Raw genomic sequence first — 58,985 nt, 5'->3', positions numbered from 1 at the left:
TAGAAGTTGTTGGTGGGGCCATCATGGCAATGGGCAAGCTGAGTCCCTACGAGCCTGGAGTGTGGCAGGAAGTGACAGCCTTGGCTCTGGCTGAGAAGAATTGCTCCCAGGGTTAGACCAGAAGGATTAGAATGTGCTGTGGCCTCTCCCTAGAGATGTAGAGGCTGGAGAGTGTCCTTGAATGGCTGGTGTTGTTCCTGGGATTTGGCTTCCTCCATGTTCAGCCTGGGCCTGGGATCCAGAGTGCTGGGCTAAGAGTACACCAGGGACAGGCTCACAGTGGTGGGCTCAGTGGTCTCTTCGGAACCCATCACCTCCTTGACCACCATGCTTCCTTCGACCATCCCTTGGCTTTCTCCCCACGTCTCGCTTCCTCTGCAATTCTACCTGCCCCAAATGCTGCTGTTCCTCAGGCTTCTGACGTCAGAGCCTTCTTTTGCTTGCTTTACAAAGTTTCCCTGGGAAATTTAATCAACACCTTCAGCCTTAACCCTTCCATAAACAGCAACTGGATATGGATAGAAGGGGAGAAATTATTATGGTGTAAACCTCATTGCAGCACTGGGGGATGGAAGCAAAAGTCTGAGGTTGATTCAACTTGGGGCCTCTGTACCCAACTTGGGGATGTTCTATTAGGGATTCAAGTGACATTCTGTAGTGCGTGAAATCATTTCAATGTCCAATTTTGGGTTGCTATTATATAGAAATGTATTGATCTCGTATCCTGTAACCATCCTAAAATCTTATTAGTTCTAGTAACTTTTTTTAGATTCCATAGGGTTTTCTATGTAAACAATAATGTTCGTGACTCAACAGTCTTACTTCTTCGTTCCCAACCTGGATGTCTCTAATTTCCTTCTCTTGCCTTATTGCACTGAGAATAATCTCCAGTAAAATGTTGAAGAGAATTGAGAGTGGACATCCTTGCTTTGCTCCTGAGCTTAGGGGGAAAGCATTCAGTATTTCACCATGAAGTACAATGTTATAATTTTTCTCATAGATGCCCTTTATCAGGTTGGGGAAGTTCCCTTCTATTCCTAGTTTACTTAATTTTTAAATAGGAAGGGATGTTGGATTTTATCTGATGCTTTTTCTGAATTTATTGAGATTATCATATGGTTTTTCTTTTATATTCTGTTAATATATTATGTAAGTTATATATAGATATATTATGTTAACATATGTTACATATTATTCTGTTAATAATTCTTTTATAATTTGTTTATGGTGAAATAAATAGATTAAAAAATTTATTTATTTATTTATTTATTTATGGCTGTGTTGGGTCTTCATTGCCGCATGTGGGCTTTCTCTAGTTGCGGTGAGTGGGGGCTACTCTTCGTTGTGGTGCGTGGGCTTCTCATTGCAGTGGCTTCTCTTGTTGCGGAGCACAGGCTCTAGGCGTGCGGGCTTCAGTAGTTGTGGCACGTGGGCTCAGTAGTTGTGGCGCATGGGCTGAGTTGCTCCGCGGCATGTGGGGTCTTCCCGGACCAGGGCTCAAATCCATGTCCCCTGCATTGGCAGGCGGATTCTTAACCACTGTGCCACCAGGGAAGCCCTAAATTGATTTTTTTAGATGTTAACTCAATCTTGCATTCCTGGGACAAATCTCATTTGATCATGATGTATTATCTTTTTATACATCGTTGAATTTGATTTGCTAGCTTTCAAAAAGGATTTTCACATACATGTTCACGAGGTATATTGGTGTGTAATTTTCTTTTCTTATTATGTCTTTGTTAGGTTTTGATACGCTGGCCTCATAGAATGAGTTGAGAAGTATCCCCTCTTCAATTTTCTGAAACAGATTGTGTAAAATTGATATTATTTCTTCTTATTTTTGGTAGAAATCACAAATGAAGCTTGTGGACCTGGGCTTGGAGTTTCCTTGTGTGAAGATTTTTAATTACAAATTCAACTTTCAAAAATAGATACAGGGCTATTTAGCCTATCTATTTCTTCTTTTTTATTGTGGTAAAATATACATAGCATAAATTGCCCTTTTAAAACTATTTTTAAGTTTACAGTTCAGTGGCATTAAGTACATTCACATTGTTATGCAACCAACACTATCCATCCCCAGAATATCTATTCTTCTTGAGTCAGCTTTTGGAGTTTGTAATGTTTTTTTAAAGGAATTTATCCATTTCACCTAAGTTGTCAAATTTATTGGCACAATTTGTTCCTAATATTCCCTTGTTATCTTTTTCATATCTAAAGAATCTGTAGTGATGTCACCTCTTTCATCCCTCATGCTAGTAATTTTTGTCTTTCTTTTTTTCTTGTTCATTTTGTCTGGAGATTTATCAATTTTGTTGGTCTTCTTTTTTTTTTTTTTTTTTTGTGGTATGCGGGCCTCTCACTGTTGTGGCCTCTCCCGTTGCGGAGCACAGGCTCCGGATGTGCAGGCTCAGCGGCCATGGCTCACGGGCCCAGCCGCTCCGCGGCATGTGGGATCTTCCTGGACTGGGGCACGAACCCGTGTCCCCTGCATCGGCAGGCAGACTCTCAACCACTGAGCCACCAGGGAAGCCCTGTTGGTCTTCTTGAACCAGCCAGAGATATGTCGGATCCCTGTCTGGTCACCCTAAAGTGACATCTGCCAGGCAATAGGCTCCTGAAGTCATAGGTTCCCAATCAGCTGTTTATGATCTCACTATTACACATGAACAACCACGCATCACCAGGCATTTGAGAAAACTGCTAACACAGGAGTGACAGACCAAGAGAAAAAAGCACTCCAGAGTACGAGAGGTAATTTGAGAAACTGAAGGAAACTGAAAAATTCTGATCATCTTCAGAGATTCAGAAATGAAGATATTCAACAATATATATTGCATCCAGAAAACAAGAACAGGATACTATTTAAAAAGAATTAAGAAAAGAAAGAGCTTTTTGGCAAATAGAATTGGAAAATAAAATACAGAGAATATTCCTAGAAAGTAGAACCAAAATATCAAGACAATGTGAGAAAAAAGGATCAAAAGGAAATCTGGGGCTTCCCTGGTGGCGCAATGGTTAGGAATCTCCCTCAAATGCAGGGGACACGGGCTTGAGCCCTGGTCTGGGAAGATCCCACATGCTGCAGAGCAACTAAGCCCGTGTGCCACAACTACTGAGCCTGCGCTCTAGAGCCTGCGAGCCACAACTACTGAAGCCCACGCACCTAGAGCCTGTGCTTCACCACAAGAGAAGCCACTGCAATGAGAAGCCCGCACACCACAATGAAGAGCAGCCCCCCACTCATCGCACCTAGGAAAGCCCACGTGCAGCAATGAAGACCCAATGCAGCCAAAAATAAATAAATAAAATAAAGTTAAAAGGAAATCTAATTCTGGGTTATAGAAAGGGGACTCAGAAAGAATGGAGAACATGGAGAAGAAAAGAGAAATCAATATTTCCCTGAGCTGAAGGATGTCATTGGCTTAAAAGTGTTTACTGAATGCCCAGCACTACAGATGTGAAAAGATCTTTGTTGTAAAAGTTCATTGCACCAAGAACAAAGGATTCCTAAATGTTTCTAAGTGGAAAAACAAGTCACCTACAAGGGGAGGAGAATCATACTGGCAGCAGAGTTAGCAACAAAGCTTGTCTTTAAAATTTCTGAGGAAAATGGTTTTTAACCTAGAATTCTATATCCAGCCCAACTATCAATTCAGTCATGGAAAACTCAGAAAATTTACCTCCTCTTTTTTTTTTGGGGGGGGGGGAAGTTATTTGAGGATGTGCTAAAGCAAAATAAAGGTGTAAAACAACAGAGTCAGGAATGAAATAGTGTGTCCACCCCCAGAAAGAAGCTAAGTCCCAGATGTTAACTGTATAGAGGCCTACAACCAGTACACATTTGTGCAGGAGAATAGAGGATCCTGGGCAGTAGGTCTCTGAAATAAAGAAGACCTGACAAGGTAGTTGGCTAGATGTAGAGGTTGAAGAAAACAAAGACTATAATAAAAGCAAAGAGTACAAGGAAAAGGCCACTAAAAACTCCAGGAAAAACAAAAAGCTGTATGAGAAAGAAAAGGTAGTTGTGGTAACTTTTCTGGCCCTGCAGTGAACAGTTGTTATGTAGTCACAATAAGGTAAATCCTGTTTATTAACTTTCAACTTTTAGAATCAATATATAAACAAAATTTGGAAAACATAATTATGGTTATGGGACAATATGAATGTTACCAACCTTGATATTAAAAAAAACCAGAAATACAGGTTAGAGGCTTTGGGAGGTGTAAGGCAGGGAGGAAAGCTGAAGGGAAAGGTAGGGTCACTACAAACTTCATCTTACTATGTGTGGTGTCAAAAGATATTCTCTAAAGTTGATGAAAAAAATAAAGATATAAGTATATTAAATTTACAAAAGTTATCAGCATATCTAAAAACAATTGAAGTTGGGAGGATGGGGGAGGGTGGCGCCATTAGAGCAAGAAAGTGGTAATGTCTAGAGCTGATAAACCAAGAAAAAGCCTGTGAGCTTGTAGAGAGATAAGAAGGTAACTAGGCAGAAAAACTGTTCACGTGAAACAAGAGTGGTTGCTCTGAGGATTGAGGCTGGGGGTGTGTGGTATAGGGGATTCTTGTTTCTCATCACTGAATAAGCTCTTCAGTACTATTTAACCACATGCATATATTTCTATGATAAAGTTAAAAGAAAATGTTGAGCCCCAGGTACTGGCCAGGCACTGTGCTATGGGCGGAGGAGATAGTGATGAACATACACAGTCCCTGCCCCCTTGGAGCTTTCAAGCCTGTGGCTGTGACTGCAGGAGACCCTCCAATCTCTATTTCTTACTCTCACTTCTCCTGAGTTCTAGACTCAAACTGCAATCACTGATTACACATTTCTCCTTCAGGGGCCCTCAACTTCACCTTGTCCAAAACACTACGGATTCCTTGTCAAAGCCTGGAATTCCCCTGTTTCCTATTGTGACGTTGCTCAGGATTCGCCTCTTCCTGAAGACCTTCCAGATTCTACCTCGAGGTGCTGAGCTAGGGACTCCTCGTCCAGTTGCCCCCACCCCACCCCACCCCTGCAGACTTCTATCTAAGCACACAGCTTCTTTCTGACCCTCAGTTAGAGGTGAGTCGGGTGCGTGGGTTTCTCACTTTGAATCTCTGATCCTCTACACAGAGAGTCAGATATAACGTGGATGCTTAGCAAAGGTCTGTGCAAAAATATGGTTTCCTTATCCCTCTCACCCTGCCAAACCCTGCGGTGTATCCCCCATTTCTGACCTCAACTTCACACCCTGGTGTCCAGACTCTAGCCTGGCCAACACGGTTCTGCATGTCTGACCTGTCTTCCTTTCCAATCTCTCATCTCTCGATAACCTCTGCCTGATTCATCCTTCATCCTATCACCCCAATTAGAGACCTGGGTCATTTGTGACCCTCTCACTTCCCCAGCTTCTGGCCTTCCCACCACCGCTGTTGCTGACCTTCTCTTCTGACACCAAAGTCAACACAAACCCAGGACTCACTACCCCTCAAAACTCAGCTCTGAGTGCTTTGCACACATTCGATCCTCAGAGCCACTCTATGCACAGGTGGCCGCGACTCTCCTCTTACAGATGAGGAAGCTTGCACAAGTCACACAGCTCTTAAGAGCAGTACCATGACCTGAACACAAGTCGGACTGGCTCCAAACCCTGTGGTGCTAACCATTGTGCTGTTTGAAATTTCTTTAGGCCTCTAGATGGACCACTGAACCATGTGCCCCACCCCCATCCCCACTGGGCATCTCAATGACTGCAGAGTGAGCCTGCTGCACCACCCCTGCCTCTGCTCACGTCTAGACTCTAGGGTGGCCTCAAAGATCCTGCATGGTCTGACCTCTGCCTTCTTTTTTCATCTCCTGGCATCCAGTTCCTTGCCTTGCCCCAAGCCCAAGACACCCTGGAGCATGGCAGGGTCTTTTGTGCCCCAGTGCCTTTGCACATTCTATTTCTGATACTCAGAAAGTCTCTCTCCTGACAAAATCCTGCTCATGCCTGACAGCCCAAATCTCCATTGTCGTCGTCTCAGTGATAATCCTAGCTATCCAACCTACCTTTTAATTTTTAGTTAACTCATCAGACTCAGGGCCTAGCACAATGCTAAGCCCTTACAAATAATAAATGCTAGCGAGGGTGTGGAGAAAAAGAAACTGTCCTATACTGTTGGTGGGAATGTTCTCACTATGGAGAACAGTATGGAGGTCCCTTAAAAAACTAAAAATAGAGTTACCATATGATCCTGCAATCCCACTCCTGGGCATATATCTGGAGAAAACTCTAATTCAAAAAGATACATGCACCTCAATGTTCATTGCAGCACTATTTACAGTAGCCAACGCATGGAAGCAACCTAAATATCCATGGACAGATGAATGGATAAAGAAGATGTGGTATATATATATATATATATATATATATATATATATATATATATACATATACACACACAATGGAATATTACTCAGCCATTAAAAATGCTGAAATAATGCCACTTGCGCAACATGGATGGACCTAGAGATTATCATACTAAGTGAAATAAGAGAGACAAAGAAAGACAAATATCATATGATATTGCTTATATGTAGAATCTAAAAAAAAAAGATACAAACAAACTTATTTACAAACTAGAAAGAGACTCACAGGCACGGAAAACAAACTTATGGTTACCAAAGAGAAAGCGGGGGCGGGGGGTAGGGATAACATATACACACTACTATATATTAAAATAGATAACCAACAAGGACTCACTGTATAGCACAGGGAAGTATACTCAACATTTTGTAATAGCCTATAAGGGAAAAGGACCTGAAAAAAAAATATATAACAATTACTGTGCTGTACACCTGAAACTAATATGACATTGTAAATCAACTATACAATTAAAAACTAAAATAGGACTTCCCTGGTGGTGCAGTGGTTAAGAATCTGCCTGCCAGTGCAGGGGACACGGGTTTGAGCCCTGGTCTGGGAAGATCCCACATGCCGCGGAGCAACTGAGACCGTGAGCCATAACTACTGAGCTCGCGTGCCACAACTACTGAAGCCCACGCATCTAGAGCCCGTGCTCCACAACAAAGAGAAGCCACCGCAATGAGAAGCCCGCGCGCCCCAACGAAGAGTAGCTCCTGCTCGCTGAAAGCCCGCGCACAGCAATGAAGATCCAACGTAGCCATAAATAAATAAATAAATTTATAAGTAGATTTATAAATAAATTTATAAAATAAAATACTGTTCTCTGCTGAGATTAAAAAAAGAAAGAAAAAAGAAAAAAAGAGTAAGTCCTGAAGGGGTTGCAGTAAATGTTGCAGGAGTGATTTAAGTTGTTTGCATCAATTTGTTTGCCTTAGGCATTTGGGACCGGGGGTGGGGTGGGGTGGGGGGGGTGGGGGGGGGAAGCTGCTCTCTGGTAGTTGGTTCTTGGCACATTTTGAAGGCTGGCCTATGTCCTCCTGGGAGAGAAGGTCTTGAGAAGAAATCTTCCATTTCGGGGGAGGGGGGGATCTGAGCCCCCATTATTAGAAACCTGGGAGATCCAGGGCCCTGAGGGGCAAACATCTTTGCTTGTTGGTACGGAGAAGAGTGCAAAGCACAACGGATGCGCTCAGTAAACATCTGTTGAAGCAGATTGCTTTTCCTTGCACAAGCTCCAAGCATCAACCAGGAACAACTTGATTTGATTTGGGGGTGGTTCTCGGCAGTTTGGGATAATTCATGTGTCGTTTCTGGGCACAGGGCCACTGCTCTTTCTGGGTACCCTGAAGCCCTCCAAGAACCCGCCGGGTCTGCAGCCTCCACCCCTCGGTGTGCACGTGTATACACACACGCTTGTGCACCGCGCAGGGCCAACGCTGGGTGGGTGTGGTGGTCAGGGTAGCACCGCCCCTCATCCTCGCTGGGATCGTGAGGGTTTTGGCTGGGGTCGACCTTCCTTTCAGGCGCCAGGCAGGGGCCCCGGCCAATCCCCGCCCCCGGCGCCCCGCCCCTCACTTTAACTTTTCCCGCCCGGCCCCGCCCCGGCCGTCACTCCGCCCCCGGCCCCGCCTCGCCGCGCGCCCGCCCGCTCCCACCTGTCACCCCCATGCTGACCGAGGCTCTGTCTGAGAGGCGGGGAGCGGGCTGGTGGCTGCTAACGCCTCCGCCTCCAGTGCGCTCCTTGGTGGCGGGCTGTGGAGGGCGGTGGAGATGCCGGGGGCGCCGGCGTCTGTGATGTCGCCGCCTCTGTGACATCCCTGCCGCGACCGCTGCGGGCAGGGAACAGCGCTCACGATCCCGGCGAGTGGGTGAGCTTGGCGGTTGGGGGGCATCTTCCGGAGTGGGCTGCCCCACCTCGCCCCGCAGCCAGCCGGATGCCCCTCTCCTGGAGACATGGGGCGGCCCTGCTCTCTGCAGCAGGCCCAGATTGGTGGAGGGCGGCGACCTGTAAGCCTGGGGCCTGCTAGGCTGAACTTTGCACCTGCCCTGGGCACACTGGCACAAGGCCGCTGCCCCTTCTGTGCGCCCAGGACCCTCCAAGAACCTGCTGAACCTGCCACCTTTACCCCAAGTTGTGCACGTGTGTCCAGTGCACACACACAGGGACACAGCTTTGGGGTGCAGAGCCAGATTAGATAAGGCACCCTGTGCGCTGGTGGCATCCATCCTCAGACAGGTCCTCTCCCATCACCAGGGAACCGACTTTGGGAAAGTCATCTCTGATCACCTGCAGACACTTGGGTGGCTGGAAGGGCTGGGAGTGCAGGCTCACTCCCAGTTCAGTTCCCAGGAAGCCAGGCCTCAGGGACAGAGGAGTGGCGGGGGGCGGGGGGATGTCTTTGTTCTGGGCATGTGGTCTGCCCCCACCTAACCCTGCTGGGTCAGTGCCCAGGCTCGACACCCTCCTCCTCCTCCCCTCAGCCTGGCAGTGTTCTGCCAGGGACTTCCCTGCTGTCACCGGGTGGGGCATCTTGCCTAACTGGTCTGAATGGATAGCTCAGAGGCGGAACTGGAAGCACCAACCGGGAGGAGTGGTGGGAAAAGCAGCCCCATTCAAGGGCTGAGAACAGTCCTTGCCTACGGGGCAAGACTGGACAAGGTCCCAGCAAGAAGGCGCAAGGAGGCTGCTGTCAGGATGTGAGGTTCAGCACACAGACAGGCGCGAGTGGAGACAACCGTGGCCCAAACACACTTATTACCTCAAACTTTATTGCCCACGAGGAGTTCTCTACCGTCTCAACTCTGCAGGACCAAGGCTGCAGTTCTTCATGCATGGGGGGGCCGGGGGTCTCTCCCTGGGGAGCAGCATGGCTCAATGTGGAGAGCTGGGCAGAGGCCACCTTGGCAAAACGTGGGGATGAGCTTCTCCCCAGATGGAACCTCAGGGGACATCCCCTCACCCCACAACAATTCACAGTTGATTAATGCTACATGAGTGCTGATCAGCTCCCCCGGAAAGAAGAGGCTGGGTTGGGGTGATGGTAGGGGGTGCTCACCTTAAAGAAACCTGAAGGAGGTTTGAGGGGTCACATGCATGGAGAAGGGTCAAGAGCTGAGTCCCTTCACCCCATCTCCTGGCCTGCTTGTGCTCATGCAGAACCGCTGGCCTGCCCTCCTGGAGGGCAGCCATGAAAGTGCTTGAGGTCATCAGAGTGCAAAGTGCAGCTGGCAGTGCCCCCAAGACCAGGGGCAGCAGGACCAGTGAGTGTCTCGGGAAGCTCACGTGAGGCTGTTGAGAGCCGTGGCCTGGGTAACAGTAGCACCTGCATCTGCCGCCTTCTCTCGAGTCTATCGTGCTCTGTCCTCAGACGGTTCCCGTCAGGTAGGTCTCATGTCGCCCTTCGCTACTACAGATGAGGGAGCTGAGTGCCAGCTGCGCAGGGGCGGTGCTGGGCCTGCGGTTGGGGCTCGGGGCCTGCTGCTCCGGGGAAGACTCGTGGCCAGCAGCGAAGGGGCATGTGCTTAGGGACTGAGAACCACGTCACTCGAACGCCTTCTCTGGTCCTTGCTGAAGCTGAGCTCAGCTCAGGGCCTGGGTTGCGGCTCCCTGAGAAGTGTGGTGTTTTCTCCCAGGGAGACCCCCAGTGTCAGGCATTCCTCCCTCCCTGACCTGGTCTGAAAAACACCTAGAGATAGAAGGGGGCCTGATGGCCAGGCAAGGCCGGCCAAGGGCGTCAGAGGGCCCCCTCCATTAACCCAAGGGTAGGCACACCTGCTGCCCCAGTCCTGTACTGGGCCTGGGGGTAGGTCATTAGATGCTCATACCTGCCTGGAACCCGAGGGAGGGGCTCACCCACCTCTCTGGGACCTGGGCCGGAAGCCACTCTCCCCTGACTGCCAGCAAGTGGTCACTGATCCTAATGGGTCAGGCCAGCTTGTCAGGACCAAGGCAGAGAAGACCCTCTTTGTTCCCCATGGGAAGAGGCCTCCTGTCTTCCTCCTCCTCCTCCTCATGTGGGCTCAGGAAGGACACAGGTGGGAGATCCTGGGAGGTGTTCTGCTAGCCCCACCTCACTGCTGCCAGCCCCTGGTCCCACCGCTGAGCCACAAGCTGGCAGGCCCCTGGGAGCAGGCAGGCTGAGCCTGTGTCTCGGGGGCAGCGCTGAGCACCGAGAAGGAAGGTCACTTCTGGCCAAGTGGAGCCAGTGGTGGAAGGCTGGTTAGGGCCTGTTCTCCAGCTGGCCATGCTTGACCCTCCAGCTCCAGGCGAAGCTGCCGTCAGGGGCCAGGGTGCACTGCAGGTCGATGCCCGAGTCCGGCACCTCCATGTCGTAGCGCACGGGCTGCCCGTCCTTGGTCACCAAGCTGAAGGCTGAGGCTGGGATCTGCGGGCAGAGCAAACGAATGGGTCTGAGAGTGGCAAGGGGCACCGAAGGTTCCTAGAAGTGCGGTGCTGACGGCCTCCTGCCGTGCTGGCAGACACCTCCCTCCAGCCGAGTAGGCAGCCCTGAGGTATCAGCTGCCTTTCCTTCTGGAACACTTGCAGAACCTCTCCTGGCCCAAGTGTGGATCCTGAGGACCCTTCAATCACCACGGCCAGTCTTGCCCTGGGACCCCAGGAGACATCTGGGGCCAGCTATTTCCTCTGGTGCCATTTCTACTTATTCAAAAGCCTCCTTCCTGGAGGACTGGGCTAGGTGCACTGGGTTCTGGGGCTCTGCCCCTAAGCGTGTACCTGCCCCCTTACCTGGCTGCTGATGCCGGTTGCGATGTCTCCCACCTTGACCCGGTGGAATTCCCGGATGTGCAGGTGTTCGCCATTGAGAGACTGTATTTGGACTTTCACACCTAGAAGGCAGGTAAGGTGACCATCAGGGGAGTGGCTGCTAGCTCCCTAAGGCGCCCTGTGTAGGGGGAAGCAGGGTGGCTGTGGGGAAGCTGCAGAGATGACATGGAGGATGGAGTGGCTGCAATGTTATACCCCTGCTAGCTCTTACTGGCCATTTCCTGTCAACACCAGGAATTTGGCCTGCACAGTGCAAATATCTAGGGTTGGCTCCTGTGGGGAAGTAGTATTTCAACTTACAAAGCAGAAAGGAACTGGAAACAAAGATTCTTAGATTGTGGGCAAATTAGATTTTAAGTCCCTGAGGTGGAGCGGCCTGTGGCCAGGCATGGGGGCTTGATGCCATGAGTCTCACTGTCCCCAGGGAACCGTAAGCTGATGAAACCCTCATTCTATCAAAATCACAACATGACCTCTGCAACCATGCTTGAAAACAGAGTTCTACATATGTTGTCCTTCTCATCTTCTGACTTCAAATGTCAGAGGAGGATCTCAGCAAACCTACTACTGAGTTTTTTTTTTTTTAATATTTATTTATTTTTGGCTGCGTTGGGTCTTTGTAGCTGTGCACGGGCTTTCTCTAGTTGCGGAGAGCAGCGGCTACTCTTCGTTGCAGTGCGCAGGCTTCTCATTGCGGTGGCTTCTCTTGCTGCGGAGCACGGGCTCTTGGTGCATGGGCTTCAGTAGTTGTGGCTCATGGGCTCTAGAGCTCAGACTCAGTAGTTGTGGCGCACGGGCTTTGTTGCTCTGTGGCATGTGGGATCTTCCCGGACCAGGGCTCAAACCCGTGTCCCCTGCACTGGCAGGCGGATTCTTAACCACTGTACCACGAGGGAAGCCCCTATTGCTGACCTCTTGATTAAAACGCTCATGGGGTCCCATTCTTCCTTTTCCCTTTAGAAGACATTAATCGTTCAGCTTTGGGACTCCAGGCCAGGAAAGACTGCTCTCTGCCCCAAGCTAGAGGCCTTCTGGGACTCTATCAACTGCTCACAAGGGGCAATGGTCCTTGACTGCCCCATGAGGAAAGGCTCTGGGTGATCAGAGCCTTTACTCTAAACCAACTTAATGGCCAGGTACCTCAGATTCTGGGTGCCAGGTGCCTTCCTCTCCCTTCCCCACTGTGCCCCACTCTCAGACTCCCCAGTCCCAGGCGGATCAGGGGACTGTACCGTTGAAATAGCTCGGCGTGTCGGTGGGCCGCCCCCGGGCCAGCACCATGTTCCAGCTGGAGCTGCGGGCCTCCGCCTGGCTGCCCCACGAGTGCACGCCGGAACTCAGGGTGTCCCGCGAGCTCTGAGAGGCCTTGGACGGGTTCTGAAACAGAAGTGGGCACAGACTCAGGCCCCCGGGCTCAGGGAACCATCTCTGGCCTTGGTCTGATTTGGTGAGGAAGTGCCCATGTCCTAGGCTGGAGCGTGGCTCTCCTGAGCATTGGGGCTCAGCACAGGGCTGAGCTCCTGAGGGGCCCTTGGGCTGGAGGAGGGTGAACAGTAATTCTATGGGCACCAAAGCCAAGCCTTTCCCCTCACTATCCTAGTAGCCAAACCAGTCCCTAATTCCCGGGTGTGTTGGAGATGGACCGTCTCATTCTGAGAAACCAGGACCCCTGCCCCAGTGAGGACCCCTCCCAGAAGGAACGGGCACCCGTCACCTGCCCTTTACCCACTACTTGCACATGGCCCCTTCACTGGCCGGACACAGAGCCACCTGCCCTGTGCCCCGGCTCCTGGCCCACGGCCGACTCACCTTCTCACTGTCATCTGACAGGGAGAGGCTGTCGACGCTGAGGCATGACAGGATTTGCTCCTGTTCCTCCAAAGAAAACGGCTGCGACAGGCTGTTCAGAAATAATTCTGCAGAGAAAGGCAGAAGACCTTGTGAAAGACTGGGAGGGTCCGGCTGTGCCGTCGGCGTTCTTCTGCACAGATTGCTGACCCTGGGGAAGAGGACGAAGCCCAGGCCTTGGTGCAGGGCCCAGGCCAGTGCTCAGGGACCTGGATGCCGTGGCTGCCCGTACCTATTTCCAGCTGTTGCAGCTCTTGCTCGGGGAAGGTTGCCTTCCGCTCTGGTGAGCTGGAGTTCTTGGCTGGGGCCGGATCCAGGGAGGACAGAGCCAGTGGTTCCCACGTCCTGGACTCTTCTTTGCCCCAGTGCAGGCTGGGAGACTTTTTCTGCTCTGGGGGCTCTGGGGGTGGAGGAGGCTGGAGCTTAGGGGCCCCGCCTGCTGCATCCTCAGCTGGCTGGGGCCCCGGGTCCCCTGGTGAGAGCTCCCCTGGCGACAGCTCCACTGGCGGGGCACGTAGGGTCTGGTGAGGGTGCCCTTGGCTTGACGGTGGGTGGGCTTGGAGTGGCGGCGGATGTCTTGGTTCTTTGTACTCTCCCCTCCAAGGGCTCCTCAGACCTCCCACTACAAAACAGAAAGCACACGTGGTGAGGTGGAAATGGGCCAGGCCAGGTGGCCTTTCCTGAGCAGAAGAGGGCCAGAAGCGGGCAGTGAGAGTGGCTTTTGCCCGGCCAGGACATGACTTCGGAGGGCAGTGTGTGGTCTCCAGAGGAGGCCTCTTCCGTAAGATGGCCCTGATGATGGGACTACGACAGTATTTCTTTTATTCCATTTTCCTCCTAGGTAACAACTGCAAATTTAAAAATTACAGAATTGGCTCCAGAGAAGGACTTTGTTAATATTAATAGTAAAGAGAAGATTTAAAAATAGCTCTGGGGTAATGCCAACTCACAGTTCCCAGGCGAATGGGCCTCGCTGACCCTCCGTCTCTCTTACCCCTCCCTTCCCGATAGTGCTTCCTGAAGACACCATTCCTCTGGAGTGGAAGGCAATTCAGCCCTGGGGCCATTACAACTACCATCTAGGTTTGGCGTCAGGGGGCTCTGCAAGGTCTCTCTTCTGTTTTAAATATTCCCTTTTGTTCCCATAACCACTGTCTCTCCCTTGCCACCCCCTACCCCGCCCCCGGCTGATGTTCTCTTATGTTCAACATGTCATTTTCGGTTTGATCGAATTCTTGCAAAGCATGTGTTATTTTTATTTATCAATTTTTTTTAATACATTTATTTTATTTTTGGCTGCATTGGGTCTTTGTTGCTGCGCGTGGGCCTTTTCTCTAGTTGTGGCGAGCGGGGGCTACGCTCCGTTGTGGTGTGCGGGCTTCTCATTGCTGTGGCTTCTCTTGTTGCGGAGCACGGGCTCTAGGCGTGTGGGCTTCAGTAGGTGTGGCACGCGGGCTCAGCCGTTGTGGCTCGCAGGCTCTAGAGCGCAGGCTCAGTAGTTGTGGCACGCGGGCTCTAGAGTGCGGGCTCAGTAGTTGTGGCGCACGGGCTTAGATGCTCCGCGGCATGTGGGATCTTCCCGGACCAGGGCTCAAACCCACGTCCCCCGCATTGGCAGGCGGATTCTTAACCACTGCGCCACCAGGGAAGCCCTATTTATCAATTTTTAATTTCCAGAAAAGGCACTGTGTTCTAGGCCTTGCTCTGTTGGTCCTCTTTGCAGCCAGCACTGCGGCTTGAAGATCCAGCCAGGTTGCCCCGTGAGCAGAGTTGCTTTAATTGCTGTGAGCGCTGCGTGGAGCATCCTCCACCCCCCACCCCCACCTTTGGCCTCTCCAAGCTCCCAGGGAGGGACACCCGACTCCCCTCCCACAAACGACACTGCAGCGTGCATCCGCAGGCGTGTCCCCTTATGGATCTGGGCAGAGTTTCTTTGGCGGTGCGCCCTGGAGTGGGGTGCTGGGTCCCGGGTCTGCAGACGTCTGCCGGAGTGCTGCCAGGTGCTCTCCAGCAGAGCGCAAAGGCCACTGTCCCTCATCCCCACCAACACTTGGCGTGACACCAACTTCCTGATTTTCCCCACACAAATGGCTAGAAAGTGATACCTGGCTTTATTTCACATTCTCTGATACTGAGTTCAAGCCTCCCTTTATACGTTGTAACCCCTTGCCCCATCTCTGAGCACAGCCTCTGCATCAAGACACAGTACTAAGCACAGTACAAGGCACAGTACTAAGCACTTCGACTCACGTGACCTCAGTCTCCCAAACAAGCCTGAGGTTGGTGTCAGGCCCATGCTCTAGACGGGGGAACCAAGGCTCTGAGAGGCTGAGTACCTTGCTCTTGGCCACTACACGACCCCGCCGCCTCTCTCGCCCCCTGCAGCCAGCATGGGGCTCTTACCATGCTGCAGCGCCAGGCTGACCTTCCCCCCCAGCTCTGCGGCAGACGCTCGGTGGACAGGCTCTTTCCTGAGCCCTTCCTGGATGGCCTGGGCTGTGAGGGGGGCACAGGAGGGCGGGATCTCCCTCACAGGCGGAGGCTCGCTGGCAATCTGGGGGTCAAAAGGCAACATATGAGGCCCGCCTCCCCGTCACTTCCTGGCCCCCGGCTTTCTGTTCTTGCTCCTCCCCACTCTCCCCTGCCCTGCTGTGCTGGGGTCGGTCACAAGGACCAGAGTGGCCTGGTCTAGAGTGAGGGCTGGGACTGTTCCAAGAAAAGGTAGGACAGCACAGAGCCGGGGGGTGAGGCACCCATGACCCCCAGGCCCAGCCTGTCAGGAGGCAGGCAGAGGTGGCCCGGGGTGTGGACGCAAGAGAGCCCTGAACCATGGACCCAAGAAGACCCCTCACCTAGGATCTGCCCTTGGACCCTCAGATTCCAGTAGCCAAGTATTTTAGTCAGGATCCCACACTTATGATGAGGCCTCTGCTTGCTCCCATCTGCCACTGAAGAGCGGCCCAAACGGGAGGCCACATCAAGCCTGCAGCCCGGGCCCCGCGGCCCTGCTGGCGGCCCCAGGCGCTGTCACGGACCTTGAGGCACAGCGGCCCTCGGAAGTACTGGGTCCAAGGGTGGCAGCCATTGAGCATGTGCAGCATCATGCAGCAGCTGCTCCAGACGTCCACCTTGGCGTCACAGGGCTTGCCCATCACCACCTCTGGCGCCATGTGGGTCTCTGTCCCGGGGATGTAGTCCCCTGAGAAGGTGAGGAGAGACAGAAGAGGCAACTGTGAACTCTGACGGGCAGAAGCCTCGGCAATGACCACCCGAGTCAATTCCTGAAACACCCTGACTGTCTCAGAGTACTTTAAACAGAGATAGAGCCTCCAGATCAAACTTGCTGGGGCTGGGCCAAGTCGGGGATTGTGCTGGGGACTAGGACAAAGAATATATCATCCAAAACACGGGCTCTGCCCGTGGACCAAACCCTTAAAGTGCTTTCCCAAAAGCGGGGAGGGGCCTAGACACTGGAAATTCGGTTGTAGGAGACTGATTAGTGGTATGATGTTCCTAAAATGTAGGTTAAAAAAAAAACAAAAAGGAAAAAGAAAACTTATATGCATAAAAGACTAGAAAGATTGATGTCAGATGTGAACAGTATTTTTTTCCAGCGGTTTGTAGTTTTGCTTAGCTTGACTTTCTGCAAAAGATATTAGAAAAGATATTTTTGTAATAAGAAGAAAACACTAGAGTTATTTCAAAGTGGAGGGCAGGTGTCCATGTGCAATTTACATCTTCAGAATTACCAACAGTCCTTTAACAACAAAGAATCACTTCTAAAAGACTGTTTTTCCTTTGGTCAAAATGAAATAATTTTATGCTAATGCTATAAATAAAAAAGCAGGGCACAAAATCGTGTTATAATGGCCTTAACTATGTACGGAAAAAAAAAAAGACCTGGAGGGAATTATCTAAAATATTCATGATTATCTCTCTGGGCAAGAGGAATGGTGAGAATTCTTTTTTCCTCCCCTTCCATACCACTTAACACTGTAGTCACCAAATATTTTACAGTGGGTATGGATTATTTTGATAACCAGAAGAATGTAAGTTAAAAACAGGGATTTCTTCAGCTACTGAGCCCCAGCCCCTTGGTCAGCCTTCCCATTTTGCTTTCAGAAACTGTGCTCTCAGAGACACAGGAGGGCTGAGGTCGCAGGCTGGGAGCACAGCTCCCCAGGAAAGGCTGGACGAGAGGGGTGGAGCTCTGGGGGCTCTGAGGTAGGAGACCTGGGGACCTCGGGCGAGGCACCCAGCCTTTCTGTTCCCCTCCCTGTATAACAGGAACAGCAGAAACACGCACCTGATGTGCATCATTGCATTTAAGCCTAACAACAAAAGCCTCATAACCTAGGGCTGCTGTGGGGCTGAAGCATCCTGGTGGACCTAAAGTGCTCACATCTCTGATTGCCATTAAGGAAGTACAGAAGGCACATGGCTAATGCGTAGTAAAGGCTACTGGCTATTATCATTGTGGGGAGCGGTGGCGGGGAGGGGCGTACCTGTGAGCAAAGACTTCCCCAGGCCATCGGGTTGAAGGCACACAGCATGGCCAAAGTCGCAGAGGGCTGCGTGGCTCCCATCGCTGGACAGGAGCACATTGTCGGCTGCCAGGCCACCCCCGGGAAGAAGAGGAACAGGTGAGTCACCAAGGGCCCCAGCCCAATCTGCGCCTCCGGCGAGGCGACTTTCTGGCTGACCCTGCATGGCACCTCCTGCTTCTGATTAGTTTCATTAGTCATGGAGGGAGGGAGGAGGGAATCAGTTCAGCCTGGAGGCAGGCAGCAGGCAGGATCTCTGAGGGTGAGGGGACAGTGCCACTCAGCTCTGCTGTCCCCACCCTCCCCCAGTGGTCACCAGTGCGGTAGGAGCTTGATCTGCTGTTCTCTGTGGGCATCGCCCACTGGAAACTACAGTGCCAGGCTGAGGGCTGGGAGAACACACTTCCCCTTCCTACTGGAGCAGGCCCAGAAGACCTGGGAGGAAACCAGGCAGGGTGGGGTGAGGAAGGAGCCCCACGGGGACCAGGGCCACAGGCGCCCTGAGCCTTACCTTTCACATCTCCGTGTAGAATCCTTCGGGTATGGAGGTATTCCAGCCCTTCCAGAGCCTGGCCCAGGTAATACAGGGCCCGGTCCTCCGGCAGGCAGCCCCTCTGCTTTATGAGCTGGCCCAGCGAGCCACCTAGGAGACCAATGGCTAGTCTTTACATGGAGCTTTTCCAGGCCTGCAAGCCAGCCAAGGGCAAGGGCCTCCGAAGGGCAGGTGGTAGAAAGCAGGCCTTTCTTGCTCATGTCACAGGGTCAAGAGAGTAAAAACGGATTGACTGGGCTTCCCTGGTGGCGCAGTGGTTGGGAGTCCGCCTGCCGATGCAGGGGACGCGGGTTCGTGCCCCGGTCCGGGAGGATCCCACGTGCCGCGGAGCGGCTGGGCCCATGAGCCATGGCCGCTAAGCCTGCGCATCCGGAGCCTGTGCTCCGCAGCGGGAGAGGCCACGACAGTGAGAGGCTCACGTACCGCAAAAAAACAAAACAAAAAACCGGACTGACTGGGGACGAGGGTCAACCTGGGCAAGACTCGGGGAAACCCTTGGCTCTGAATGTGGAGGGAGAAGGAGCGGCGGCTGGCTCCTTACCTTCTAGAAGCTCCATGAAGATGTTGACCCAAGGACCTTCCTTCACAGCTCCATACAAAGGGACGATTCTGGGTGAGGTCAATCCCGCACATGCCATCAACTCCTCAGCCCGAAACACTTCAACTCGCACCTGGAAGGGCCCAGAGGTGGGTGTGAATCAGGGTGACGGACCAGGGCTGTTTCCCTGGCATCCTGTCAGGACCCTTGAAGCTCCCTGCACAGAGGCCGCTGATGTTCCCGGTGATGATTCTGAGGCCAGGCAGGGGCCCTAGTGGGCCTACTGGACCCTTAGAGACTAAACTGTGCCCCCTGGGGGTCGGAGTCAACGCCTAGCACTTGATTAAAGTTCTTCAGTGCTGATGCCTATGGAAATATAGTCACAAAAACTACAATCCTTATCCAGGCCCCTGGCATGCTGCCCACCCTCAGAGATCTGCCAAACACAGAACTTTCTTTTCCCCAGCCCAAATGTCTGGACATTTTCTAGGTCATGGGACATTTTCTGTATCAACATCCACTTCTACTCCTAAGATGCTGGGCTTCTGTAGCCAGAGTTGATGCGGCCAAGATTCTGCCTCTGTCAGTGCCCCTGGACCCTCAGCATCCTTCTCAGCACTTATTATTTGCTCATAATTATTTGCCTTTTCCCCTGAGGGCTAAAATGTCCATGTGGATGGGGTAGTGCTTGTTTACTCTGTTTGCAGCTGTTTCCCCAGAATCTGGGCATAGGAGAGGATTCTCCTGTGGGGAGGGGTTTGGCCAAGGCCCCTCTTACAGGGGCCTGGCAGGCCAGGGACCACCCACTCCTTTCTGCAGGGACCAGCATGACATGGAGGGAAGAAATAGGCCTTGGATACAAACATCCTGGGCTGAGACCCTGGCCCGGCCATTTCCAGAGGTAGATCACTTCCCCCAAGCTATGTGCCTCCACATGTGAACGGTGGGGACAGTGGCATCTGCTCCAGGGTCGAGTGGGGGTCTGGAGGGGTGATAACCAGCACCAGGCCTGGCAACTAGTGGGTGCTCAGGAAATGCCAGTTCCCCGCCTCCTCCCTCCAGCTCAAATAAGAGCAGCTTACTAAATGCTTACACTTGCTAACACAGACTTGTCCTTTCCGGCTGCAGCTGGTTCTCATGTCAGCCCTGAGAAGCGCCACCAGGGGGCACGAGTGGTAACAAAACCAGCCTGGAAGCCGTCAGTCAGGGCCTCTGGCAGTTTTCTTCCGAGACCTGCGGACTTGTGCAGCTTTTGGACTTTAGCCTATCAGTGGAAAATGTCCCTCTTCCGGTTACTTGCAGAATATCTGGTTTGGTTAATCAACTCACATGAACTTTGACTCCCTGTCAGTGTTTCCAGCTCTGAACCTGAGTTGGAACTAATTCACCAACCGGACTGGTATTAGCAAACGTCTTTAACCCTACTGTTCCCGAACTGTGGGGTGAAGCGCCCTGGGGCACCGCAGAGAACTTGGAAGGGGGCTACAGGGTATTCTGCATTTGAGGGAAACAGCAACGATTGACATCTGGGGACACCACACAAACTACTAGCGTGAGACAGTTCAGTTTCAACGATCGAACTGCATTCTTTTGATGATATATCTTTATGAAGCTAGGTTTTTGGAGGCTGTTGTGACAGAAAGGTACTTCAGGGGGATAATGTGGAGCAGGAGATGAAAGTGACAGTGTCCAGTGATTTCTGAGTTGGAGAAGCTGTGCCTGCCCAACAAGGCATGCATCCCGTTAGTAAATAACGCTTGTTTAAGAGCAAAATTTATCTCTCAGTTTATGTGTGTTGTTATTCAAATGGCTACTAGGTTATTAGGATAAAGACTTATTATTTGACCCAATTATTTAATAAATGGAACTGGTCAGTACTTGTTTTGGCCTGGAGCACCTTGAAAAAATGACTGAGACATTAAGGGTTGTGAACCAAGGAAGTCTGGGAGCCTCGGCTTTAACTGTGAAGAAATCCGTAAGTCCTCTGGAGTGTCCCAGGAATATTAAAACCCTTCCCAACCACCCAGATCAGAGGGGGTTGGAAGGGACACTTCAAAACACAAGGCGCGTTAGAAGTCTGGGCCAGCCCCAGGGAGAGCAGGCTGAAAGGGCGGTCCCAAGGGAGAAATGACGGCCTCCTGGTCCAGGCCAGCTGCCCGTCCGGCCACCTCTCCTCCCTGGACTTCAGTGTCTGTGTCTGTCAAGTGAAGGCTGGACTCTGATGAGGATGTTAATTAATGAGGACTAATATTTAATGCCCACTTAACACGTGCCAGGTACTGTGCTCAGCACTTCATAAGCATTAGTCGTTTACATCTTACGATAGCTTAGGAGGTGATATCATCTCATTTTACAGACAAGGAAGCTGAAGACTGGACCAGTAATCTGCTCAAGGTCACTGGATATAAAGTAGCAAAGCTGGGATTTTGGTGGGGGAAGCCTGACTCCAGAGCTCCCAGCTACCCCACCTCGCTGAAGGCCCTTCCAGGTATATTAGCTTTTACATCTGGGACGTTTTTACCTACGTTCAGGCACGCGCCTACCCAGGTGGAAACATGGTCAGCAATCACCTAACTGCCAAATCCACAAGCCCCTTCCCTCTGCTTAACTGCCTGCACGCTTTACACTGCGGATCGCTTTTTCCTTCTTGAAACTTTCCCTCTTGTTTTCTTTAGTATTCGTATCCATTTTATTTCATCGGTAAAAAAGGGAGTAACAGCAACTCTAATAAGTTCTTTTAAAGATCCCAGGAACATAAATATGTGAAGGTGACTCACACAGTATTTGGCACCTAGCTTTCCGCCTTATTTCGCCATCACCATCGAGATATTCTCCCCTCGGTCCTTGTTCTGATTTCCTTCTCAACACTTGTCCCGGCTGACTTTACCATGTCCCCGGCTGATGGCTGCTTCTACCACCGTTACACCATGTAAGTGTCCACCCCCCATTACAATCTGAGCTCCTTCAGGTCAGGCGTGTGGATTCCACACCTCTGTCTCCCTGGCACAGCGTCTGGCACAGAACAGGTGCTTGGTAACAACAGCTGGCTGGACTTGGCCAAGGCCACACTACCCCAGATCAGGGCAGAGGCAAAAGGAGGCTCCCAGAACTCCATGCTCGAGCCAGATGTTCTCAAACGCACAGTTCTTAACCCTCTTTGAGCCACAGACCCCTTTGAAAATCTAATAAATAAAAAATGTGTGTGTGTCCACACTTGCCACACACATACACACTTTAGAATAAAGTTCCAGGAATTCATGGATCTTATGACTTCATAAGTCTTAAGACTTCACTGACTAGGTTAAGAACTTACACACTGGCTGTTAAAAAGCACTGGACAGGGCTTCCCTGGTGGCGCAGTGGTTGAGAGTCCGCCTGCCGATGCAGGGGACGCGGGTTCATGCCCCGGTCCCGGAGGATCCCACATGCTGCGAAGCGGCTGGGCCCGTGAGCCATGGCCGCTGAGCCTGCGCGTCCGGAGCCTGTGCTCCGCAACGGGAGAGGCCACAACGGTGAGAGGCCCGCGTACCGCAAAAAAAAAAAAAAAAAAAAAAACAACAAAGCACTGGACAGATGTATATGTACCGATAAGGAAATCTATCCATGATACACTATTACATGAAAAAACATGGTACAGAACAACAAATGAGTGCAATCTCATTTCAATAAAAGAAACAACTACATGTTTATATATGCATAACAAGTCTAAAAAAGATTTATGTCAAAGGCTGGTTACCTCAGAAGGGGACTGGGCAACAGAGGGACTTCTGCTTTTTGGGTATCATTCTTTTACAATGAGCCTCAATTAATTTGAAATTAAAAGTAAGCTCAAACAAAACCCTAACCCCACCCCCACCCCCAAACCCTACATTAAGCCCTGGACTTGTGACCAATCAACATCTGACCTGGGGCCATGAATGTTCTAGAAGGAGGGCCAATGGGGTGCTGATGTCACCACAGGATACTCCACATCCTGGATCCTCCCTAGGGAGCGTCAGAGGGTGTGCAGACTTGCTCTGACCCCCTGTGCGGCTTGACCTCTGATCCTTGGTCCCCACCCTCCACCCCTACCCGCTAGCAGGGAACTGTTTCTGAGATCTTCCAGCTGAAATCGCTAAAGGACACTACTGCCTCCCCTACCCCGCTGCCCTGGAGAGAAAGGAGGGGTGGTCTGCCCGACCAAAGGCAGCTGTGTGAGCTGCCAAAAGCCAGCCCCGCTAAGATCCTGGATGGGGGAGGCGGAGCTCTGAGAAGGGCTGGCTCTGGGGGGCTGGGGCAGCAGCTCTGGGGCTGGCAAGTCCGTGCCTTGTGCCTGGAGCTTGTCCGACTGCCTTGGGGAGGTGAGAAATGGAGTCTCTGTCCTCTTCTACTATATTAGGGTTGTTTACCTTGTTGCCTGGGACTCTGAGAACCTCAGCAGGGGAACAGCTGAGGAGCCTGGTGACTAAGCTCCCCAGCATGGGCGCTCATCTCCAGGACACTTCACACTCTCTTGCCCTCCTCCCACCCGCCTCTCAGGAGGAACAGCTGAGCCTTCTCCGGTGGCCTGGGGAGGGGACTGCAGCTGAGGAGGTCAGGCACGTGGCCTTGGCATCCCAGCGAAAGATGATGACCCGTGCTGGCAAGAACTAAGCACGTGTTTTGGCTGGTGGGGGTGGGCAGGGGTGGAGCTGGCTTATTTGACACAGTAGGTCTGAAGCTTGGGGTAATACCTACGGATAGTCCCCTCTCTCATCCCATCACCCCGAGGCCCAAACTTTAGAACTCTAACACCTGGTCACACACAAGCCAGGGAAGCCAGGTTTACTCACAACACAATCTGTACCATCGCCCCTTAAAGTCACAGGCACCCAAGACAGTGGCGGCAGCAGTGCCTACTCTGCGTGGGGCCTGAGTGGGATGCACCTGCCTGGGCTGGCTGTTTGGTCCCTTTCCTTTTGGGGATCAGAGTGTCCTTGACAAAAGCCATTTGAAAGCAAGGTCCATCTTTGAATTAGCTTATTTCACGCTGCCCAAGGGCCAAGGAAATGGCCCACGGAAATGTTTCTGATTTCCACCTTAGGAAGTCCTTGGTGCTAGCCCTCAGGCTGAGTTGGGGTCAAGGACAAGGTGGCTTCTAGTCAAGGTGAAAGGAGAGGAGAGGAGGAGAAATGGTATCTGAAGGAGAGCACGACTGACACCCTCAAGGACTGCTAGGCCTGGGCAGTGTGATCTGACAGAAGGAGGCCTCAGTTCCAGGCCCAGCTGTGCAGCTGTGGGCAAGGTGCAGACCCTCTCTGGTCTCCAGTTCTAACATCAGTGAGACGAGGGAGTGGGAGAGGTGACTCAGGCCTCTGCCTCTAATCAAAATCCTAGAAGCATGAGTCTTCCTCCCCTGTCCCTTCCCGAAGAGAGGTTCAAAGCCAAACTCTACAGTCGGACAAGCCTGGGGCTTCTTGCTAAGTCTCGTTTCCTCATGTCCATCTCGCAGGACCTAGTACCTCCGGCCGACAGGAGGCAGAGCCCAAACTCAAGTCAGATCTGACTCCCAAGGTGCACGGCCTCCGTCGGGAAGCACCTGTTAGGTGGAGGCTATGCTCTTGCTATTACCTTCTGGTCCACTATGTAGTTGAGAGGTTTCAGCTCAACATGAATTTCATGACAATCCAACCATCTTCCAGGTTTTGATGTGCTCTAGGGGCCTGGCATCAGGAGTGGCCCAGGCTGTGCGCACACTCTCATGCTCCCTCACATACACGCACACCAAGTGTGGCACCCAGGCGGGGGCACATGACCTGGACTGTCCCCTTCCAGCTCCAGCTGACCCAGGGCAGCCAGGATAGCCAGACGCCGTTAAAGAGTCAGACCCACGGCCTCCCTGTGCTAACCCTGAAAGGAAGCAGAGGGAACGCCACAGGCCTCCTGTCCGCCTTCCCTCCTCAGCCCCGGAGCCCGGCATACCTTTTTGACGGCACACTGGAAGCCGGTTTGCTTGTCCTCCATCCTGTGGACCTCTCCGAAGGAGCCTCTGCCCAGGCAGGGCTGGCGCGTGGCCCAGTGGATGTCCTCTCGGTACTCATAATCCACCGGCTTGAGTTTCTGGGGTTGGCGGGAGACAGAGGCCGGTTTCAGTGGCCAGGGCAGTGGAGGGACGAAGGGTTACAGTGAGGAAGGCTCTCCAACTGGTGGCCCTTGCCAGGTTGCTGGGCTGAGCCCTCGCATCCAAGAACACCAGCAGGTCTGAGGCAGGGCTCGGGGTCGGGGTGTGGGGACGGACCCAGAGAGGGGGTTGCAGGAGTCAGGCGAAGGCAAGGGGGAGCTTCACGGGCGGAGGCAAGCCGACCCTTGCGATGAGGAAACCTCCTCCCCAGACTTGTGATTGTGGGACAGGAACGGAATTGTCAACCGCCTTGACCATGAGAAAAAGTGCCTCAGGAGCTAAGTGGTAGAGGAAAGGGAAGGAAGTGAAGAGGGGCGGGGGACAAGGGACAGTGTGTCAGAGATGGACGGGATAACACCCAGAAATCTAAGTTTGGGAAAATCACATAACATTACACAGTGACCCAGGAAGAGAACTAGAGGAAAAGGGGAAGGGAAGGGGGGTAGTGAAGGTGGACGGCCCTGGAGGTGGAGGCGGTGGTAGGTGTACGTGTGTTTGGGGACTACTCGCCTCAATAAGCAGGACCCCCTCACTGTCCTCGGTTTCAGGGCTGGGCTCCCGAGGCTTGGAGCCCCCCACCAACCAGGTCTTGGCCAGGCTGGCCAGGCTGCGGGCCTGGCCGGAGCTCACGCTGCCTTGCAGAGCGTGCACGAGGTACTCCTCCATGGACAGCTTGTCACTCGAGCCATGCGACGGGCAGCTGGGCTTCACATGTGGGCCAGGCAGGGGCTTCTGGCCGTCTACACAGGCCAGTCTGCCCAGGGGAGGGCCGGGCAGGGGCTGCTGCCTGTCTACACAGTTTGCCAGTTTGCCTAGGAAGAAGGACTCTAAGGGGTGAGGTTTCCAGGGCTGGAGAGGGTGGAACGGGAAGGGGTGGGGCCGTCTGCTGTAGGGGAAGGGGTGCGCGGGCTGGGGCAGGGGGCCTACGTCCTGGGGGTGGTGGAGTTTCCACACGTGGTTTAGGCACTGCAGGGGGCTGATCAGTTTGTGGAGTTCCGGTCGAGGCAGCGCTGGCCGCAGGCCCTCCCCGAGTTTCTTAAACCAGAGATGGCCAAGGCCTGGCTCCTTCAGAGGCTTCGAGAACTGGGGGGTGTTTCTAACATACGGGGTGCCTAGCGGAGACTCATCCTCCTGCGGGGGAAACACAGCTGTTAGGACATGGGGCTGGGGCCAAGGCACAGGTGCTGTTCCGAAGGCCCATGAGCCCAGGGGGCGCCCGGCACAGGGGTCTGGGCTTAGGGGCGGGTCTCACCTGAACCGGGACCGTGCAGCTCTCCTGCTCAGGGGTTCTAGGGAGGGGTCTGGCCAAGGCCACTCCTGCCTGAGCCAGGGACTTGGAGCTCTTCTTCTTGCGTTTCCTCCGGGCTTTGCTGCGACGCTTCCCCTTCCAACACACGCGGGCCATTTTGCCCTCGGTCGAGTGGGCCACATTGTTGGGGATTTGATCAAGACTCTCGGACTGGCTGTCAGCAAGGGGACACAGACACGCATTCTGAGTGTGAGGGGGCAGGGAGATAGAACGGCTCAGGTAGCTGCGGCTGGAGTCATACAGACCCGAGGTCAAATCCCAGCTTGGTCAGGACTTGTGTGAACGTGGGAAAGTTCCTAAGCCCCAAAGACCTTTAGGCTCCTCACTGATAAAATGGAGGTGGCATTTCCTGCCGGGCAGGGCGAAGATGGGGTTTAAATGAAATAGCTCATTTAAAAAGCCTGCCTCGGTGTCGGGCCCCACAGCAAGCTTCCGATCAACAGTGGTTGTTACTAAAGTGAGAGTGCACACCGCTCTTCTGGGTGGAGGGGGAGACATGGTTCTCTCCCTGCTCTCCAAGGGGGGCTTGCCCTTGAGAGGTCCTGGCAGCGGGGCATGTGGCTCAGAGGGCCACAGCCCATGGCAGGCATTCTCGGCTCTGAGTTGGCTTCTGTTGCCTCCAAAGCAGGGGCAGCTGAGGTTGGTCACTTTCCTGCTAGCAGTTCCCAAATTCCAACGATAAAGAAGTCCACCTGGTGGTAGGGGAGGAACTGTTTCCAGGTTCAACCTCCAGCTGCCAAAAACCTTCTTTGGGGCTGGGGAGGCTGGGAACCTCACTTGGCCTCCTTTCTACAGGGCCACTGAGCTGCAAGTCTGTCCCTGCCTGTTTCCAAGCCCTCATCCCTCCTTGGGTGTGTCTCACAGAAGGAAAGACACAGCAGGTTTCTCCCCGAGTTAGAGTGGCTTCTCTGGGCCTGCACTCGTGGTCACGCACCAGCGGCAAAGTGCCTCCTGTTCCCAGCATCCTCCCTACTGATGGGAACCGAAGGGGAGCAGCAAGGACTCCGAGGAGGAGAATAAAAATAAAACGTCAAGCTGATGTGACCCTGATGTGACCCAGAGGCAGTCACCCACATGCTGGGAAAAGCTTTTGAAAAGCTTATTTGGCTGCGAGAGCAGCTCAGCGAGGAAGCCTGGGTGGGTTCCAGGAGCCAAACCACAGGTGCTGAAGGAAGGAGCCAGGGGTCACTTGCGAGAGGCCTGGGCAAGCAGCTGGGGTGGGGACGCCCCCGCGGCAGCTCCCTGCCACCCCACTCAAGCTGACCTTACCTGTACTGTTTCGAGCCAGCGATGAAGATCCGTTCTGAGAAGGTGGGGCTGAACTCTTGGCTATTCTCACCTTTTAAGTAAAGGCAAAGGGGTTGGATGAGCAGAAAGGAGAGAGAAAGAACAGGGGAGAGGCACTTAGAGGAGAGGCACTTTGCAGATACCCTCCCGGCCACTCCTCCTTCCCAGACCCCTTCTGCCTGGCGGCTCACCTCCTCTCACTGGCAGCCTCACCCCTCCCTCCCAGCCTGAGGGTCAAGGCACAGGGCGTGCCTACAATATGGGATCACAGGGTGCCCACCTCACTTCACGTACTGTGAGGTGTGAGATGATCTATATAAAACACTCAACTCAGTGCCTGGCACACGGTAACAGCTCAACAAATATACACTATTACAAATAACGCGTGTGTGCGCGCACGCGTGTGCAGTACTACCATTACCATGTCACTCACTCCACTTTAATTTTTATTCTCTCATCTCTCGTCAAAGGCCAGCCAGAAGGAAGCGGAAGATGAGGGGAAGGATGTGTGTATGTAAGAAAATACCATTATGAGCTGTAGGTCTCGCCAGGCTCCACCCAAGGAAACCTCCTGGGGTGGAGGGTAGGTGTCGGGTAGAGAGGGGATTCCTGGCCCTCCCCACGCCCCTGGGAGTTTCTCAGGCTCCGGTGGCAGCCACTGCTCCAAGCCATCTTGAGGTATTGTGAGTGGAAGCAGAAAGGATCAGCCCGGGAAGCCCCGCAGACCCTGCATCGGCCTTGCAGGCCCGAGGGCAGGCGTTCATTCTTTGCGGGGGTTGGGGGGCGGCAAGCACCGGCGTGGAAGGAGGTGAAGGGCCCAGGGCCCAGGGCCCAGAGAGGCTTTCCGGGACACCTGGCCTTTCCTGCCTGGGCCTCTCCAGAGATGCTCAGGCTGCCCAAGGTCCCAGCAGAAGGCCTGCCTGATGGCCCTGCAGAGAGGGCCCAGGACCTTGGAGCCCAAGCATTCCTGTCTCCCAGCTCCCTTCCCCTGCTCTGGTCATGAGCAAGGCCTCTGTCTGCCACTTCTCCCTTCTTGGGCTTCACTCCCCTGCACTGTTTGAGCTCCCACTTCACACTGATCCTTGGCTTAATTCCCAGGTGTGTCTTGCAAGTCTTCTATGGTGGTCACCTTGACTTCCCTCTTCCACAGGGGGACCCCGAGTCCAGCCCCATCGGTGCCCAACCACCCTTGCACAAGCGCTGCACCCACTGCAGGCTCCCCACCTGCCCTCTCTGCCAACACTCCCAGCCCAGGGCCCCTTACATTCGGCCTGGGCGATGATGGAGATGGCAGCCGGCCCGCCCTCGGAGCCTTCCTTGGCTGTGCCTTTGGTGATCACGTCGTTCAGGATCTCCCACTTCCCGCAGAACATGGGGCTCTTCTCCACGGCCTCGAGCTTGTGGACGGAGCTCTGCTTCGTCTCCGTTGCCTGTGTCTTCTCCTTGGCTTTGGCGAACTCCTTCTGCTGTCCGACCGCGGAGCCGGGGGCGCCTGGGCAGGCCATTTCCATCACTGCCATCTCCCAGGCTCACGCTCACCCTGTGAGAGACCACACACAGAGCAGGTCACCCCCGAACCCCGAGGCGCCCAGGTGTCAGGCTTGGGTGGGAGGAGAAAAGCAGGGGGCAAAGGGTCTCTACTTCCTCATGCCACACATAGCTATCCCTCCAAATGTTCCAAATGGCAACCTCACCATTGTTCCACGTGGGGTGAGCCCCCCAGTCCTACTGGCCCCTCCACAGTAAATGGTCCCTCTCTCCACCCCACAAGGGGAACTCCAGCCCGCCTCCTCCAGGAGAGATGTGGACCAACATCTGGGTTGGTTCTTTCTTGCCTTTATGAATAATGGCTGAATCTTTTTCTGTTGTTTGTTTTGTGGTGAACTTTGCTTCCCCAGAACAGGGTGGTGGATCCTATACTCCAAAACCATCAGTCACATCACTGATTCCGCAGAAGCCTTGCTTCGTAGAGGACATGCCTGCACCATCCATGATGGCTCTTCTCCAAGTGGAGAGAACCAAGGTTTTGTTTTGTTCCCTAGCTAGAGGTAGATACATGTATGTATACGTGTGTGTGCACACGTGTGTGTACATAGGCATCCAGATGTGTGTGTTTGTATATATATAGAGAGATTTGTGTGTATATTTATATAAACATTACATGCATACACGTAAATGAAATCTTGTAAATTGAAAAACCAGCATGCAAATGGCAATACCAGCACTTGGCTCCTTTCACGAGATGCATCTGTTTGCGGCTCTCCAGAAGGAACTGACATGCTTCCTTCTGTAATGTCCAAACTCATTTGCTGAAAACCTCTCCTAAGTATCAGTTTTCTTTCAGGCAACATTAGTAGTGGAATTTATATTAGAGCCCTGGACACCAACCGACACCTCTAGAAATATGAGGACAAAGCGCAAGATGTCACCTCTCTCTGGGCTCCATCTCTACCAGCTCTGCGTTCCCGTAGAGCCAGAGGGGAGAGAGAGCCCACTGTTGTGACAATCTGTGCAAGCAGCACGTGGGCTACGGTTGTCACGGAAGAGAATGGCACCACCCTGAGGTTGTTACCATTTGGGAGCCTTTTTAAAGACTGGGGCGTGGACTCCCAAGGGCAGGGCCCTTCTGGGTCGTGACTTGCTTGAGACAAAGCCTGAGAAGGCATCAGCTGCAGACAGGTCTTTAATAAGTGCTCTCTGATGGCAGCCTGGTCCTAAGGCTGTTACTAACAGATGCGGTCTTCCCTGCGGTAGCCATTCATCCCGGATCACTCCTCCATCTGCTCTTGCGCGAGAAAGGCAGACCGTGGGAAGCCGACCCTCCAACACCTCTGACCTTCTGCCGGATCAGGCTGGAAGCTTACAAGAGACAGTGGGATGCTGGGAAACACTAGGCTGAAACCTCCTTTCTACTGCGTCTGCCTCACCACAGTGGCTACGAAAGGCTGAGTCAGCTTGACTGGGGTGTGGGTGTGGCGGGTGTCTTCAAGGGCCTTCTAGCTTTGAACTCAGCAGCTCCAGCTTTCAGCCTGGATGCCTGGGTGTGGTCCTGCAGGCCCGATGCTCAGGAGGCTGAATGCGTGGCCTCATTGTTTCTTGATGACCTTAAGAAGTCTAAGGGGTGTTCTGACTTCAATTAGGTGAAAGCCCTGCAAGGCAGGCTGTATCACTTGTAACCATACTGTCATCCCAGCCCATACCTCCACAGCCCCTTCCATCTCCAAAAAGGACTTGATCCAGGGCCTAGAGTAGGGCCCACCTCTCTCAGCCTCTTTATAAGGGAAATGAGATCTTAAAAACAGACCCCAAGGCCTTCAAACCTAATAGTATTAGAAGCGTGCCTATAGGGACATTGCTTTAATCTCCTCATTAAAAAATTTTTTTTTGTTTATTTGGCTGCACTGGGTCTTAGTTGCAGCATGCGGGCTCCTTTAGTTGTGGCATGCATGTGGGATCTAGTTCCCTGACCCTGCATTGAGAGCATGGAGACTTAACCACTGGACCACCAGGGAAGTCCCTCTTCTCACTTTTATTTGAAGAATTGCAGGCTTAATTAGGCAGAGACTTGCCCCAGATCACCCAGCCTGTGTGGGGCAGTGCGGGGCCAGACCTAGTGGGCTGTGCTGCCCACTCCCCAGTCCCCTGGGCTGCAGGCAAACACAAGGAGGAAAGTCGTGGTCCTCCCCAGGCAGAAGGCTTCTGAGGGTGAGAGGTGGTGTTGCCGGTGTAGAGCAGAGTGGGGCATAGACGAAACAGCCGGTGCCAGCTGCATGGCGGAATCAAAGGGTGATGCTGAGCACCGGGGAGGAAGAGAGAGTTTCATCTGACGGTGAGAGAAATGAGGCCAGCAGTCAATCTTGCTCCGAGGGCAAGATCTTAAACCCAGATGTTTAGAGGTCTACAGAGCTGCACTCAGGCTCAAGTGGCCTGTCCTGCCTGACACGGCTCATCCTGAGCTGGAGCTCCTCCAGACAGGCTGTGGGGCACCCCCTCCCCCAGAAGCTGCCCTTTCACCTTGGTGGCTAGGTAGGCTCCTGATCCTCCTTCCAGGAGCACTCCAGGCTCCCTTGTCCCAGAGAAGCCGAGGCTGAGGCAGCTGAGCTTGGGGCCTCCTCCTCTGTAGTTCCCTGATGACTCATCCGGCAGCCTATCAGGCAGAGAGAGGAACAAGGCGGCCTGAGAAGCTAACCCAGCAGCTGGCAGCTGAATCTGTGAAGGGCACGGGGAAAACAGGGCTGACCCTCACCTCCCAGGGGCACGAAATCTCGGCCCGGGAGCTGTACAGCTTCTCCTGTGTCTGGCTTTCCTGTGCCACATGACCATGACTCAGACCCTCACCGACAGTCTCCAAGTTCAAGAGGCTATTTTCAGGACACTTTGGCCTGACAGCAGCTCTCCGACACATACACACGCTTGCTTCCTCACTCTTCCCCACTTCTACATGGGTTCTGATCTACAAAAAATGGGGTTCTGCACTAAGCCTGGGGCTGCTGATTGGGTGGCCTGCCCAGCTCTGGGCTTCGGTCCCTGGCTCGTTGCCCCAGCCCAGAGCCCCGCAGCTTTGCCCCTTCTCTCTCACTCCTGCAGCTTGTGGGAAGTGAGGACTAAGTGGGAGCCCGTTGTGTCTCTGCCTCTGAAGGCAAGTCAAAATCCTGATCCATTACTCAGCTGGACTCTCTCCACAGCTCCACTCGGGCCCCAGATACATTCTTCCCTCTGCTCTCTGTATCGGAGCCGAGGACATGAGCAGTGACAATAGCCACACCCTCTCAGCTCACCCACAAGGCTATGAAAACACAAGGGGAAAGGAAAGGGGCAGAACTCATTCAGTATTCTTTCAGGGCCTGATCCACATACACTGCCTATTCTCTCTTCTGTGGTGCCTCTATGACCCCCTGGAGGGATCCGGGGGTAGGAATGAGCGGGATGGTACCAGATTAACCCTGGGCTCAAGCTCAACTCCCTCACCAGCTAGTAAAGATATTCTGTCCAAGTTGAGGTGTTCTTAATGTGGGTTCAAGGAGGTCTGGGAGCCCTAGACACTATTTTTGTTTTTTTCCAGGGAAGAGGTCCATAGCTTTCATCATATCCTCCAAGGGTCTGACATTCCTCAGAAAGTTGCTCTAGTCTCCCCAGAAGATCAAGGCCAGGGCAAAATGCTTGCTCTGCCTCCACATTTTTACGCCGAGGGAAAGCTCACTAATGTAGTGCCTTCCTACCTGAGTGCAAGTTAGAATGACCACCTCAGATGCACTCGCCCTAGGTCTACTGAATCAGCCACTGGGCACTAGGCCCAGGATCTGTGCTTTTGACAAGTTCTCTGGATGATTCCCATGCCCAGAGGCCAGGGACTGCCATCTGACCCCCGCTCTATACTGTAAGGCTGTGCTGTCCAACATGGCAGCCACTAGCCACATGGTTATTTACATTTAAATCAATTCATTTAAAATAAAATTTAAAAGTCAGTTCCTCAGTTACACTAGCTACCGTATATGACAGGGCACAGAGAGGACATTTCCATCACTGCAGAAGGTTCTATTAGACAGTTCTCGTCTGAGGCTATGATAGCAATGCTTTCTCTGACAGCAAAATTTCTGTTCCTAGGATTCTGGGACAGGAATGGGGTTTAGACTAAATGAGTGCTTGATTAACTGGAAGGTACGAGAATAATGTTTAAAATTTTGATGACAACCTTTCTAAAATGTATCATATTTCAGTTCCCTGTTTTAGTAAGGTCAGTAAAAACACTAGATTAGGAACCACGAGATATGAGGTCAAGCCTTGGAAGCTATTTTTAAAAAGCAGCAGGACCATTTTTATTAAATGAAATCCACCTCAACCCCCACAATATAAAAGAGCAAGAAATGTGCAACTGCTACGTAATTCACATTAGAAACAGCTGCTCTGCTGAAGAAGGTGGGCAAGGGCCACACATACTCAGCTTCCCTTCATCCACCACAGACCTCCCCAGAATCCTAGGTCTCCAAGAAAAAGAGTCTGAAAACTAGTGGCCTAGGAAACCTTTTGAGGTTCCTTCTAGTTTCCCAAATGCCACTGATTTGTCAGGATTATTTGAGGGCTGGATGACTCCAATTCAGAATGATAATTGTCAATATCTACTAAGCACGGCCATTATTAATGTCAATTTCAGATGTGAAAACGGAGGCTTTAGAGAAGTTCAGTAGCCTGTCAGAACAGTCACACAGGGACAAGTTGCAGAAGTGGGGCTGAACGTGCACTGCTGCCTCCCCAGCCTTCATGCTAAACCTTGAGCAGGCCACTGAGTTTCTTCTCATAGCTTCTTCAGAGCTGCATTGAGGGCTGAAGGAGGTAGAGTACATGAAATGCCAATCACCTTGCCTGGCCAACAGAAGCTCATAAACGCCCTCACTGAGACAATGGGACTTCTTTGTTTCAGCATCATACAGCCAAGGTGTCAAGCCTTACCTAAGGCACTCAACACCTTCAGCCCTGATTCTCTGTATATCAAAGAGAAATATAGGGCCATCTTGAAAATGTCCACTGAGGGGCCAGGGCAGACCAGGGCAAATCCCTCTCATGATATTTCATCTGGAAATAAAAACTTGTCCTTCTCTGAATGCCCAGAGGGGACAAATAACAGAAGTAGAGGAACTCAACTTCCTTAATAAGATACTAGTTGAAAACCAATCTCATTCTGACGCTTCCTCTTTTAAGCCTTCAGCTTGCCCGGCTACTAGGCCACATTGGGCCAGCCTCTGCCTATCAAGAACAAGGGGTGTGCAGGAAGGGGAACCAAGGGCAAGCGCTGGGCAGAGTAACCTGGCCAGGCAAAACGGCTATCTGGCCAGGCAGACCCAGAGATCCCCATGTGTTCTCAATCCCAGCTCCCTTTTCTGCCCTGCCTATCCTCCCCAAGCCCCTACCCTCAGCCTCTGTTCCAGCCACACTGCTCCTTTCACTTCCCTGAGCAGGGCAGCAACGGGTGAGCCTGATTCTTTTCCTCTGCTCATCTCGTTCCCTGTAAAGAGTGTCTTCTTCCTTTATTACTATCTGTCCAGATCTCACCTATCCTTTATAACCTATCTCCTCAATGAAACCGTTTCCGGTAGGCTCCCGCATCCACCCAACAGGTATTAAATGACAGTCTCCTAAGTGCCAGGGACTGTCACAGTCACTACCATTCATTAAACATCTTCTGTGTGTTGGGCATGTGCTAGGGGCTTTATCCATGTTATTGATGAACCTCACAGCAACACTGCAAGGTTGGTAATATTTTTACAGATGAAGAAACTAAGGCTCTGAGAGGTAAACTGCCTGCAGAAACTAATAAGGCCCAATTTATACAACTAGAGCATCTAACATGGGGTTAGGGCTAAAGGCAGGACACTCCTGGCCCTTTCCCCTGGGACCCAAGGATCCTTAGTTCCTTTCTAGGATAAAAGTTGTTGGCAAGGGTACCTGGAACTTCGGGAACTGAGCAATATTACTACCCATGTGCACATTACTACCCCTATTTTACCCGCAGGATCTGCCCACTGTTGGTAATAATTTCTTAGCCTGTGTAGGCAGGAAGGACAAGAACTAAAAATGAGGGGTCTCATCAGTAAGGGCTGGATCACCAATAAATTGGTCAGACTTCTAGTGGAGTTACTCCAGTACGTGTTCCTGGGATGTTACCAGTTTTCACTTGATTAGTTTTAACAGGTCATTTCATTTTCTTAATACAATTAAAAAAAAATCCACACAATACACAAACACAGCAACAAGAGTTCCAGGAAAGATGGTACTATCTTCAGGGAAAGAAGCACTGAAGGCTGTGCTTTGGCAAGCAGAAAAGTAAACCAGAGAAGAAATGGGATGCAAGAAACAATGGTAGGCATTGGGATCGATAGGATATGTTGGTCAATTTAATTAACAATTGAATGTAAAAAAAATTAATTTCACCCTGAGAAAAACATAATTCAAAAAGAGACATGTACAACAATGTTCACTGCAGCACTATTTACAATAGCCTAGACATGGAACCAACCTAAATGTCCACTGACAGATGAATGCATAAAGAAGATGTGGCACATATATACAATGGAATATTACTCAGCCATAAAAAGGAACGAAATTGAGTTATTTGTAGTGAGGTGGATGGACCTAGAGTCTGTCACACAGAGTGAAGTTAGTCAGAAAGAGAAAAACAAATACCATATGCTAACGCATATATGTGGAGTCTAAAAAAAAAAGGAAAATGGTGATGAACTGATGAACCTAGTTGCAGGGCAGGAATAAAGATGTAGACATAGAGAATGGACCTGAGGACAGGGCGTGGAAGGGGGAAGCTGGAGCGAAGTGAGAATAGCATCAACATATATACACGGCCAAATGTAAAATAGTTAGCTAGTGGGAAGCAGCAGCACAGCACAGGGAGATAAGTTTGGTGCTTTGCAATGACCTAGAGGGGTGGGATAGGGAGGATGGGAGGGAGGCTCAAGAGGGAGGGGATATGGGGACATATGTATGCATATGGCTGATCCACTTTGGTGTAAAACAGAAACTAACACAGTATTGTGAAGCAATTATACTCCAATAAAGATCTATTAAAAAAAAAGAATTTAATCTACATAAGCACATATGGTCTACATTAAAAAAATTATTTTATAATGTAAAAGAGAAACAGAAATAACTTGCTCATTTTACCACTAAAAACAAAAACTACATTTGATAGCCATGAACATTTCGCCAAATAGAAAATGTCCAAGAACAGATAGATGAAACAAACAAATCAATGGAAAGTATTTCTCAAACAGACTAAAATTATATGTGATTAAATGAGGAAACTTTTAGATTGAACAATATGAAGTCATCATTTTTATAAGTCAAAAATAGTAAACAATCCAGTAGTTTTATATTTTTCTATCAAATATATAGGATGGTTTCTACATTATACAAGCCTTTGGGAAAATAGCAAAAATAAAGAAATTTTAAAATCTCAAAAAAAAATTAGTTTAGGGCTTCCCTGGTGGCGCAGTGGTTGAGAGTCCGCCTGCCGATGCAGGGGACACGGGTTCGTGCCCCGGTCCGGGAAGATCCCACATGCCGCGGAGCAGCTGGGCCCGTGAGCCATGGCCACTGAGCCTGTGCGTCCGGAGCCTGTGCTCCGCAATGGGAGAGGCCACAACAGTGAGAGGCCCGCGTACCGCAAAAAAAAAAAAAAAAAAAAAAAAAAAAATTAGTTTAAAGCGCTTTAAAACATTAAGTTTTCAAGTCAGACAATCAGGATTTTAAAAGATCCCTCTAGATGCTAACTAAAAGAGACAAAACAAAATTATACAGAAAGATTGAGAACAAAGGATGCAAAGAGATATGCCAGGACAATACTAACCAAAAACATTTAATGTTAATATCAGACCAAATACTTAAGACAAAAAGATATAACAATCACTTATATGCATGCAACAAGGAGCCTCTAAATCCAGAGACTTGTGGCAGGTTGAGGCTTTCTGGATGAGTAAGGTCTTGCCTTCGGAGTGTCCTGTCACACTGCAGAGAACTGCAGGATCTTATAACACAGAATTCTTTGAACATGTATTGGTCTGCTGGGTATAGGGGCTTTGCTGAGCACTGGGTGTACGCTGAGGGAGAAGATGCAGCAGCCCATTGAAGAGCTTACAGTCTACTGGGGAAAGAGACAAGTAGTCTCTTACCACACAGAGATGCAATGACAGCACAGACACATAGCAGATGCAGTGGGAACACATGGAGGGACAGCTAGCCCAGCCTGGTGGGGATCAGAAAAGGCTTCTTAAAGCAGGTGACACCTGGGCTGAGTCTCAAGGGGTGAGTGAGAAGTTCCCAAGAAAAAAGGAGAGGGTATTCCAAGTAGAGGGGATGGCAAAAGTTAAGGAACAGGGGTGAATCTATGTAGGAATCACAAACAGCTTGAAGTTGTTGGTGAGCAAAGCTTGTTGAGAGCTGCAGGAGATGAGGTTGCCTGTGGAGTTCAGGTACCAGATCATGGAATTGTGCTTGGTCCTGATACACCCCCAGGGGTGAAATTCTCAGAAGAGCGAGAGGCGTCTAATTCAGGGGCAGAGTTCTAGATGGAGGAACCTACAGCGTAAGGACAGATGGTGGATGCTGGGCATTAAATGAAAATCCTGCCATTGGGACAGAACTCTCCACCACCTGCCCAGCCTGGGCTGATAAAATCACAAGTTACAGGCCTCTGGAAGGCTTGCTAATTTCCCCTTCGGCAGAGAAAGGGAGTGAGCACTGGGACCTAGAAACAGACATCGGAAGAAGGAGCACCCTGAGTGAAACGCAGCTGGAGGAATCTCAACACCTGCCTCCTCGCCAGCTTGAGGCCTGCTTCCCAGGAGAGCAAGTTCTGCATAAGCATTTCCCATTAAAGAGGATATGAAATGTGAATGTAATACATTAATCATTAAAATCTTACAGGTCAGTTATAAAAAAGAAACCTGTCACGCCCACAAAACTCAATCTCACTGCCAGTTCCATAGGTCAAACTGCCAGGTAGATGAAATGTATGGAATAAAATTTATGACCATCCCTAATTCCCACCACACATCAAGGGTAACCAGCTCTGTCTGTCATACAGAGTGAAGTAAGTCAGAAAGAGAAAAACAAATATCATATGCTAACACATATATATGGAATCTAAAAAAAAAAATGGGGCTTCCCTGGTGGCGCAGTGGTTGAGAGTCCGCCTGCCGATGCAGGGGACACGGGTTCGTGCCCCGGTCCGGGAGGATCCCACATGCCGCGGAGTGGCTGGGCCCGTGAGCCATGGCCGCTGAGCCTGCGCGTCCGGAGCCTGTGCTCCGCAACGGGAGAGGCCACAACAGTGAGAGGCCCGCGTACCACAAAAAAAAAAAAAAAAAAAAAAAATGGTTCTGATGAACTTAGGGGCAGGACAGGGATAAAGACGCAGATGTAGAGAATGGACTTGAGGACACGGGGAGGGGGAAGGGTAAGCTGGGACGAAGTGAGAGAGTGGCATGGACATATATACACTACCAAATGTAAAACAGATAGCTAGTGGGAAGCAGCCGCACAGCACAGGGAGATCAGCTCGATGCTCTGTGACCATCTAGAGGGGTGGGATAGGGAGGGTGGGAGGGAGACGCAAGAGGGAGGAGATATGGGGATACATGTATATGTATAGCTGATTCACTTTGTTATACAGCAGAAACTAACACAACATTGTAAAGCAATTATACTCCAATAAAGACATTAAAAAAAAAAAGGTTAACCAGCCCCACATGTGCAGGAACACCGCTGTCTACAGGCCCTTTCAAATGTTTAAGACACGAAGTCACCTCACTATTCTATTAGCACAGGCCTTACCCACTTCCAGCTTCTCCCTGACCCCTCCCATCTCACAATGAGGCCACGCTAATCTTAAATCATGATGTCCTTAAGATAACCTCAAGCTCAAAGACATCTGTTGGCTGTGCACTGCTTATGGGTCTGGTCCCAACTCTGTGGTCCATAATCTGTCTTACCACTGTTTCCCTAAACACAGGGTTTGGCTCTGGCCAGTCTGATCTCTCAACACCCCGCTGGCTACTCAGATCTACAGGTCTCCGTGTGTGCTTCGTCCTCGTGTGGGCCGTGCTGCACATCCTGCTTGTCCTTCCCAGGCGAAGCTCAGGCCTTCCACCTCCAGGAAGTCCCCGCTGATAGCACCTGGTCTCCTTACTCTCCTCACCCTCACTCCCTTTACTCGTTAAATAAAATAATGTAGGTGAAAGAGCTCTAAATGTGATAAATCATCATACGCCAAGGGAAGGCAGCCATTTCTTGTGCGCACAACTCCATAATTGCAATCCAGGAGGTATGGAGCAGATAGAAATATGGGAAAAGATGTACAAAGACGTTCAGTGTATTTTTATAATAGTAAAACACTGAAACAAAAATGTCTAATTACACGGGGAGGATAATTATTAAATAAGTCATAGTACATCCATTAAAAATGCTTACAAATAATATTTAACTATATGGAAAAATGCTTATGGGATACAAAGTTAACAGAAAAAGGATACAGAATTATATCTAAGGTATGATCCCACCTAGCATGTGTCTGTATATTTTATCAACATTTATAAAAATGCAGACACCTAGCACAGACATGCAGCAATGGTTCTCCCTTGGTGGTGGTAATATTCTTTATACTTTTCTAATTTTTCCACATTTTTTACAGTGAGGAAGTACTACTTTTCCCAGTCTTCATTTTTCAACAGATGTTTCCAAATGGTAAAAATAAAATACAGAAAGGATAAACAATGAGAAATATAAGTCCCTCCCACCACTCCCTCATTCTTCTGAGGGGATCCCCATTACCAGTTTCTTACATATCCCTCCAGAGATGTTCTCTGCGAGGTATTACTTTTACAGTGAAAACAAGCTATAACTAAAATAAGGTCTCTTGGTATGGGATGAGAACTTAGGAGGCGTCTGGTCCACATCTGTGACTGGGGCTTCATAAATACGTGACGACTGCTTCCTCACCCCGCACACACACACCACACACACAGGAAACCTTGCCAGAAACTTGGGGGCTGTTCAGTGAGTTCTGGCAGCAGGGCCGCTAAAACAGAAGCTGGAGATGGGTAAGCTTGTCCCTCCTGGTTTTGGTTTTCTTTTCACTCTCTTTCTAGTTTTCCCTGGGGGACTGTGAGTTTCATCCGTTGGGACTCAAGAAGCAGGAAGGTGCTCAGCGATCGCTGTGCCAGCCGTCCTCAACTCTGATGGCCAGTGCTTCCCTGCTTTTACTTTATAACCATCCAATGACAAGTGTATGCAGCGGTGAAGATGTTGGGTAAGACATGCTCGTGGGCACAAGTGGCCCCGTAAAGAGTGGGAAACAGCAGAACTGGACCTGAGAGAAAACCACTGGCCCCTCGGTGGCTGCTGATGTCAAGGGGTAGGATCTGAGGGCTGGTCCCAACCTGGGGAACCTGAAAGAGGCAAGGGTTTCAGGCTAGTATATCTGACACTGCTTCCTTGTATATCTGACACTGCTCTTTCTTTTAAAAAAAAAGAAAAAAAATTATTTTGTTTTCAAGTACAAATATAATACTTGTTCATTATAAAAAATTAAACAATACAAAAAGTGTATATATTAAAAAAAAATCCCTGCACCATTCCCTTCTCCCTGCAATGTTAGAAACAGGTTTGGTGTAAACCCCTCTAGTTCCATTACTGTACCTATACGAACATAGAGTTTGGGACTTTTTTTTTTTTTTTTTTTTGCGGTACGCGCGGGCCTCTCACTGTTGTGGCCTCTCCCGTTGCGGAGCACAGGCTCTGGATGCGCAGGCTCAGCGGCCATGGCTCACGGGCCCAGCCGCTCCGCTGCATGTGGGATCTTCCCGGACCAGGGCACGAACCCGCGTCCCCTGCATCGGCAGGCGGACTCTCAACCACTGCGCCACCAGGGAAGCCCTGGGACCATTTTTAAAATAAACATAGGATTATACATACATAATATTCTATACGGTGCTTCTTTCACTTAACAATGAATTATGAATACTGTTCCATTTCAGTGTATGTAGATCTATCTCATTCTTTTTAATGGTTCCATAAGATTTTATGGTACAGATGTACTATCATTTTCTCACTTTTTCTTCTATGGGTGGATTTTCAAATTGTTTCCATTTTTTATTCTTGTAAGTAATATTGCAAAACAACACCTTTATTCACTTCTTTGTGCGCTTTTCTTTCTTTTTTTTTTTCAGCCGTGCCGCACAGCTTGCGGCTTGTGGGATCTTAGTTCCCTGACCAGGGACTGAACCCATGCCCTCGGCAGTGAAAATGCAGAGTCCTAAACACTGGACCACCAGGGAATTCCCTCTTTGTGCACTCTTACAAGTAACTCTAGGTGGTAAATTGCTGGGATCAGAATTCCTGGGTAACCCTTTTCTTAGTGGGTTAGTGGCCCTTTCTTCTCTCCTGTTTCTATGTGTCAGGGAAGTAGGCAGCATCCATCACTTAAGCACAGGTGGTTACCAAACACTACACTAGTTATTTGCTAGAAAGACTATCCTTGCCCTCAAGGTGCTTATCTAGTCGGTGCAAATGGGTGGATGGATAAATAGATGATCAAGGAATCTCAAAATGACCTTGAGATCAGAAGGGCCCTGGACGTCATTTATTCCAACATAGCACTCAATGATCCTGAGGGATGGCCATCCAGCTACTTAACAGGATGGTCTTGCCATCAAAAGATCTGAGTTTGGGGGCTTCCCTGGTGGCGCAGTGGTTGAGAGTCCGCCTGCCGATGCAGGGGACGCGGGTTCGTGCCCCGGTCCGGGAGGATCCCACATGCCGCGGAGCGGCTAGGCCCGTGAGCCATGGCCGCTGAGCCTGTGCGTCCGGAGCCTGTGCTCCGCAACGGGAGAGGCCACAACAGTGAGAGGCCCACGTACAGCAAAAAAAGGAAAAAAAAAAGATCTGAGTTTGAATCTGGTGTATAACCATGGGCAGATAACTTAATCTGAGACTCAGGTATCTCATCTGTTAAATAAGGATCCTCAAACGTACATAACAGGATTTTACAGGACAATTAAACACAAGAAACAATGTTTAAATGCCCAGCAGGGTGCCTGGCACACAGGGGATGCTCTAGAAACATTAGCAGAACCTCCAGTGAGAGGGAAGCTGTTACAAGATGAGCAGTCCTTTCCGGGACTGGAAGTGCCAGTTGTTTGACAGTCCTCGCCTGTGCAGAGTTGAAACCACCAGCCAGCAGCCCTAGCGTTAGAAGGAAAGTCTGGAACGGGCACAGTCAAAGGAGGAGGGGAGCATCCCAAGAGCAGGGAGGCAGGAGCGGCCAGCAGGAAAAGGACCACCCATGACAGGGGTGTTGTTTGTTTGTTTGGGTTTTTTTTGGCTTCGCCTTGCATGCGGGATCTTAGTTCCCTGACCAGGGCTTGAACCTGTGTCCCCTGCAGTGGAAGCACAGAGCCCTAACCACTGGACTGCCAGGGAATTCCTGAGGGGGTTGTTCTTTGAAGAGCATTCTGCACACGCCATCCAGTCTCTCTCTCCTGGCAGTGCCTCAGCTCTGAATGGACTCAAGAGTGACCCACCAGTGCACAATTAACAAGGACCCAGAACTCCTCGGCACCTAGAGCCGAAATCAGTTGTCCTGTGGACATCTTTGGGTGTTTTCAACAACCTGCTGCTATATGTATACACAGAATTACATGCCGGTTGTCAATAATAATAAAAATAATAATGATGGCTATTATTGTTTGCTATGTATTAGGTACATTAGGCAATGCTTGCTATGTATTACATGTGTATTACTTCTTGAATCCTCACAATAACTCTAGTATCATTCCCCTTAGATGGAGGAATAAATTGAGGCTCAGTAGGTCAAGTAATTTTCCCATGGTCACACTGCAAGGAAGTGGCAGAAAAGCAGGATTTGCATGTGGGACTCTTTTATGTCAAAGTCCATACTCTTAACCATGACAGTGAATCCACTTTCAAACGATTCAAGCTTTAAAAATTGGGACCCAAATGCAGAAGCTGCCACAAGCCAAAGGTTTGTTAATGAGAAACCCAGGGACTGACCCAGGAGGAAGCATCTCAGTTAGGAAGCATAAACACAGCCAGCCTCTGTTTTGGAAAAAGCAACTTTAAAATGGCAATGGGGATCAGAGACTCCAAGCATGTGGCAGGCCTGTGTTCCTTAGCCCACCCATGCCCAGCACAGCTGGACGCATCCCAGGGACCAACAGTATGAAAACGTTCAAATTCACCATTCATTTTATATATAAAGCCTGGCTCCAGGCTTCTTGAGCCTATTTTACTGTTTTTTGTTTTTGTTTTTAATAGCAAAGCCTCAAGCATCAGTTACTAAATTCATAAACACGGTTATTACTTTGTCTCCAGGCCCTGATATAGGGTATTGTATACACTTTAAAAGTAAAGTATTACAACGACATTTTCAATTCAACTTTCAAATCCTTTGCATGAGGAGAGCCAACAGTATATAGAAAAGATGCCACTGGGGCATCACTGATCCACAGAGGCAGTTACGCAGGAGAATGGGGGGCGGGGTAGTATTGAGAAAAACCTCAACCACTTCATTTTCTACAATACACAGCAAGGAATTTTTAATGTATGTTATATACAAAAGTTTCACAGGATCACTGAAATCTGTAGGTTGGGGTATTTTGTGTAACTGAATATTCTGATTAAGTGGGGGCTGCAGCATGTACCGCTCAATAACGATCAGTTTCCAAAGACTATAGTGCAGTTAACACTGCCCTCAACACTAAAATCGTGCCAAACACAACCAGCTTTCTTTGATGAGTCAAAATGTACTTCTGGATCTTGCCAAGTCTTGAGGTCATCATTGCAAGCAAGGTCTGCTTGTGAAAAACTTTTCCTTATTTAACTTTTCGGATTGGATTCTGAGCAAGGAGCAGTTCCCTGGGCTATAGTCAATCCTGCTGCAACACAACCACTTCCCTCCTCTGTTGGTTGGTAACGCTGCTTTTCACAGGTGGGACTGGCTTCAAGCAGGGTCTACCTGTTTTCGGAGATGGAGAAAGACGGGCTCAGCCTCTTTGGAAGGGAAGAGGCTTCAAGTTCATTGTAGTTATTAGTGACAGGTCCTGAAATTGAGGAACTAGTTTGAGGAACTTCAGAATAAACAAGAAACCCAAACAACTTGGCTTTCCACAGAAGGCTTCCAACATATAGGGGTAAATGGAAGGAAGTACACAGTCCAGCTCTGCCCTTTAGCAGTGGCACCCTGATCATGGCCTCGTTTCAGATGCTGCCCTACACATCCTTTGACAGACTGGCCTGAGTGAGCAGCTTGAGGACATGTCCCTTTCAACACAGGGTCACATTCTTGTCCTCCCCCAGGAAGGGAGGAAAAGGTTTGGGACCTGTGGTATGACAGGGAATGTTCGCAGATGATCTCTGAAAGGCAGACTCTTTATTTATATTTTTATTATTATTTTTAAAAAGTTTTATTTTTGGCTGCGCTGGGTCTTCATTGCTGTGTGTGGGCTTTCTCTAGTCGTGGTGAGCGGGGGCTACTCTTCGTTGCGGTGGGCGGGCTTCTCATTGCGGTGGCTTCTCTTGTTGCGGAGCACGGGCTCTAGGCGTGCGGGCTTCAGTAGTTGTGGCACGTGGGCTCAGTAGTTGTGGCACGTGGGCTCTGTAGTTGTGGCTCGTGGGCTCTAGAGCGCAGGCTCAGTAGTTGTGGTGCATGGGCTTAGTTGCTCCGCGGCATGTGGGATCTTCCCGGACTAGGGCTCGAACCCGTGTCTCCTGCATTGGCAGGAGGATTCTTAACCACTGTGCCACCAGGGAAGTACCTCCATTTCTAATCTTAATTGGCAATAGCATCCTCATTTGAGGCTGGCAAAGCCCCCTTCCTCCCAAGCCTCCCACCTATCCCTAGTATTGACCAGGACTAATTCCGTTCTGATAAAAGGAAATGTCGCAGTCAGCAGAAGGTGGGTGGTGGATCTCAGATACAACAGCTCTTTGCACTTATGGGGGCCACCATCTAGATGTAACATCAAGCTTTGCCCACAAGAAAGAGCCTCTTCACTGAGAGGAGCTGGACGGATCCCGAGGGAATGATGCCCAACTATTCTGGGTCTTCTGGCTACCTGCACACCACAGGTAACACAACAGGAGAAAGATGCAGAGGAGCTTCTTGGTGCCCAGTGGGTTTGTAGCCTCACAATCAATCATTCATAGCTACTAAAGACCCACTTTGGGTACGATACTGCCTGGTGAGGTAGGACAGTGACCTACAGGTGTAGGCAACCTTTGAGACTTCCGGGTAACCCTGCCCAGAATTGTATTTTCTTATCAACCTTCACCTCCTTTTGGTTACACGAACCTCATGGTACAAGAGAGTGTCAAATAGATTTCCGTTTACTTTTTCTTAGACTCAGAGCAGCTGCCGCTTTGGCTCCACCCTCCCCAGGTTTGGCAAAGCTTGAAGAAAGGCCGGGAGTGATGGGATTGGGTGTGGATATATAGAAGCTAGTTAAAAAATACAATTCCTACTCCAGGAGTAGTTCTTTTGTTCAAGGAGCAGCACAGCACAATGCAAAGAGCCTGGACTTTAGTTCAGATTCTGCAATTAACTAGCAGTGTGGCCTTGGGCAACTCAGCTTCTTGGGGTCACCATTTTCTCGTTTGTAAAACAGAGCACACAAACGGTTATGATCATTTCCAGGCTATAACTCAAAGAGCTCTTTCTTGACAGAGTGGTTCAGGCCTAAGGTCACTTAGCCATGCCCACCCAAAGTGACTGCTGGCTAGTCCAGATGGATGAGGTGTGGGTAGGGGGGCCTGGAGGGGAGCCTGCAACAGGTAAAGGAAACAAGGTAATACTAGCTCTTCCCTGTGGCTTCAGTGAAGTCAAGCCCACCTGGTGGGGTGATCTGGACATTGCTTAGAGAGGTCCTTGACCCTCAGCAGTCAAGTTCAACACCAACTGCACTGGTCTAGAACACAGAGTCCGAACAAACTCTTTGCCTTGAAGGATACCTGGTCACGGCTTTAGTGGTAAGAGGGTCAGAAGGCACAGCACCCAGAAACCAGGTGGAAGAGATGGCTCAGGAGTTCCCTCTGCCGCTTCTTTCTTTCTTTTCTTTTCTTTTTTTTTTTGAGGTACGCGGGCCTCTCACTGTTGTGGCCTCTCCCGTTGAGGAGCACAGGCTCCGGACGCACAGGCTCAGCGGCCATGGCTCAAGGGCCCAGCCGCTCCGCGGCATGTGGGATCTTCCCGGACCGGGGCACGAACCCGTGTCCCCTGCATCGGCAGGCGGACTCTCAACCACTGCGCCACCACGGAAGCCCTCTTTCTTTTCTTTTTAAATAAATATATTTATTTTATTTTTGGCTGTGTTGGGTCTTCATTGCTGCGCGTAGGCTTTTCTCTAGTTGTGGTGAGTGGGGGCTACTCTTCGTTGTGGTGCGCGGGGCTTCTCATTGCAGTGGCTTCTCTTGTTGCGGAGCACGGGCTTTAGGCGTGTGGGCTTCAGTAGTTGTGGCACATGGGCTCAGTAGTTGTGGCTCGCAGACTCTAGAGCACAGGCTCAGTAGTTGTGGCACACGGGCTTAGTTGCTCCGTGGCACGTGGGATCTTCCCAGACCAGGGCTCGAACCCGTGTTCCCTGCATTGGCAGGCGGATTCTAAACCGCTGTGCCACCAGGGAAGCCCTGTGCCTTCTTTCTGAGTCCAAACACTGGCTCCAGAAGTATGGCAGGCTCAGAATTCCAAAGTCTCCTGAAAGCCAGGGTTGAATCTAGCCTTCCTAATCACTGGAACTCTTCAGAGCCTCCAACTCAGGTGGCGAAAAGGAAAGCAGGTAGAAAAGGGTTCCCCAAAAGGCCTTTTACACCAAAGTATGGTATGTATCTCTCTGCTTTTTGCCAAGGGGTTTCCCAGCTCCCTAGAGCCAAAGCTCCCCTCCTGCTTCTTTGTTGACTCTCACTGCAAGTGGGCTATTTTCCACCCTCAAGGTGGCTGGACTCAAGAGTGCAGTGACACTGCTGATCTGGGCTCTGTGCCGGGTCCACATGAGCCTCCTGCCGGGGGATCCATCTCTCTGTCAGTCCACAAGCCCTGGGAGCCTTCGGTTTGCTTCCTTACCCCTGCCTCCAAAGCCCTTGGACCGAAATGAACATGATCTTTGGCAGAGGGCTTCTCAACAAGGTCTGTTCAAGACTTCCTCTGCGACTGAGCTGGGGAATAAATCGCCTGTCACCTACACCCCTGCAAGGGTGACTCACCTTCCAGAGAAAGTGCTCTGCTCACCTAAGCAAAGCTGCCTGGAAAATGACTAAGGCGCCTATCAAATGCACCCTGTGGGGCCGACCGGTTACCGAGCTGGGCCCAGACACACTCTGCCTCTCACCTCCAGCCTGAAGTGAAGTGTGGAGCTGCCACTCCAGATCTGCTGGTTTCATTTTCATCTGAACTGAGCTCCACACGAGGCTTGACATCCGGTAATCTATTTTTTCTAAAAACTAAGTTCACTTTAGAAATGACTCTTTGGCCACGAAGGCAGCTTCCCCAAGAGAAAACAAAATGTTATTTAAAGGCAACGTCAGTCTGGTGGGAGCCTGTATTTTTGTTTTGTATTAAGAAGGGGAAAAAAAAGAATTTAAAATATAATGTGAAACTGGTTTTTTTCTTGGGTGATTTAAAGGGAAATCTGCAAGTCCCTGACTGCGGATCCAGGGCCCCCAGACTGGCAATAAGTCGACAAAGCGTAGTGAGCTGAGGCTGCCACATGGTGGTGGGAACCTTGCCCCACAGAACCCAGGTTTCCCTCCTGGTCTCCCAAACAGAGAAGAATGAGTCCTTGCTGACTTATATTCTACACAGTGTTTTCCTTTTGTTCCCCTCCAGAGTTAAGGCTAGGACTTCGCTGCACGGGGACACAGGACGGCCCTAGAGAGGCTCAGCTCTGCCTCTTGCTCAGAGTCCTGGGAGGGCTGAGGGTGGCCAAGGGTTAGGTTCGCCAACTCTGACCAGGCAGAGCCAGAGCTTTTTTAGACTCGTTTGGAGGGTGGTAAGGGCAGGAAAACCTGACAGCTTAACCCTCTAGACAGAAGAAATGTCCCCCAGGAGGTCCTGCTGAGAAAATGACTGCCCTTATCAGGCAGTGTGACCCTTCCTGACGTCATCTTACAGAAAACAGGTCTAGTCAAAGTGTTAATCGGCAACTACTAGTACTGCGATTACTACTACAACCACCATCAGCAGTTATAGCCATTGTGTCCTATGACTTATTCTGTGCCAGGCACCAAGCTCAGCACTTTACATACATTCTCTCCTTTTCTACTGAAAACAACACCACGAAGTATTTACAGACGAGGCACCCAATGCTTAGAGAAGAGAAGTGATTTGCCTGAGGTCACACAGGCAGACAGTGGCAGACCTGGACCTGACCCAACAGCCTAAACCCCCAAGTTGGATACGAAGATGCCGTGGACTTGCTCTACCGCTCCTGGCAAATCACTTGACCACTCTGCTTTAATTTCTGCATCTGTAAAATGGGGATAAGCAGACTTGCCCAGAGGATGCTCTATTCATCTTTTAGACTTTTGTTAATAATAATTATTATGGACAATCAATATCAACTAATAATTAATTGTTAACACTTATTAATTAATACTTGTTAACATAAATAGATAAATAAAGCAGCTACCCTGGTTTAGTTATATTCAAAACTGACCTGTTTTGGAAAAAAAAAAAAAAAGAAAACAACTTACCCTTTCATGAGTAAGTTAGTAGAAGAGGCAGTGAACTAGATATCAAGAAACGTGGGTTTAGCTTCTAGGCATGACACTGATTTCCTGAGTAATCTCATCCCCTTTATTTCCTTACTAGGCCTCACATTCCTGATCTTTGTCTCTGCCTCTCTTTACGGGAGTATTGTGAGAAAATACAGAAAATAGCCACTAAGTACCATTACTCTGGATGCCATACAATTTCAAGGGATTTATGTCAGGAGGATAAGAGATTAAAGGGTATAAAATAGCAAGGGAAAGGGGATCTTAGTTTTTTTTTTTTAATTCAAGTGTAGTTGATTTACAATGTGTTAATTTCTGGTGTATAGAAAAGCGATTCAGTTATACATATATATATTCTTTTTCATATTCTTTTCCATTATGGTTTATCACAGGATATTGAATATAGTTCCCTGTGCTATACAATGGGACCTTGTTGTTTATCCATTCTATATGTAATAGCTTGCATCTGCTCACCCCAAACTCCCAATCCGATCCCGCCCCCCCACCTTGGCAACCACAGGAAGGGGATCTTTTAAACTACTGATAGAGTACAAAGAAGGGTGCACAGGCTTCTGAGAAAAAGTGACTTTTCTCTGCATTGTCACTCAGGCAGTAAGACAAGGCCAGAACTGAAGACCTCAAATGCAACATACTTCAGTGTCTCGCTCAGCTCAACTGAAGTGTTCTACCGCACGATCTGCCCTATGTTTGGCCTTCCATTTCTAATCTACTGCTTTCAACATTTCAGTCAGCATCACCAAGCAAATGCAAAGCCTTCACACGTGCATCACTCTAAACGCTCACCTAGTCCTTGAAGGTGCTCAACCCCCGTTCCTTTCCCTGCTGAAGGATCTCAGGCATGCGGCGGCCAGAGAGGCTGGCTTATCCTTAAAGCTCCCTAAATCCACTGACAGGGAACTGTCCCCCTTCCCGCCAATTTCACGCTGGTGCCATCAAAAGTGCCCATAAAGCTCAGATGTTTCCAGTTTAACTGAAATACTAAAATGGGGCAAACAGGAAGCATCAGACACAACTGCGGTAGTGACTTATTAATCATGAAAGCAGAATTTTAGTTGCATTTTAACCTTTTGCCAGGAAAAAAAAAAAAACACCTCTGAGATGATGGAAGCCATTGGTACAAAAGATGCTGCCTATGTGTGTATCAAGCTGACTTACACTTTTGATTTAGGACTGAATTTGGTTTTAAGATTTCTTAATTACTTTCCCAGAAAAAAACATGTATCAGGTCAACCAACATGAATCTCTCAGCTCTTCATCAAGGCAGGCAGGCCTGTTAGGAAAGCTCATGTGCTGCCCATAGAGACAGGAAAAAAATAGGAAATTAAAAGTGACTTTGCAGGCCAAAGTGATAGGACACTCTTAAGAGGGTGCCAACAATGAGGAAAACAGCCCTGGATCGGGCTTTACCTCTTTCACGTATCTACAGGTCTCTCACCAGACCCTGGTCCGGGTGAACTGTTACCACGCACCAAACAAAATCACAACAGCTGCCTGGAGTTGGACAACCAATCAGGGCAGGCCTGCTTCTCAACATTAAGTGATATACAAACACTCCAAGCAGATCACAATGGAGTCAGTGTTCAACAGGAGAACCAAAATGAGGAACCAAACCTCCGTCTGTTGAGGCGAAATGGCCAACCAGACATTTTTGTTTAATAGATGAAGGCTCATTTGGCAGGGTCTCTGTGGTGCCGCTCCCACAAACTCTAACTGACAATACCAGGGGCGAAAAACCCCCTTCAGAGCTAACTGCTCCTTATACTCTGAAAACAGTCAGAAGGCGACCTAAAGCTTGGCGGCTTACCGCTGTCTGATTTCACAAAAGTGCTGGAACATATACCTGGGTATATATTTCTAAAATTAAAGTCAGAGACTAGTACTTTTACTTTGAGGCCTTCTGAGAAGTTCACCACACCCTTCAAAATAAACGAGGATGTCCTCAAGGTGTCTCAAAATCTCACATGTCTGGCATTGCTGCACCAAAGGAACTGACTTTGACATCACTTAAACAACAGCAAGAGTAAATCCAAACACTTTGTAAGACAAGCACCTGTTCTCTCATGTTAAAAGCATAAATACCCCAGCGAACACTTCTCCCTCTGTCCTGCATCTTAAGTCCCATAATGTGGTCCTGGTCCAGGGCAAGGAGCCTGGGAAAGACCCCAGTGGCTCAGGTTCAAGTCTTCACCCTGAGTCCTAGCTATGAGGCATTAGGCAATATCTATTTACACCCCCGCCCCCAATAAACACACACCTGCCTCAGGTGCCTCACCTCTAAAGCAGGACAATACTATCTTATCACACAGACATCTGAAGGAAAAAGGAGGTTACAGGTATGAAGATACTAAGTAAAAAACACATCACTAATGTTAAGATACTATCTCCCTCTCATCTTTCAGAAAGACCATGTTTCTAGTCAAGGGGTTTTCAACATTTTTCCTGGAATAAACTTCAGACTTCTATTTTGTATTAGGCCCCACCTCTCATCATTTAGCTTCATCTGCTTTTCAAGTTCTTAATCAAGGGACAGGTACTCACTGTCCCCCAGTTAAAAAATAATAATTTTACCATTTACAGCACTGATTTGTCTCTTTTCTCCATTCATCCCCTAGTCCACCCTTAGGACTGAGAGCAATATTTTAACTTCAATTAGGAAAAATCGGCTTTTTCTGAAGTTACCCAGCACCGAGGAGGTTCCCGGGCAGGTGGGGCTCTCTGTGCCTCACAAGTGGCCTCCTTCTGCCTGGTGCCCGGTGGCTGCAGGATGCCAGGGCCACGGTGGGCTTCCAAGATGGGATATTTTATCTGAGCCGACAGATAAAGTCCTGAGTGGAGTGGACAGAAGAACTACAGAGGGGTCAGGGAGAGAAAGAGGATATGCTGCGAGTAGCCTGCACTGCCCCGCTGGGTGGCAAGGGCAGGTTCTGCCTCTTCTCCCAGGCTCGGGGTGTGACCCCAGAACTTCCCAGGAAAGGCCTGAGGTTTTCACTGCCCGGACAGGTGGTAGGGCTCACGGACCCGGCGCACCTGGGCGTTAGGCACCTTCCGCCCGGTGCCGAGGTGAGCCCTCATCCTGGGGGGCATCCAGGGAACAGAGCAGGAGGGGCAGGCCCGGCGGTGGGGCAGCTTGGCGCGGAGGAACAAGGATGTTGGAGAAGGGGAAGCAAGGCGTCCGTGCGCGCGCTTCGGCCGAGCGTGTGGCCTGCGGGTGTGCTGGTTGAGCACGGCGTGAGACCGTGGCCCCGGCAGCGTGCGTGAGGGAGCGCCGGCGGCCGGCCGCCAGGGCCGAGGGCCCGCGCGCGAGTGGGTCCCCCGGCCGCGTCGCTGACCCCCACCATTCCGGGGCGGCGGGCCAGGCCGCAGCCCGGCCCCGGGTTGAGAAGCGACCCATCCCCTCTGCCCCTCGCCCCGGGACTCGCTCAGGTCACCTACCGGCCAAGCGCCGATCTCCCCCACCAGCGAGTGTCACGCTCCGCTCGTCCACGATCTCCCGCCGCCGGTCGCCGACCGCTGCTCTCAGGGCCCACGGTCGCCCCGCCCCGCCCCGCCTCGGACCCCGCCCCCTCGCCGCCTTCCCGGCCATCCCCGGGGCCACGCCTCCGCCGGCGGCAGCAAATTTGCCTCGCTTCGCGCCTCCTTGCTTTGGCCTCACCTAGACCCTTGGCCCCGCCCACTCCTCCAATCTAACCAATGAGACAGCGCGTCCCAGCCAGTTCTGTCCTACTGCCCCAAGCAACGATTGGTTAACGAGGCCTCGTTTCCAGGAATGGGCACTATTTCCGGACAGTGTTTATAGAGAAGAGATTGCTGGGCTGACGGATCGACAGAAGGCGGAGGCGGTAGGGGTGTTGGTGTAACTACACATGCGCGCTCGGCTTCTGGCAGTCTTCAGGGTTGCTTTCTTCTGGAGGTTACGGGAAGGAAGGGTGAGCGTGCGCATGCGTGGGCCCCCCTCCCCAACCTAGGACCTGGTTACCTAGGAGACGGCGAGGCGTGCTCTCTCTCCAGGCTTTGGTTGTGTTTCCTCTTTGCTCCGGGCCGTAGCGGCTGAGGCAGGTGTGTTGGTTGTGGAGGGAGCGGGGCGGGGCAGGGGTGTGTATTTAGAAACACTTATATTGAGCACTGGCTGTGAGCCTGGTGCTGTAGAGGCTCTGAGGATAAGATAGGTTCTAGTGCCTGCCCTCGAGGAGGTTGGGGGGCTAAAGGCCTACGCAGGTCAGACCTGTGTGTTGAAACCCAGGTCTGGTGAGAGCGTGCGGCTGGCGTGGTGCAATCCCTTTCCACAGCCAGAGAAGCAACGTGGTGTGAGCGCTGCGTGAAGCATCTCCTCGCTGGGTTTACAGGTTATGGAGCCAGAAAGAAGATTAGAGCTTTACTTATTTAAAAAAAGGACGTGGAGTCTGGATATGCACCAAGGTGTCAACAATGCTTTTCTCTGAATGGTGGGTGGGGGTGGGCGTTGGGGAAGGGGTAGGGGAGGTGCTTAAGGGAGGTATGGATATTTTTTCTTTTCTAACTTTTGCTTTTCCATATTTTCCAGCGTTACCACAGTGAGCTTGTATTTTATTTATAATAAAGAAAATATTTCCACGCTTAAAAAAGTTTGCAAAATAAAAGATATGCCCCTACCTGGGCACCCCACCCCAATAAGTGGTCTACAACAGGCAGGTGTGGTAAGTGGCTCTAATGGTACGGGTAAGCAGGCCCCATTCAAGGCTGTCTGGGGAAGTAAGGATCACCCAATCTCTGGAAGTGTTGGAGCAAAGACCTGCTCAGGACCACTTTGCAGACAGTGGTTCATAGCTTGAAGTCTGTTTCTGGAGATCTGCATCCAACAGACATCTTGGTTGTCAGGGGATACGGAAGACCATTTAGGCAGAAAACTTAACCATCTAGAGGCCTCACCCACTCACTCAGGCTATAGATAAGTTTTGTTTGGCTGGCCCAATGTTTTTTTTCAATTGAATTTGAATGCCTTCGAGCAGAGCCTGCAGTTCCTCACAGCCCCAGCCCCCGTTGTCTTACACCCAACCACTTAACCTATGTCATTTGCCTGGCCACTAAAGTGTTTGCGGTCATGGTCCAGATAGAGCCCATACTTTGGAGCTGGACAGTCTCTGTTGCATAAACTGGCTCTGCTACTGACTGACGTGGGAAATGATGGGTAAGAAAGAAGCTGGGGGCCCTTAAAGCTGCTTCCAACCACAGGGTTTTCATTTCTGTGACTCAGGGAGAGGTAGAGCTTGGCCAGATGGTGGGTTACAGGTCAGTATCAGCAAGCCTGGATGCAGGGCTTGCCTCTTCCACCACCTGTTTGCCTCTGGGCACACCGCTTCTCAGGAAAGGTGTGGGCACAGGGCCAGAGTCTGCAGACATTCCCTGGCCTGCCTTTGCCTTCTCCCTCTTTCACCATTCCTTCTTTACGACACCCAGTGCCCATGTACTTTACCCAGCTTCCCTCGACACTTCTCTCGGTCCCCGCGACGACCCACCCACCCTATCAATATTATCTGTCTTTAAATCTATCCACTAACACTAATGTGTATTACTGGGAGAGAGTGAACCTGTTGACCCAAAGTTGCAACTCCCAAGAAGGAATTTCACATCAGGTTGCAGGAGAGGAACAAACCTCTACAGACTAGTGAGGACAAGATTTGGGACTCCTGGTTTCAGCTACTTTCCCCAGGCCTTTCCAAGCCCAACTGTGTGTGAGGTGAGGTAAGAAACAACATGATACTCACTGCAAGTGAGCACTGAGCACTTCTGAGCCTTGAAATGCTGGCATCTTCTGGAAGGAGAGCTTCAGGGTAAAATTAGTTCCTTCCAGCCCAGCTAGTTGAGTCACGACAACCTGGGAAGGCTTCTAGCCCTGAGTCAGTTGTGCAGCCTCAGCTCTGCTTTAAATAAAATAAGTTGGTATTTATGGGATGACTCACACCTGGAGCAGTGAGCTGGGTTCTCAGCACTCAAGGATTTCTGCATCCCACTCCCATGGTTGAAGTCCGGCAATGGAAGGGCAAGACTATGCTCTTCCACAAAGAATAGTAGCTTCTGTTTTTTGAGAGCTTATAAAAAATAAACCAGATGTTTCTAAGTGCTTTGTATGCATAATAACCTCGCTAAATATTCACTCCTGTCTAGGGTTTCCCAACCTGGCACCACTGACATTTTGGATTGGATAGTTCTTTGTTGTGGGGAGGCTATCATATATATTATACGATGTTTAAGAGCATTCCTGCCCTCTGCCCACTTGATGCCAGTAACACCACCCTCCTACACCCAGTTGTGACAAGAAAAAAAATGTCTTCAGACATTGACAGGTGTCCCAAAGGGAGCAAAAGTGCCCCCAGTTGAGAACCTTTGCAGTCTAACCTCACAGAATAATAACTATTATTATCATCCCCACTTCACAGATGAGGAAACTGAGGCTCAGAGAAAAGTGACTTGCCCAAGGTCACTTCACTGTAATAGAAGATCTGGGATTTAAACCAGGTGTGACCCAGAGCCCCTGCTCTCCCGCATGCAGGACTCTGCAAAGAGACTGTGGGCTTCAAGGAGCAAATTGCCCAATCACTTCTGTAGAAGAGTGATGAAGAGTGAGTGAATTCTGTGCATCAGTGAGAGAATGCCATTCTTGGATCATTTCTCCTTTTCTGTTTGCTTTGGAAGAAAGGCAATTATATTCTGGTTTTTATTGCCTTGGTCAGCGCAGTTCATGGTGTCCAGCAATGTCTAGTGGGAAAGTAGCTAGTGAATCATCTCTGTGTCCGTGGGTCTTAGGCCCCACTTTCCTGGGAGATCCTGAAGTTATGCTTGAAAAGAACTCGGATGTGAGGCTGAGATCAGAGACGACTGGGGGGTGGGAATGGATGTTCCTGAAGGAGAAGCAGCTTTCTTTCTCCATCAGGGACCTGGCCGAGGCTGCAGCTGTAGTGCTGTTGCTGCCCTCCCGGGCTTGGACCTGCCCCGTTGCTGCCACCCAGTCCAGAGGTATTGGTGGGACTAGGGAGGCAGGAGAGGGAATGGGTTCAGGCAGTGGTGTGCTGGGGCTCTCTTCCTATCCTGCCGCCAGGAACTCATGTTGCTTGAAATCAGACATGTTGGGAGTATTTACACCATAGAAATTAGCAAACAATATAAACCAGGCCTACCTACCCGCCAGCTGGTTGTTCAGCATTTACCAGCGCACCATTGCATGCAGGTTCTGGATCCTGATTGACTCTCACTAATTCTGCTTAACAGGAGGAGATGGAAGGGGGCATGGCGAGCCACAGAGCTATGGGACAAGAGGAGGAGCCCCGGTGACGTGGCTGAGGAGAGACGTGTTCATCTCCACAAAGGACGGAGCTGCCTGGGTGGGGGTCTCTGGAACACTGGGCAAAATTGACCTTACCAAGAGGTCATCTCCTGGGCGTACCTGAGACCCCTCCTGACCTTGGAGCCCTCTTAGGCTTCTTAGGGAGCCCTGGGTTAAGGCTTGACTCAAATTCTTCTCACTTCCTGATGGGTTATCCCCTGCTAGCTCACCTCCCTGCCTCCAGTCTCCTCTCAACGTCATTCTCAACCCTTCTGGTGGATTTCATCCTCCTAAGAGACCACTTAGGTCATGTGTTCTAGCCCCAGTGTCTCCACATCTCTTGCCTTTCAATTCTTCACCTTTACCTTTTTCTTCTCAACCTCCAAATGTTATCGAGTCTCCCCAGCCAAAAAACAGACCGGTAAAGAAAAAAAAACCCTTCCCCTGTCTCGACTTTCCCCTCTCAACTCCCAAACTTCTTGGTACTCCTGGTGTCTGCTTCATCTCCCACTTGTGTGTAACCCCGGCGGTCTGTTTTTTGCCCACTATCCCTTCTCTCCATGGATACCCCACTAACCGCCTCTGAGTCAGATGACCTTGTCTTAGCTCCCATATGCAGCCAGCTACAGATGTGATGCTCCGGGCACCTACTGTGTCAGGCCCTGGGGAGGGAGTGCGGGACCTCCAGACCAGTCCCTGCCCTGCCCTTAGGGAACACCCTTCCCAAGGGTGGACAGACCTTGAAAGGTGACTACAGATGAGGACCGAAATCATTCCAGGTGATGAGGATGTTGAGAGGATGGACAGAGTGTACTGTATCATGCAGGGCCCAACCAGGGAAACAGAACTCATTCCGAGTTTTTAAACATGGAATTTCACACAAGGAATTGGTTACACAGAGGTTGGAAGAGCTGAGAAACCCAGGAGGAGATGGCAAGGTAACCAGGAATCCACTATTAGTCCTGGGTTGGGGGGAAAACAGTGTAATCAGTGGCGGGGGGGCCAGGGTCACTTGGAAGAAGTTGGAACCACAGAGAAGATACAATCCACTTCCATAGATACCACTCAGGACTGAGCGGGATGAAGATTCTCCTCTCCTTCCACGTTCCACCCTCTGGTCTCCTGCCAGAGCCTCTCATTGGTCCGGAGCCTGCAGGGGTCAGTCACCTGCAGTGCAGAGCAGAGAAGGTGAGGACCAGATGGGAGGGCAACAGCCCAGGACCACCACCAGGATGGGATGGGAGAGGATGAGGGGGCGACTGACTTAGTGGAGGGGGCTCAGAGAAGGCTTCCCTGAGGAACTAAGCTGAGACCTGCAAGGTGAAGGGGAATTGGAGGAGAAAACGTTCCGAGCAATAACTGACATTTTAAAAAGACTAATTTTTTTAGAGCATGAGGTTCCCAGCAAAATTGAGCAGAAGGTGCAGAGATTTGCTATCTACCCCCTGCCCCCGCACACGCACAGCCTCCCCACTATCAGCATCACACACCAGAGTGGTACCTTTGTTACAGTCGATGAACCTACATTGACACGTTGTAATCACCCAAAGTCCACAGTTTATATTAGGGTTCACTTTTGCTGTTGTATGGTCTATAATACAGTCTATGGGTTTGGACAAGTGTATGATGACATGTATTCATTATTATAATACCATACAGAGTATTTTCACTGCCCTAAAAATCCTCTGTGCTCTGCATGTTCATTCCTCCCTCCTCCCACCCCACCACCCCAAATCCTGGCAGCCACTGATATTTTTACTATCTCCATAGTAATAAATAAATAAATTGTGATACATCCAACCAATGAAATACTATTCAGCGCTAAAACGGAATGAGCTATCCGACATGAAATGACTTAAATGCATATTACTTAAAAGACTTCTATGCGTATTACTAAGGGAAAGAGGACAATATGAAAAGATTCCATACTGTATGATTCCAACTATATGACATTCTGGAAAAGGCAAAAGTATGGAGACAGTAAGAAGGTCAGTGGTATTTTTTTTGCCCATTCTCTTCCTGAGGCTTCATGGATACTGTACTTTCTGTCTCTGTTTCTTTCTCCAGTTCTTTTTTTTTGTTTTTTCGGCCGTGCTGCGCGGCTTGTGGGATCTTAGTTCCCTGGCATTTCCTCTTTCTCCCATTCTTAAAGACTGAGGCACATCCCAAGTTTCAGTCCCAAGCCCCCCACTTCTCTGCACTTTCTCCTTTGGAGTTCTCATCCATTCCTAACTTCACTTAATCATTCCACAAACATTAATTGAGCACCTGGTGTGTGCCAGACACTTGAGTTGGCCCCTGGTGACAGTGAGAGATGAATGAGTCATGAGGCCCGCCCTCCAAGAGGAGATGGACAATGTTGCACTACAATGTGGACGGTAGTAGGAAGTCCTGGGTGAGGTAAGAACACATAGAAGAGATCAAAGAAGACTTCCTGGAGGAGGTGACCCTTGAGCCGATTGCTGCCAGGTACGCTAGCAGTGAGCCAGGTGAATGAGGCGGGAAGAACATTCAGGTGGAAGGAATAACATGTGCACAGGCAGACAAGGGGCCTGTCAAGGCACATTGTGGACTTGGGTGTGGAATGCAAGGGATGCGGGGAGAGAGAGAGCCTCAGGCTGGCCCCGCAGGCTTTGATCTGGATTGCAGAGGGCCTTATATACTTAGTAGGCTGGGCTGGGGAAAAGACAACATTTCTAGAACACAATTTGATTTAAAAATTTTTTTTCTTTTTTCATCTTTATTGGAGTATAATTGCTTTACAATGATGTGTTAGTTTCTGCTGTACAACAAAGTGAATCAGCTATGTGTATACATATATCCCCATATCCCCTTCCTCTTGAGCCTCCCTCCCACCCTCCCTATCCCACCCCTCTAGGTGGTCACAGAGCACCGAGCTGATCTCCCTGTGCTATGCAACTGCTTCCCACTAACCATCCATTTTACACTTGGTAGTGTAAATGTGTTGTTGCTA

General features: G+C 50.4%; 1 protein-coding gene across 1 annotated transcript; it reads right to left on the bottom strand.

Annotated features, from left to right (window-relative positions):
* Positions 1–9,166: 9,166 nt before the first annotated feature.
* On the bottom strand, positions 9,167–52,241 carry MAP3K14 (mitogen-activated protein kinase kinase kinase 14). The gene is made up of 16 exons (XM_082679914.1): positions 52,147–52,241; positions 28,670–28,945; positions 27,388–27,457; positions 26,062–26,272; positions 25,320–25,940; positions 24,611–24,748; positions 18,674–18,803; positions 18,091–18,222; positions 17,541–17,645; positions 16,071–16,234; positions 15,439–15,589; positions 13,268–13,657; positions 12,997–13,103; positions 12,420–12,564; positions 11,149–11,249; positions 9,167–10,786 (listed from the first exon to the last, which is right to left on the bottom strand). The coding sequence occupies exons 2-16, from the start codon at positions 28,923–28,925 to the stop codon at positions 10,622–10,624; spliced, it is 2,886 nt and encodes a 961-aa protein (XP_082536040.1). The 5' UTR covers positions 28,926–28,945; positions 52,147–52,241; the 3' UTR covers positions 9,167–10,621.
* Positions 52,242–58,985: the final 6,744 nt, after the last annotated feature.

The sequence above is a fragment of the Grampus griseus genome (assembly GCF_964374135.1).
Source record: "Grampus griseus genome assembly, chromosome: 20".
In the NCBI taxonomy this organism is placed as follows: Eukaryota; Metazoa; Chordata; class Mammalia; order Artiodactyla; family Delphinidae; genus Grampus; species Grampus griseus.
This window is presented reverse-complemented; position numbering and strand designations above follow the sequence as displayed.

Bases quoted from the DNA above. Each gene is read 5' to 3' on its own strand.
- MAP3K14 (XM_082679914.1), bottom strand. From the start codon at position 28,925: ATGGCAGTGATGGAAATGGCCTGCCCAGGCGCCCCCGGCTCCGCGGTC. The intron at 25,941-26,061 runs GTGAGACCCGCC...TTTCCCCCGCAG, and splicing joins GCTGCACGGTCCCGGTTCAG to GAGGATGAGTCTCCGCTAGG. The intron at 10,787-11,148 runs GTAAGGGGGCAG...CTCTGCCCGCAG, and splicing joins CAACCGGCATCAGCAGCCAG to ATCCCAGCCTCAGCCTTCAG.